The 72089-nt window shown below is 44.7% G+C and overlaps 1 protein-coding gene and 1 pseudogene across 1 annotated transcript; one reads left to right on the forward strand and one right to left on the reverse strand.

Moving 5' to 3' along the window:
* The first annotated feature begins 13297 nt into the window (after positions 1 to 13297).
* On the forward strand, positions 13298 to 19318 carry LOC135522060 (melanocortin-2 receptor accessory protein 2A-like). The gene is made up of 3 exons (XM_064947976.1): positions 13298 to 13714; positions 14326 to 14425; positions 17729 to 19318. The coding sequence occupies exons 1-3, from the start codon at positions 13591 to 13593 to the stop codon at positions 18219 to 18221; spliced, it is 717 nt and encodes a 238-aa protein (XP_064804048.1). The 5' UTR covers positions 13298 to 13590; the 3' UTR covers positions 18222 to 19318.
* A 3144-nt stretch (positions 19319 to 22462) lies between these two features.
* LOC135523033 (centrosomal protein of 162 kDa-like) lies at positions 22463 to 53833 on the reverse strand (annotated as a pseudogene).
* Between the last annotated feature and the right edge of the window lie 18256 nt (positions 53834 to 72089).

A 72089-nucleotide genomic window follows, 5' to 3' on the forward strand; every position in this document is an offset into this window, starting at 1 on the left:
CTACCATGACCACAGAGAGAGGTCTTGGGTTGTTTATGATAGGTCACTACCATGACCACAGAGAGAGGTCTGGGGTTGTTTATGAGAGATCACTACCATGACCACAGAGAGAGTGGTCTGGGGTTGTTTATGAGAGGTCACTTCCATGACCACAGAGAGTCTGGGGTTGTTTATGAGAGGTCACTACCATGACCACAGAGAGAGAGATCTGGGGTTGTTTATGAGAGATCACTACCATGACCACAGAGAGAGAGGTCTGGGGTTGTTTATGAGAGATCACTACCATGACCACAGAGAGAGTCTGGGGTTGTTTATGAGAGGTCACTACCATGACCACAGAGAGAGTGGTCTGGGGTTGTTTATGAGAGGTCACTTCCATGACCACAGAGAGAGAGGTCTGGGGTTGTTTATGAGAGGTCACTACCATGACCACAGAGAGAGAGATCTGGGGTTGTTGGGGTATGAGAGATCACTACCATGACCACAGAGAGAGAGAGATCTGGGGTTGTTTATGAGAGATCACTACCATGACCACAGAGAGAGATCTGGGGTTGTTTATGACCACAGAGATCACTACCATGACCACAGAGAGAGAGAGGTCTGGGGTTGTTTGACCACAGAGAGAGAGGTGAGAGGTCACTACCATGACCACAGAGAGAGAGGTCTGGGGTTGTTTATGAGAGGTCACTACCATGACCACAGAGAGAGAGGTCTGGGGTTGTTTATGAGAGGTCACTACCATGACCACAGTGGGAGAGATCTGGGGTTGTTTATGAGAGGTCACTACCATGACCACAGAGAGAGGTCTGGGGTTGTTTATGAGAGATCACTACCATGACCACAGAGAGAGGGTCTGGGGTTGTTTATGAGAGGTCACTACCATGACCACAGTGGGAGAGATCTGGGGTTGTTTATGAGAGGTCACTACCATGACCACAGAGAGAGGTCTGGGGTTGTTTATGAGAGATCACTACCATGACCACAGAGAGAGAGGTCTGGGGTTGTTTATGAGAGGTCACTACCATGACCACAGAGAGAGAGAGGTCTGGGGTTGTTTATGAGAGGTCACTACCATGACCACAGAGAGAGAGATCTGGGGTTGTTTATGAGAGATCACTACCATGACCACAGTGGGAGAGGTCTGGGGTTGTTTATGACCATGACCAGATCACTACCATGACCACAGAGAGAGAGTCTGGGGTTGTTTATGAGAGGTCACTACCATGACCACAGTGGGAGAGATCTGGGGTTGTTTATGAGAGGTCACTACCATGACCACAGTGGGAGAGATCTGGGGTTGTTTATGAGAGGTCACTACCATGACCACAGAGAGAGAGTCTGGGGTTGTTTATGAGAGGTCACTACCATGACCACAGAGAGAGAGGTCTGGGGTTGTTTATGAGAGGTCACTACCATGACCACAGTGGGAGAGGTCTGGGGTTGTTTATGAGAGGTCACTACCATGACCACAGAGAGAGAGGTCTGGGGTTGTTTATGAGAGGTCACTACCATGACCACAGAGAGAGAGGTCTGGGGTTGTTTATGAGAGATCACTACCATGACCACAGAGAGAGAGGTCTGGGGTTGTTTATGAGAGGTCACTACCATGACCACAGAGAGAGAGATCTGGGGTTGTTTATGAGAGGTCACTACCATGACCACAGAGAGAGAGAGGTCTGGGGTTGTTTATGAGAGGTCACTACCATGACCACAGAGAGAGAGGTCTGGGGTTGTTTATGAGAGGTCACTACCATGACCACAGAGAGAGAGGTCTGGGGTTGTTTATGAGAGGTCACTACCATGACCACAGTGGGAGAGGTCTGGGGTTGTTTATGAGAGATCACTACCATGACCACAGAGAGAGAGGTCTGGGGTTGTTTATGAGAGGTCACTACCATGACCACAGTGGGAGAGATCTGGGGTTGTTTATGAGAGATCACTACCATGACCACAGAGAGAGAGGTCTGGGGTTGTTTATGAGAGATCACTACCATGACCACAGAGAGAGAGGTCTGGGGTTGTTTATGAGAGGTCACTACCATGACCACAGAGAGAGAGGTCTGGGGTTGTTTATGAGAGGTCACTACCATGACCACAGAGAGAGAGATCTGGGGTTGTTTATGAGAGATCACTACCATGACCACAGTGGGAGAGGTCTGGGGTTGTTTATGAGAGATCACTACCATGACCACAGAGAGAGAGGTCTGGGGTTGTTTATGAGAGGTCACTACCATGACCACAGTGGGAGAGATCTGGGGTTGTTTATGAGAGATCACTACCATGACCACAGAGAGAGAGGTCTGGGGTTGTTTATGAGAGATCACTACCATGACCACAGAGAGAGAGGTCTGGGGTTGTTTATGAGAGGTCACTACCATGACCACAGAGAGAGTTGTCTGGGGTTGTTTATGAGAGGTCACTACCATGACCACAGAGAGAGAGATCTGGGGTTGTTTATGAGAGATCACTACCATGACCACAGAGAGAGAGGTCTGGGGTTGTTTATGAGAGATCACTACCATGACCACAGAGAGAGAGGTCTGGGGTTGTTTATGAGAGGTCACTACCATGACCACAGAGAGAGAGGTCTGGGGTTGTTTATGAGAGGTCACTACCATGACCACAGAGAGAGAGATCTGGGGTTGTTTATGAGAGATCACTACCATGACCACAGAGAGAGAGAGGTCTGGGGTTGTTTATGAGAGGTCACTACCATGACCACAGAGAGAGAGAGGTCTGGGGTTGTTTATGAGAGGTCACTACCATGACCACAGAGAGAGAGGTCTGGGGTTGTTTATGAGAGGTCACTTCCATGACCACAGAGAGAGGTCTGGGGTTGTTTATGAGAGGTCACTACCATGACCACAGAGAGAGAGGTCTGGGGTTGTTTATGAGAGATCACTACCATGACCACAGAGAGAGAGATCTGGGGTTGTTTATGAGAGATCACTACCATGACCACAGAGAGAGATCTGGGGTTGTTTATGAGAGATCACTACCATGACCACAGAGAGAGAGGTCTGGGGTTGTTTATGAGAGGTCACTTCCATGACCACAGAGAGAGAGGTCTGGGGTTGTTTATGAGAGGTCACTACCATGACCACAGAGAGAGAGGTCTGGGGTTGTTTATGAGAGGTCACTACCATGAACACAGAGAGAGAGGTCTGGGGTTGTTTATGAGAGGTCACTACCATGACCACAGAGAGAGAGGTCTGGGGTTGTTTATGAGAGGTCACTACCATGACCACAGAGAGAGAGGTCTGGGGTTGTTTATGAGAGGTCACTACCATGACCACAGAGAGAGGGTCTGGGGTTGTTTATGAGAGGTCACTTCCATGACCACAGAGACAGAGGTCTGGGGTTGTTTATGAGAGGTCACTACCATGACCACAGAGAGAGAGGTCTGGGGTTGTTTATGAGAGGTCACTACCATGACCACAGAGAGAGAGGTCTGGGGTTGTTTATGAGAGATCACTACCATGACCACAGAGAGTCACTACCATGACCACAGAGAGAGAGGTCTGGGGTTGTTTATGAGAGGTCACTACCATGACCACACGAGAGAGAGGTCTGGGGTTGTTTATGAGAGATCACTACCATGACCACAGAGAGAGAGGTCTGGGGTTGTTTATGAGAGGTCACTACCATGACCACAGAGAGAGTGGTCTGGGGTTGTTTATGAGAGGTCACTACCATGACCACAGAGAGAGAGGTCTGGGGTTGTTTATGAGAGGCCACTACCATGACCACAGAGAGAGTGGTCTGGGGTTGTTCATGAGAGGTCACTTCCATGACCACAGAGAGAGAGGTCTGGGGTTGTTTATGATAGGTCACTACCATGACCACAGAGAGAGAGGTCTGGGGTTGTTTATGAGAGATCACTACCATGACCACAGAGAGAGTGGTCTGGGGTTGTTTATGAGAGGTCACTTCCATGACCACAGAGAGAGAGGTCTGGGGTTGTTTATGAGAGGTCACTACCATGACCACAGAGAGAGAGGTCTTGGGTTGTTTATGATAGGTCACTACCATGACCACAGAGAGAGAGGTCTGGGGTTGTTTATGAGAGATCACTACCATGACCACAGAGAGAGTGGTCTGGGGTTGTTTATGAGAGGTCACTACCATGACCACAGAGAGAGAGGTCTGGGGTTGTTTATGAGAGGTCACTACCATGACCACAGAGAGAGAGATCTGGGGTTGTTTATGAGAGATCACTACCATGACCACAGAGAGAGAGGTCTGGGGTTGTTTATGAGAGATCACTACCATGACCACAGAGAGAGAGGTCTGGGGTTGTTTATGAGAGGTCACTACCATGACCACAGAGAGAGTGGTCTGGGGTTGTTTATGAGAGGTCACTTCCATGACCACAGAGAGAGAGGTCTGGGGTTGTTTATGAGAGGTCACTACCATGACCACAGAGAGAGAGATCTGGGGTTGTTGGGGTATGAGAGATCACTACCATGACCACAGAGAGAGAGGTCTGGGGTTGTTTATGAGAGGTCACTACCATGACCACAGAGAGAGAGGTCTGGGGTTGTTTATGAGAGGTCACTACCATGACCACAGAGAGAGAGGTCTGGGGTTGTTTATGAGAGGTCACTACCATGACCACAGAGAGAGTGGTCTGGGGTTGTTTATGAGAGGTCACTTCCATGACCACAGAGAGAGAGGTCTGGGGTTGTTTATGAGAGGTCACTACCATGACCACAGAGAGAGAGGTCTGGGGTTGTTTATGAGAGGTCACTACCATGACCACAGAGAGAGTGGTCTGGGGTTGTTTATGAGAGGTCACTACCATGACCACAGAGAGAGAGGTCTGGGGTTGTTTATGAGAGGCCACTACCATGACCACAGAGAGAGTGGTCTGGGGTTGTTTATGAGAGGTCACTTCCATGACCACAGAGAGAGAGGTCTGGGGTTGTTTATGATAGGTCACTACCATGACCACAGAGAGAGAGGTCTGGGGTTGTTTATGAGAGATCACTACCATGACCACAGAGAGAGGTCTGGGGTTGTTTATGAGAGGTCACTACCATGACCACAGAGAGAGAGGTCTGGGGTTGTTTATGAGAGGTCACTACCATGACCACAGAGAGAGAGGTCTTGGGTTGTTTATGATAGGTCACTACCATGACCACAGAGAGAGGTCTGGGGTTGTTTATGAGAGATCACTACCATGACCACAGAGAGAGTGGTCTGGGGTTGTTTATGAGAGGTCACTTCCATGACCACAGAGAGAGAGGTCTGGGGTTGTTTATGAGAGGTCACTACCATGACCACAGAGAGAGAGTTCTGGGGTTGTTTATGAGAGATCACTACCATGACCACAGAGAGAGAGGTCTGGGGTTGTTTATGAGAGATCACTACCATGACCACAGAGAGAGAGGTCTGGGGTTGTTTATGAGAGGTCACTACCATGACCACAGAGAGAGGTCTGGGGTTGTTTATGAGAGGTCACTACCATGACCACAGAGAGAGAGGTCTGGGGTTGTTTATGAGAGGTCACTACCATGACCACAGAGAGAGAGATCTGGGGTTGTTGGGGTATGAGAGAGAGGTCTGGGGTTGTTTATGAGAGATCACTACCATGACCACAGAGAGAGAGGTCTGGGGTTGTTTATGAGAGGTCACTACCATGACCACAGTGGGAGAGATCTGGGGTTGTTTATGAGGAGTTGTGATCATTAAATCTTACTTTTGTTGAAGAAGTAATGAGAATTTCCAACCTGCTGTTGGCATATACCCCCCTACAGAGAGTTATTATTATTTAGCTGTTCTGGCTGTGCTGCTGCTGTTCTGTCTGTTCTGCAGCCTGTGGTTCTGTTTGAGAGAGACTGATGGTTAAGCAGACCAGTCTTCAGAATCAGTACTTTTACTCTCTCTCCCTCTTCTCGCTCTTTTATCTCTCTCTCTCCCCCCTCTCTCTCTTTCCCATCTCTCTCTTTCTCTCTCACAGGTTGATGTTGTCGTTGGTGATACATACCAATGGGAATACATTACGCAATACATTACACACCTACGTAAATGTATTTCAATGTATTAAATGATATTTTTATTAAATTTATTTATTTAATTCATTCATTAATACCTCGAGCCCACAGTGAGTAAGTGTTTGATGCAGTTAAATGATTCTAAACTGCATCCGGGAACCCTGACCGTGCGTCCTTGACTCTTTCTCACTCTTGTGAAATACATGAGGTTGGTAAAGGCACCAACTGTCGTGATTTCTCCTCGTGGAACATCAAACTGCCAGACCGAACTATGTCAATCCTGCAGAGTTCTATGAGAGAGTTCTATGCTAAGAGTGCTCCCTCTGATGTAGCTCCTCTATTAACCTAATAAGAGGGGCTCTCATCTGGCCGTTTCCATCTGCAGTCTGTCCATCTGCCTCTTTAGATGTATCCTTTCAGACATCATTACTGAGTCAATCTGGGTCAAAATGGAACAAAATGTCCATGAAATTGAAGGTGTATTTTCATGTAATGTCGTTTTGGAGGAAGAAACCTTTATATTGGACATTGGTATCTATTAAGGATGTCCATGAATGTATGCGATCTTGGCCTTTTCAAAAAACATATCTCAAATTTATACTCTCTAGATCGTATGGAAGGTGCCATTTATAAACCTTACCCTGCGTGGCATTTACTTTTTTAATAACATCAAAGTACGTCATGCCATGCTACGTGCAATACTATAAGTCAAGCTTCTATGGATGAAAAGTACTTGATGAAAGTACCCGTTTGTTTTTGTCATGTGAAACAATGACTGAAATGTGTTGGGTTCTGGTTTTTAAAGAACTACACAAGCTGATTATTTCGATTGGTTTTGTAGCTCATCTAATGTTGATCTAACCACATCTCTTTTAATACATATCCAGCTCTGTACATTACGCACATTATAAATAGCATGTCAGTCATATGAGCTGCCCTGAAGCAAATGAAAAGATGCACTGTGTTCAGATTCAGAGCCCTGGTTGTATTGTGTTTGGTTGTTTCTGGCTGAAATGTACTACAGTAAATGAATTAATTAAATCCTTCACCTCAGGGAAGAGGCAATTCAAATTTGCAGGGGAATGATATCACAACCACACCAGGAAGTAGAGGATTTTAAATACGTACACTGAAAGACACATATGCAAAGCTGCAATTATCCACAGAAAAATACACCCTGCAGTCTCTCTTGCTTACTCTCTGTGTCTTGTCTGTTTCTCTTCGCCCCCCCCATCTGCCCTCCGGACCGTCTATACACACACACAGTGTTATCTTAGTAAATTGCATCATGTTGGTGGCCAGCCCTTCCCTGTAGGAGTATAGGTTCCCCACCCACTAGGCAATATGATGAAATTGCATGTCTTGGCAGAAGAAAATCAAAGGTCTCCATAGATGAAAAACACTGTGTGTGGCTCTGATTCTCAATGAGCTTTACGGTATCTACCTTCAGGAGGGGGTGTAGAGAGCGAGTCTGTCAACGGGAGTGTAATAGCTTTGGCATTAGGAATTCTAAGTGGTTAGCTTCATTAGGAGGGGAAGTGGCTTAGCAGGACGAGGGCATGTTCTATGTTGTACATGGGGTACTTTCAAGGGAAATAATGGAGAGGTGAGGTCACATTGATATCTACATCTGTTGTCATGGCATTACAGATGCAATTCAGTGAATTTGGTTTTACTGATATGACATATGTAGTGCAAATAGCATGTTGTTCCAGACAAGCAAGAAAGCCCCTTTCCAGTCTAGCAGCAGCAGCTCTATGATTGACTGAAAGCTGAGGGGAATTGTGGAGGTGAGGTGAATACCAGTACTTGACACACAGTGGTGCTTGAGACTGGAGTGGCACTCACTATCTGTCGTCTGCCACCACCACCACTAACATTACTCACCGTCACCACCTCCAATAACTGCTGCTGCATATATTGATCTTGGTTGGGCATTACAAGTCTCCATTCACTGTAGTGTAGGTGAAAAGAAAATACAAATGACTGGGATTCATATCAATATATCCTATATCTATCAATATCCTATATCCCATCAATATCCTATATATTCCATCAATATCCTATATATCCCATCAATATCCTATATATCCCATCAATATCCTATATATCCCATCAATATCCTATATATTCCATCAATATCCTATATCCCATCAATATCCTATATATCCCATCAATATCCTATATATCCCATCAATATCCTATATATCCTAACTTTTTAGTTCTATGTGCTTCACCTCCTTTTTATTTAATTAGAACTAATTTAAATGCCATTCGTTTTTATCACTGCTCCAGGCGTCAACCTTGTAGGCTCATTCTCTCTGCTGCAATGTGGAAACAATGTAGCAAAGAACATGTAAATATAGCTTATGGTATGGCCGGTACTTAAATGGTGAATTATATGTTTTTCTGAGTTGGAGAGAAGTTTGTTGTTGAGCAAATCTATCAATCAATCCTGGCCCCTTAACATTCAGCTTTGTGCTCCCCAGATCTGTCCACTCCAACGTACAGCTGACGTGACATAGTGGAGAAGAGAAGAGTATCTTTAGAGAGAATCCATTAGAACAGATGCATGTTTTATTGAGCTGCTTCCTTTAATGAGATGTCTGATCCACTTTGGACATGAGTTCATGTGAGCTATTACACACACAGAATTATTCATCATTTTGAAGTGCACGGCCACCACTCCCCAGCGATGTGGAGCTTGATCCCAGCTTAATTTGTCATCTAATTGCGATCCCCTCACTGTGTGAGTTCCACACAACAGCAGCTTTTATCAGGAGACAAGAACGGTTTACTCCTCCTGAGGCCTCCTCCCACTGAGTTAGGTCTTTGATGACATGACTCCCCCTCTGGCTTAGTGGAGTTGTGACCAGCGGGAGAGTGAGAGAGGCTTTACTGAAACACTTAAAATGATGGGTCTATAGCTAAACGCAGGTTTTCCTCTTGTTCTTTCTGTAGCAGAGAAACAAAGGAACCCAGAGGAACAAATATAAGCTCATTTCAACAGTTTATTAAATGTTTCGTGTTGCAAAGAATGATTCACAATAACTGACACACCATCATGTTTAACTATGCTGAATGCTTGAACATTTTTACTAAATGAATGTTTTGCTTTTGATTAATAAACTTTGCAAATCGAGAAGCATGTGGATAAGGAAAGGTGACAGAAAGACAGGTTCAGCATGATTATCCAGATAGAAGAAATCCCATCAATCGTCAATAACCCATCAAGTGTCTGGGAAAGTTATTTGACTAGACCCTAATGGACAGAAGATCCACATGTACACTGTGCTGGATGTACCAGCACAGTGTCCTCCCCTGAATTACCTGGCCACTAACCCTGTATGAGGTCACCTCATCAGCAACAGGCACGAGAGAGAATTGCGAACCGAGACCTACGCAGATGGCTTGGCGTGCCCTTGAGCTTCTCATGTGTGGGTTGTCGTGGAAATTTCCTCTATTTACCAAATCATGAGAGCAAACCACACACCAGTCAGAGTTATGCTTAATCTTCACCTTTAATAATAATTAAGCTTTTGCAATAGCATTTTGACTTTCAACAGTTCAGTATCTCTAATGAAAAGTTGAGAGTCCCAACATAATGGCAAATGGGATCCTTTATAGCAAAGATCCACCCCCCCCCCCTAGACGACATGACAAACCACAGGTCTTAGGAACTTACACAAAGAAATGCTTTACTTCAGGTAGGAGTATCCCCTAGCCAGACAGAGTTGGCTATAAATTATCGTTCAGTTTGGTCTCCTAAACAAAGCTCTTATTTCGTCCTTGGTACAAAATGGTACCAAGACATTACCCCCACCCTATGATATATATCAAATTGTCATTTAGATACAACCAATTCTAAATACAACCAATCCTGGACAAGCTCACGGATAGGAGAGTGAGGCTATAGGGCAAGATAGGAGCAACAAAAGAGGGAGCATAGAATGATTCCAGACACTGCCATCCTCCTCTCCCCGATGGGAAAAGTAGGGAGTGACTGGCACACAGACACAGTGGAGCAAAAGATATGTTTACACATGATGACACCTTGACCTCTCCCCTCTCTGCGGCCCAAGCAACTTAGTCCTGACAGAGAACAGATAAATGCCAATGGCCACCACTATAGTACAACAAAATACATTCTTATGAGAAATAACTCATGAACATATCATGAATATAAAACATCTTACCTATGTTACCAACCAATTCTGATTGTTCCCCAACAGGGTCTGTACAGTAGAATAGCAAAGCTCCAACTACCAATCTCATCACTGTAGGATTCACAGTGGTAAAGGCCAGCTGGTGATGATCCTCGGGGACTCCAAAGACCTGAAGATACAAGGGGCCATGATTGAGTTCAGGACACAAAGAAAGTGGTCTGCCACCAAAGCTGTCAAAACAGGCTGAAGCACAGTGACATTTTTGTAGTATTTAAAAAAAGATATATATATTTTACCAGGTATGTTGACTGAGCACACATACTCATTTACAGCAATGACCTGTTGAGAGGAGGCATGAGTGAGCCAATTGGAAGCTGGGGATGATTAGGTGACCGTGATGGTATGAGGGCCAGATTGGGAATATAGTCAGGACACCGGGATTAACACTCCTACTCTTACAATAAGTGCCATGGGATCTTTAGTGACTACAGTGAGTCAGGACACCCTACACAGGGACGTTTAACGTCCCATCCGAAAGATGGCACCCTACACAGGGCAATGGGGCATTGGGATATTTTTTTAGACAAGAGGAAAGAGTGCCTTGTACTGGCCCACCAACACCACCTCCAGCAGCATCTGGTCTTCCATCCAAAGAGCAGCTAGGACCAACCCTGCTGAGCTTCAGAGGCAAGCCAGCAGTGGGATGCAGGGTGGTATGCTGCTGGAAGAAAAATGGGGAACATCTGCCTTGAAGCAACGAAAACCACATGCAGGGCCAAAGCCAACACCCTTGAAGGGAGGCACCTGGTGCAGCAGGAAGTCAATCAAATGGAGGAGCAGAGAAGGGCCAAAGCAGTGAGGTTGGGAGCCTGGAGTCTCTTGGGATGAGCTGTAGCGGATGGAACCTGCCAGAATCCAGTTCCCTTTAAGATCTGTCTATGATGTGCTCCCATCCCTCACTAACTTACACAGGTGGGGCCTCACTGAAAACCCAAACACACCTCTCTGCAACAAACCTGGTGCCATGGAGAATGTTTTAACAGTGCATTGTTGTCCTCTCCCTAGAAAAAATAAGATGGAGGCATGACCAAGTTTTGAGGGAATTGGCCATGATCCTTGAGGAATCAATCATTATCTATGTGCTATCGGTCATGAAAGAGTATCAGAACGGCACTGAAAACCCTGATCCACATGTGTTCTCCTGAAGGTCATATTTAACAAGCATGGTTAACAGTAGTCTATAACTAGTTTATATGACACCATGTTTTTGTGAATCTAATTAAATATTCAGCTCAGGGCGTACCTACCAGATCTATATCCCTGGTGCATTGTACAATTATATTGTACTGATGTTCTGTGGTCCAATTAGCTGTAGCAGAGTGTGTGTGTGTGTGTGTGTGTGTGTGTGTGTGTGTGTGTGTGTGTGTGTGTGTGTTGTGTCCCTGAGCTCTGGTTAATAAGAGCTAAACACTGGCCTGCAGGTCTGGAAGGATGACTCAATAGAATAGCACACCTGACCTGCCATTCACACAGGGTTACACACATGCAGTATAGCCATGTTGGCCAGATATAGTCAATAATCTGCTGGCATATTTGAACTGTAAAAGGGGACCAGAGCATTTACTAAGTATCTTTCATATTGCCTACAGTAAACTGTTTTTATATGTGGCTGCTTTGATAAATGTCTCATTATCTTTGAGAAGTTGCTTAGGTAGGCTGTTGATCATTTCAGACATAGGGATTTCTCTTTAGTCTTGACCCTCTAGGGGATCAATTAGAGGCATGGACATGATGCCTCAGGGTTAAGAATGTGTACTATAATGATCAGCCCGAGGCCATTCAAAGTGAAAATTGTTATCTTACTGTAACTGTAATGTGAGTTCACCCAGTGTAAACATAATTTCTTCTAGATTGATCTTTTCCAAATGTTTTTTTTGCATCTTTTACATGCACTACAATGATAGGCCTACGCCAATTTTAAAGTGAATGTTCCATTTTCAGCTCAAAATATATAGCTTAAAGTTCCGCCCCTTTTACCAAATTTTCGCCTAAAATGACATACCCAAATTTAACTGCCTGTAGCTCAGGCCCTGAAGCAAGGATATGCATATTCTTAATACCATTTGAAAGGAAACACTTTGATGTTTGAGGAAATGTGAAAGGAATGGAGAATATAAGAATATAACACATTAGATCTGGTAAAAGATAATACAAAGAAGAAAAAACATTTATTTTTATTTTTTTGTACCATCTTTGAAATGCAAGAGAAAGGCCATAATATATTATTCCAGCCCAGTTGGAATTTAGATTTTGTCCACTAGATGCCAGCAGTGTATGTGCAAAGTTTTAGTAACTAATAAACCATTGCATTTCTATTCAAAACTTTGTATCAAGACTACCCAAATGTGCCTAATTGGTTTATTAATAACTTTTCACGTTCAAAACTGTTAACTCTCCTCAAACAATAGCATGGTATTATTTCACTGTAATAGCTACTGTAAATTGGACAGTGCAGTTAGATTAACAAGAATTTAAGCTTTCTGCCAATATCAGATATGTCTATGTCCTGGGAAATGTTCTTGTTACGTGGACGGAACACCGATCCTGAATTAATATATTCAAAAGCCCTTGATTGTCTTGTGCATCAACTCAGTTCATCTTCACTGCCTGCGGTATATTTAATCCTTAAATAAAACAATGGTGAACAAAGAGAGAATAATTAAATGTCTCTTCTGAAATCATCCCTTTTCAAACATCCACTGATTAATTAAGTGTTTAATTAACCTTAGATTAATAATAGCCTGGATTCTGCTGCTTCAATTTCACTCTGTTTTCGTGACAATAAAATAAGAGTATGCTTGACCTGTGAACATGATGGATTATTGACAGTATTCCAAAACACAGATCCAGAACGTCTTAAAAGCCACTAGTGCCTTTGCATAAATATTTTCATCGATGGAAAATTGATAAGATCACTCCACGTCGCAGTCCCTTTCTTCTAAAAGTGTAGACTACATATCCTAGCTATCTCCCTCCATTTAACAGCCCTCCAACTCTTTATTGCTCTGCGCATCCTAACCAAGCGCGCGAGTCCGAAAGCAATTCAAGATGATGTCAATGGAGAGGCGCACCCTCGTTCCGAATCCAGAGAGAGAGAGAGAGTGCACGCAGTGTAAGCGCACAGCTGCGTGGTGAAGTTTAGTATACCTCAGAAATCCTCGACCACTTCGCTAGATTAAAAAAATGATTGTTGTGGGGGAATAAACCAGTCTCACTGCGCACGCACCCACCAACATTGTCCAATGACTGAAGCTTGCGCATCTACTGATGACCATTACTTGAAATTGTTTTGTACAATGCGGTGTTGTATTTAACGTTATCCCTTTTTGTTGTTTTTAGTCCGCCTGCGCTCTTGGATCTTTTTGGAGATGTCTGAGTTTAACCATTCAAATCTATCAGGCGGAAACGCTCCGGACCCGGACTACAAGTGGACGTATGAATATTACGACGATGATGAGCCTGTTTCGTTCGAGGGACTCAAAGCGCACCGATGTAAATACAGGATCTCAGTTTACAGTCCTGTGCTGCCCCTCCACCCCTTTCACCCATCTTCTCTGCGTTATGTATGCATTACTTTATTGTAGAAGTGAACTGTAATTAAATCATGTGTGCATGTATTTATGCGTGAGAATTACCATGGCTCATTGCATCACATTCATATTTGTGGCTAGAAGTTAGAGTTAAGTATAGCCGATATTCTTCATAATGACAAATAGGTAGAGGGTATGTGTGTGGTTTATGAGAGATATATAGAGAGAGGAGGGGGCCGCCTTAGAGTGTAAACCCTGCAGAGAAATATAAGTAACTCAATGCTGAGTGTCTGAGTAAGGGGGTTCCTTGTTTAGGCCTGCATGTGTGTCAGTCTTTTAACAGTAGACACACTCAATCAATACATTTCCTTTTCCTCTAGGTTAACATGCACCAATCAATGTCACCTCAGTCTAGACACTTGGAGTATAATACATTTTCATAGTTCTCTCTCCTCTCCATCTCATTGTGCTTAAAATACTGTTGTTTTTGTCATTCTATAGATATAATGACCTACTATACATTGGAACTAAAATATGTATTTGACCTATCAATCAAGTCTTGTTGTGTTGCAGACTCCATCGTGATAAGCTTCTGGGTGGGCCTGGCTGTCTTTGTCATCTTCATGTTCTTTGTCCTGACTCTTCTCACCAAGACAGGAGCTCCACATCCCGAGTGAGTCTCCTTATCAACCAGCCATCACATGTCAATCAAGTGAATTACTTAGCAATCCACCAACTTCCAGTGCCTCTTAACATGTGCACAATTATTTACCACAGTAGGTAAATGGCAGACAGTGTGACTGGTTCATGTTCCAAGTTTCATGGTGCTTTTCAGGTCCATGAACAGCACCATGCTTATTAGTGGTGGTTCAGCAGCATGGACGGTTTCTTAGCATGCACAATTATTTACCACACCAGGCAAATAACATTGGCAGTGTGGCTGTTCATATTCCAAGTTTTTTGGTACTTTCTTTCCAGCACCATGGACAGCACCAGGCGTGTTAGTGGCAGAGCCTTACACAGACTGGTTAGTTCTGCTTCAGCACCACAGAGAGCGCCTGGTTCAGAGTATCTCTCGGTTTTCTTCTCTGTAAATGAGACAATTCTCCCTCCCAGTCTCAGTGCACTCTGATGTTTGATGACTTCTTAGTAAAGGATTCTGATTCTGTTTATCAGCAGCCCTCTTCCCTTGTATTCATGGCTGTAGCATATGTCTCATTTGCACACTGTGCTCTCTCTCTCTCTCTCTCTCTCTCTCTCTCTCTCTCTCTCTCTCTCTCTCTGTCAGCTCCCTCTTTTTTTCTTACTATTAGTTTCTCTGCCATCCTCTGCACCTCTCTTTATCCTGTCTTTCTCCTTTTCAGTCATAGATCTCTCCCTTGGTGGTCCCGCTCTTCTGCCTCCCTCTGTACCCTGTCTCTCTCCCACTCCCCTCATCTCTCTCTCTCTAGCCTTGTGCAAACATACTGCGGTAGACTGTATGCGTTCCGGCGGAAGTCCATTCATTTCAATGGTAGGCAAGCCGCACCGCTGCAGCTCATCTACCGAACGAGGCTGCGGTCGGTGTGTGCTGTGTGCCGCATGCTGTGGATCCAACTTGTGCATTGCTTTGCCGTGCGATATCAGGAACGGCAGCAGATTAACCACAAAAGACAGTGCAAGTCTGTAGCTTTCAACTATGTGTTTATGGGAAGCATCAAGACATTTTGTTGACAGATCAATACATTTACTTGAAAAAGTACAAGATCAAAGTTTATGATGTTTATAATTTTATGCAATTATGTGGTAACGCTTCACTTAACACCCAGTGTCGTTACATGTTATTACACAGTCATAACCATGTCATAATGTCATGAGAGCTGACATAACTTCTCATAACCTGTCATAATATGGTCATAGCACTGTCATGACGCATATACTTAAACCTGTTGTGACATATATTGTGTTTTTTTTTATGGCTGGTTAAGACACCTACAGTTGAAGTCGGAAGTTTACATACATTACACCTCAGCCAAATACATTTAAACTCAGTTTTTCACAATTCCTGACATTTAATCCTAGTAAAAAGTCCCTGTTTTAGGTCAGTTAGGATCACCACTTTTTTTTAAGAATGTGAAATGTCAGAATAATAGCAGAGAGAAAGATCAGCATGCTGCTCTACCTTGATACTTCCCAGGCTATATCTTTTGCAGGACCACAGCACAGCATGCAAGCTGGCAGTTAATGCATTTAATGGGACCAACTAGTTAAGGCTGGAAATCTGTCTGTGTGTGTGACTATAACAACAAATGAAAGAGTCTCCCTCTAAGTCTTGCATTTCCAATTGTAGCCCAGTGTGTGTGTGTGTGTGTGTGTGTGTGTGTGCGCGTGTGTGTGTGTGTGTGTGTGTGTGTGTGTGTGTGTGTGTGTGTGTGTGTGTGTGTGTGTGTGTGTGTGTGTGTGTGTGTGTGTGTGTGTGTGTGTGTGTGTGTGTGTGTGTGTGTGTGTGTGTGTGTGTGTGTGTGTGTGCATGGGTGTGTTGAGAATACATCAGGCTTCTCTTCTTCTCTTCATCCCAATTCTGATTTTATTTTCACTAATTGGTAGTTTTATCATTTAGATCAGCTCTGAATAAGATCTGATGTGAAAAGATCTGATAGGATTGGTCAAAAGGCCAATAACTGGGGCAAAACATTTGAATTGGGGGGCCTCAAGGGGCCCCACCAGGGCCAAGCCTGTTAACCTCCCAGGTCTGCTGATCACAGCGCTCCACTGCTCTAGTCCAACGCCATGACATCCATTTACTCAGCTTTCTCTCTTCCTCCCTTTCTCTCTCTCTGCCTGCTTTAATGCAGCTATATACTGAGCTGAGCTAAAGCCAAAAAACAAAGACACCTGCTAAGAGGATAGAAATATGGTGTTGAGCCAATATACACGAGTGCCAATATACACAGATTTAGCGCACGGACAATCAACACACAGCTCTTTCTAAACATGCATTGATTATTCAATCCAAAGACTTGTTTGTTTGAGCATGAATGAAGAGTCATACTCCCCAAAAGGGAATACATGATACCCTCCGTTACCTACCATACATGTCTCTTTCTTCCCTCTCCCTGTCCTCCCTTACCTACCATACATGTCTTTTTCTTCCCTCTCCCTGTCCTCCCTTACCTACCATACATGTCTCTTTCTTCCCTCTCCCTGTCCTCCCTTACCTACCATACATGTCTCTTTCTTCCCTCTCCCTGTCCTCCCTTACCTACCATACATGTTTCTTTCTTCCCTCTCCCTGTCCTCCCTTACCTACCATACATGTCTCTTTCTTCCCTCTCCCTGTCCTCTCTTACCTACCATACATGTCTCTTTCTTCCCTCTCCCTGTCCTCCCTTACCTACCATACATGTCTCTTTCTTCTCTCTCCCTGTCCTCTCTTACCTACCATACATGTCTCTTTCTTCCCTCTCCCTGTCCTCCCTTACCTACCATACATGTCTCTTTCTTCCCTCTCCCTGTCCTCCCTTACCTACCATACATGTCTCTTTCTTCCCTCTCCCTGTCCTCCCTTACCTACCATACATGTCTCTTTCTTCTCTCTCCCTGTCCTCTCTTACCTACCATACATGTCTCTTTCTTCCCTCTCCCTGTCCTCCCTTACCTACCATACATGTCTCTTTCTTCCCTCTCCCTGTCCTCTCTTACCTACCATCCATGTCTCTTTCTTCCCTCTCCCTGTCCTCCCTTACCTACCATACATGTCTCTTTCTTTCCTCTCCCTGTCCTCCCTTACCTACCATACATGTCTCTTTCTTCCCTCTCCCTGCCCTTTCTTCCCTCTCCCTGTCCTCTCTTACCTACCATACATGTCTCTTTCTTCCCTCTCCCTGTCCTCCCTGATTCTGATTAAGGCAGTTTATGTTTTTCACTTTTAATTGTGAGGTAGTCACACCTATTTCTCTTCTAATACACTCCTGGTCCTCAACTGTCCCCCGTCTAGAGGAGCTGAGCCCTGTAAGAAGCGTGTTCGTCTGACCAGCTGTGTGGAGGACCTCCTCCCCCCTGCAGACCCTGACAACCGGCCCTGCCTCCATCGCCCCTTACTGGACTCCTCTCTCAGCCGCTCCCTCTTCCACTGCTACGTCAATGAGGAACAGGCCCAGGAGGGGTCCAGGCCTAGAGCTGGGGCACGAGTTTTGGGAGCACCCAGAGGAGGGCTTGTCCAGGGGCCAGGGCGAGGCAGGTCAGGCAGCCCAGAGGAGGGGGGGATGGAAGTAGGTGTCACCCGTGCCCTGCAAGGGGCTGCCATGTTGGGGGGGAACCGGACTGACCACAGAGAGGCAATGTCCCTGTCCCACTTCAACATCCCTAACGTTGTGAACTCCGAGCACTGCTCCACCCTGGGGGCGGACGATCTGCTGTTGGGGGAGCCGCCAATCATCATGGAGGGGGAGTGTCATTGGCCCCACAGTTCACATCACATGATGGACTAAGGTCCTCTCTACTTCCTGGGGTGCCGCCAATCATCCCGGAGGGGTAGCGTCATTCCCATAGTGTCCTTCACACGATTGACTGGGGGAACCGTCAATCATCCTAGTGGGGGAGTGTCATCGGCCACTTAGTGCCCTTCAGAAGACGGACTGTCCTGCCCATCACACAATAGACTAGGGTCCTGCTTACTTCTCACACCCACCTCCGTTAGGACATTATAGATAATTATGGGGACATCACAGGACTCACCAGCCTTATATAGAGAGAGTTGTGTCAAGGTCCTAATCTAACATTCTGTGTTGTGCCAGTCATGTACAGTGCAAGCTCTCCTAATTAGGCTGTGGTTCCAGCTTCCCACACCACCTCCACTGTGAGGACATTCTGGATTATTATGGATCCTCCTACAGTAACTGTACCTCCTGACATTTTCTTTCTGTTCAGATTTGGTTCAGGCTAAAATACTGTACATTCCAAATATATAAACATTTAAATGTTAAATATACATATGTGATCTTTATGTCAACAAGGTTGCCTACGCAGAGCCAGAACTTGTCACGTCACATCTTAACGCTAAACTGGAAGTCCAGCTTCATCAAGTTGATTCAAATGTTTTTTTATTTAACTAGGCAAGTCAGTTAAGAACAAATTCTAATTTACACCACGGCCAAATCCTCCCCTAACCCGGACAATGCTGGGCCAATTGTGCGCCACCCTATAGGACCCCCGATAACGGCCTGTTGTGATACATCCCAGAATCGAACCTGGGTCTGTAGTGATGCTGCGCCACTCGGTCCCCCCGTATAGTGGTGGAGGCCTTCCAGGAATCAGTTAAGGGGATGGAGACAACAGAAGAGGTAAGGGGAATTTGATACAACAACCAAAATGTACCAGAAAGGCAAGACTCTTCTTTTGGGTTTTCAATTCAACAGCAGTCGGAATGCTGTCCTTGTTCAGTACTAATTGTAGCACACCTGTTAATCACTATAAACACCTTACTTTTTATATACCATGTGTCGCTCCTGTCAATGCTTTACCTACATGTCATATCAAGATCTCGTCTGCCAAGTCTATAGAAGGTTGTAACTAATAAAACTATTTCAACGCCAGCTGATTGTGTTCATTATATAACCATTTCAAAGTACCTTGGAACCACAAAATAGAGTAAAGTTCTAATTCTGAAGATGATGAATTGTTTCACTATTATCGCTTTTACAGGATTTTAAGACGTCCTCCAGAAATTTGTTTTTAATTTTCCCTTTCGAAAAGCAATATCCCAAGTATAAATACAGTAAAGTACACACTAAAATACATTGAGCAAAATAGTGTTTTTTAGACAGGACTATTGTATTCAAGGAGTTGGTTTGATGTGATGTCATCAGCCCCCCCCCTTGCTTGAGAAAAAATTGAGTAGCAATAGAGAACAAAAGAGGGAAGGCCAAACCCCCCATTTGTGCTATGTAATGACTTACATGGACCACCTATTGAGATGTGCCTTTTGTTATGTAAATGAGTTGAAAAGGAGACTTGAGTAGAACTTTAAAATCCCTGCTGTGTTTGATGCAATTTCCTTTACAATCCTCTAAATTCTAAGAATTAGACCAGGGAAGAATAAACCTAATATTATTATTGAGACACCTGGGCTGGGTTAACCGGAGACACCTGGGCTGGGTTGACCGGAGACACCTGGGCTGGGTTCACCGGAGACACCTGGGCTGGGTTCACAGGAGACACCTGGGCTGGGTTCACAGGAGACACCTGGGCTGGGTTCACCGGAGACACCTGGGCTGGGTTCACCGGAGACACCTGGGCTGGGTTCACCGGAGACACCTGGGCTGGGTTCACCGGAGACACCTGGGCTGGGTTCACCGGAGACACCTGGGCTGGGTTGACCGGAGACACCTGGGCTGGGTTCACCGGAGACACCTGGGCTGGGTTCACCGGAGACACCTTGGCTGGGTTCACCGGAGACACCTGGGCTGGGTTCACCGGAGACACCTGGGCTGGGTTCACCGGAGACACCTGGGCTGGGTTCACAGGAGACACCTGGGCTGGGTTCACCGGAGACACCTGGGCTGGGTTCACCGGAGACACCTGGGCTGGGTTCACCGGAGACACCTGGGCTGGCTTCACTGGAGACACCTGGGCTGGGTTGACCGGAGACACCTGGGCTGGGTTCACCGGAGACACCTGGGCTGGGTTTACAGGAGACACCTGGGCTGGGTTCACCGGAGACACCTGGGCTGGGCTTACAGGAGACACCTGGGTGGGTTCACAGGAGACACCTGGGCTGGGTTCACCGGAGACACCTGGGCTGGGTTTACAGGAGACACCTGGGCTGGGTTCACAGGAGACACCTGGGCTGGGTTCACAGGAAACACCTGGGCTGGGTTCACCGGAGACACCTGGGCTGGGTTCACAGGAAACACCTGGGCTGGGTTCACAGGAAACACCTGGGCTGGGTTCACAGGAAACACCTGGGCTGGGTTCACAGGAAACACCTGGGCTGGGTTCACAGGAGACACCTGGGCTGGGTTCACAGGAAACACCTGGGCTGGGTTCACAGGAAACACCTGGGCTGGGTTCACAGGAAACACCTGGGCTGGGTTCACAGGAGACACCTGGGCTGGGCTTACAGGAGACACCTGGGCTGGGTTCACCGGAGACACCTGGGCTGGGTTCACAGGAGACACCTGGGCTGGGTTCACAGGAGACACCTGGGCTGGGTTGACCGGAGACACCTGGGCTGGGTTCACAGGAAACACCTGGGCTGGGTTCACCGGAGACACCTGGGCTGGGTTCACAGGAAACACCTGGGCTGGGTTCACAGGAAACACCTGGGCTGGGTTCACCAGAGACACCTGGGCTGGGTTCACAGGAAACACCTGGGCTGGGTTCACAGGAAACACCTGGGCTGGGTTCACCGGAGACACCTGGGCTGGGTTCACAGGAGACACCTGGGCTGGGTTCACAGGAAACACCTGGGCTGGGTTCACAGGAAACACCTGGGCTGGGTTCACAGGAGACACCTGGGCTGGGTTCACAGGAAACACCTGGGCTGGGTTCACCGGAGACACCTGGGCTGGGTTCACAGGAGACACCTGGGCTGGGTTCACAGGAAACACCTGGGCTGGGTTCACAGGAAACACCTGGGCTGGTTTCACAGGAGACACCTGGGCTGGGTTCACAGGAAACACCTGGGCTGGGTTCACAGGAAACACCTGGGCTGGGTTCACCGGAGACACCTGGGCTGGGTTCACAGGAGACACCTGGGCTGGGTTCACAGGAGACACCTGGGCTGGGTTCACAGGAGACACCTGGGCTGGGTTCACCGGAGACACCTGGGCTGGGTTTACAGGAGACACCTGGGCTGGGTTCACCGGAGACACCTGGGCTGGGTTCACAGGAAACACCTGGGCTGGGTTCACAGGAAACACCTGGGCTGGGTTCACAGGAGACACCTGGGCTGGGTTCACCGGAGACACCTGGGCTGGGTTCACAGGAAACACCTGGGCTGGGTTCACAGGAAACACCTGGGCTGGGTTCACAGGAAACACCTGGGCTGGGTTCACAGGAAACACCTGGGCTGGGTTCACAGGAAACACCTGGGCTGGGTTCACAGGAAACACCTGGGCTGGGTTCACAGGAGACACCTGGGCTGGGTTCACCGGAGACACCTGGGCTGGGTTCACAGGAAACACCTGGGCTGGGTTCACAGGAAACACCTGGGCTGGGTTCACAGGAAACACCTGGGCTGGGTTCACAGGAGACACCTGGGCTGGGTTCACAGGAAACACCTGGGATTGTTTCTTGTCAGTTGTTATGCTAATACAACGGCAGGTACCCTAGTGGTTAGAGTGTTGGGCCAGTAACCGAAAGGTTTCTGGTTCGAATCCTCGAGCTGAGAAGGTAAAAAATCTGCCGTTCTGCCCCTGAAAAAGGCAGTTAACCCATTGTTCCTCGGTAGGCCGTCATTGTAAATAAGAATTTGTTCTTAACTGACTTGCCTGGTTAAATAAAAAAAATAATACATATTTGATGATATGTTAATGTGTAGCAACAACCCACAACTTGGGCATAACAATAGGCCAATTTCAAATTGTATGAATTTGAATAATTAGTTAGTCACCTTTGAGATGTTTCATCTGTGTGCTTTACTGAACACACGTTACAAATTCAAAACACACAGGAAAAAATTATACAAAAGGTCCTTTATTTTTCTAACATGCATTAAATAACTTAAAATAAATTCCAATGATCAAGTATAAAAATACAAATCTACAAAAATAAATAACCTGATTGTTCAGCACAATGATTGGTTCTCCTAAAGGTTGTGTGAATTGTTTTCAAATTTGCCCTCTCCTCGTCTTCTCCCCTGCATTGAATAAAAAACACTTAACTGAAATAGTGGAAGCTCATCATTAGGCTGGCTTTTGCCTGGTCAAGGTGAGGACAGATTTGTAAGTAATTAGAAAGAGCCTATGTCCCATGTTTCAGGTCCTCCAGCTGAAGGGTACAGCAGAAGCCCGGTCTGGAGCAGGGATGACCACTCCGTGTCTCTGAAGTTCTCTCAAGACGTCCAGGATAGAGTCCAGTTCCAGACGGAAGACCTCCCCGGTCTTCCCCTGAGCCAGCCTCCTCCAACGCTCCACCTCAGACTGCTGCTCATCCTCCACTACCAGCCGAGTCTGACCTATCACCTGCAGGATGGCACCGTGGGCATACGTGTTATTCAGTGTGTGTGTGTATTTACCTGCAGCAGCTCTTTCTTCCTCTCTCTGTGTGTGTGTTCACCTGCTGGAGCTCTTTCTCCCTCTGAGTGTGTCGTAGCTCCATGCTGTGGATCTTTCTCTCCAGGCTAGTGAAGTGTCTGAGCTCTGGCACTCCTTGGCCTGCTTCAGCTCCTCCAACAGTCTTGTCAGCTAAACAGAGCGTTAAAGAGATGAAGCAAACATTAATGTTGAGCTTTCCCCAGGAAATACAGTCCGGTCTGGATACTAAAGCGATGCTCTGCCTTCTTAACAACACTATCAACAAGGCAGGTCCTACAGGCCCTAGTTTTGCCGCACCTTGACTACTGTTCAGTCGTGTGGTCAGGTGACACCAAAAAGGACTTAGGAAAATTGCAATTGGCTCAGAACAGGGCAGCACGGCTGGACCTTGGATGTACACAGAGAGCTGGTATTAATAATATGCATGTCAATCTCTCCTGACTCAAAGTGGAGGAGAGATTGACTTCATCACTACTTGTATTTATGAGAGGTATTGACATGTTGAATGCACCGAGCTGTCTGTCTAAACTACTGGCACACAGATCAGACACCCATGCATACCCCACAAGACATGCCACAAGAGGTCTCTTCACAGTCCAAGTCCAGAACAGACTATGGGAGGCACACAGTACTACATAGAGCCATGACTGCATGGAACTCTATTACACATCAAGTAACTGACGCAAGCAGTAAAATCTGATTTAAAAAACATAAATAAAAACACCTTATGGAACAGCGGGGACTGTAAAGCAACACAAACATTGGCAGACATGAATACACACACGATAACATACACATTCATTTAGTACTGTAGATATGTGGTAGTGGTGGAGTAGGGGCCTGAGGGCACACAGTGTGTTGTGAAATCTGTGAATATATTGTAAAGTTTGAAAATTGTATTAAATGCCTTAATTTTGCTGAACACCAGGAAGAGTAGCTGCTGCTTTGGCAGAATCTAATGGAGATCCATAATAAATACATTTTTTATTTAACTAGGCAAGTCAGTTAAGAACAATTTCTTATTTTCAATGACGGCCTAGGAACAGTGGGTTAACTGCCTGTTCAGGGGCAAAACGACAGATTTGTACCTAGTCAGCTCAGTGGTTTGAACTTGAAACCTTCCGGTTACTAGTCCAACACTCTAATACCTTGTGTTGTTTCCTTGCAATGACACTTCAAGTACTAGTGTGTTGTGAACGTGTGACAGGACAATAAATGTTATTGGAATCACAAGTACCTGGTTCTGTAGGGTGTCCTCCCTCAGCTTGGACACAGCCAGAGCATCCTTGGTCCCCTGCAGTTCCTTCACCTGGTCACGCAAATGCTGCACCATGATCTGAAGGTTCATAAAAACACACACCTGTTTATCCTGTTAATACGTTATACCTGGAACACCACCACCAATAACTTTCAGTTCACATGTGATTTGTCCATTGTGAGCCTTTACCTCCTGCGTGGTCACCTGATTGGTCAGTTCGGCCACTTTAGAGGAGGAGTGGGCGAGGGCGTGGCCGGTAAGCAGGCGCTCCAGCTCCCTCTGATGGTCAGCCCTGAGCGAGGACACCTGCTCTGCTGAATACTGCTGTACCCTGCAGGACAAGTAGATACACCATCATGAATCATCTAGCATCCTCTAACCCAGCGCTCCAGAGGGGTAACTACTATGTTAGCTAGATTTACTCAAGATTTTCTAAAGCTAGCCAGCTTCAGCTGGCTTCACATTCCAGTTCAGGCTTCATCCGTGAGGGTGGATATTGCTCGTCCGCCTGCCGCCAACTCTAGCAGGCTTGTAAGTGTGTGTGCATGTCACATGTGGCTAGCCAAACGCTGAACTCTTCATTGAGACAATGCTGAAACATCAATCCATGTGCGAGTCAGTGCCACATTTTTCATTTACGCAGAAATCAAAATGAAAGAAAAGTTCTTACAAATTCATCAGGATATGGTGTAAAATAGGGTTTCAGAGGGTGCTTCTAATTGGCCCAAATATGTACCCAAAACAACACAAAGGTACACAAAACCACCACACACTGGCAGCCAAAAGAGCACAAAACCACCACAAACTGGCAGCCAAAACTACATAAAACCACCCAAATGATCAGCTCAGGTTCACGTTTTGGTGTCGATAATGGCTTGGTCGACTGTGTATTTTAGTGACGCTGATAAGATTTCATATGGTGATGTCATGAAACAGCCAGGCCAAGCTGCTACTAGACCTCTGCTGCCCTTCCTCATTTAACACAATACAGCCCGATACAACTGGATTCACTACAAACAGTAACACACTCACTTTCCCGTTGAACTTGTCATCTTTTTCTCAAATCCACATCAAAAGAACATAGGAGGTAAGATGGATATAGATTGAGACATGACATGTAGTATTTTCATATTTTAGCATAGGCTTTTCATATTCATTTGAAAATCCTGTTCTTAGAAGATTTCTCACGAAAATACTGCCCCTTTAAGGCTCTCCTGGACGCATCACCGGGGGCAGGACACCTACAGTACCCGATGTCACAGGAAGGCCAAAATGATCATCAAGGACATCAACCACCCAAGCCACTGCCTGTTCACCCCGCTATCACCCAGAAGGCGAGGTCAGTACAGGTGCATCAAAGCAGGGACCGAGAGACTGATAAGCAGCTTCTATTTCAAGGCCATCAGACTGTTAAACAGCCGTCACTAACAGGAGAGGCCTACCTACAGACTTGAAATCATTGGCCACTTTAATAAATGGAACACTAGTCACTTTAATAAGCTTGCATTACTCATATGTATATACTGTATTTTTATACCATCTATTGCATCTTGCCTATGCGTCTCGGTCATTGCTCATCCATATATTTATATGTACATATTCTTATTCCATTCCTTTACTTAGTTTGTGTGTATTAGGTAGTTGTTGTGGAATTGTTAGATTACATGTTGATAGTGCTACACTGTCGGAACTAGAAGCACAAGCATTTCAGCAGGTAGCCTGGGGGTTAGAGTGTTGGACTAGTAACCGAAACGTTGAAAGATCAAATCCCCGAGCTGGCAAAGTAAAAATCTATTGTTCTACCCCTGAACAAGGCAGTTCACCCACTGTTCCTAGACCAGTTCACCCACTGTTCATAGGCCGTCATTGAAAATAAGAATGTGTTCTGACTTGTCCAGTTAAATATTTGTTTATTTTTGTTGCTATACTGGCAATGGCATCTGCTAACCATGTGTATGTGACCAATGGCATCTGCTAACCATGTGTATGTGACCAATGGCATCTGCTAACCATGTGTATGTGACCAATGGCATCTGCTAACCATGTGTATGTGACCAATGGCATCTGCTAACCATGTGTATGTGACCAATGGCATCTGCTAACCATGTGTATGTGACCAATGGCATCTGCTAACCATGTGTATGTGACCAATGGCATCTGCTAACCATGTGTATGTGACCAATGGCATCTGCTAACCATGTGTATTTAAATTTAAAAAGCAATGAAGCTGATGAAACAGATCAAACCATTTAGCTTAAAATGTTGATAACTTTTTATTTCTTCATATTATAAGATCAACAATAAGCTAGGTAGGAATATTCCAGTATGTCTGTATGGAGGAAACTGTGTTTGTACACAAAGTCTGATAGACGTTCTATCAATGAACAATGTTCTACCAATGAGTCAGGCACCTCTATAACCACTGAACTACTGGAGTCCTTTGTACTTATTGTGGCATTAAATAAAGCATTCAGCCTGTGCGGCTACAGCCTGCAGTACCACCCTCTCCTACAGCCTGCAGTACCACCGTCTCCTACAGCCTGCAGTACCACCGTCTCCTACAGCCTGCAGTACCACCGTCTCCTACAGCCTGCAGTACCACCCTCTCCTACAGCCTGCAGTAACCCCCTCTCCTACAGCCTGCAGTACCACCCTCTCCTACAGCCTGCAGTACCACCCTCTCCTACAGCCTGCAGTGCCACCCTCTCCTACAGCCTGCAGTGCCACCCTCTCCTTGTCCTCTGTAGCTCCAGACGCAGCCTTAACCCCTCGCTCTCCTGCAGCACCCCTGAGATGTGGCTCCCAGAGAACGCTGTGGGCTGGTAGTCCTCATTCTGAGTGGGAGGGAAGGTTGTGGTCTCTCCCACTGTGCCTCCCCTCTCCCCTGGGGTAGCCATCACCATGGGTCCTTTGGATCCGGCCGCCTACCGCCTGCCCTCCCCAGGCCCAACACGGCCCTCTGATCTGGGGCCAGGGCCACACAGCATGGTCTTCCTCTCCCTCTGGAGTCTCTCCACGGTGTGGCTCAGCTCCTGGACACTGCGGGTCTTGGCTGACAGCTCCTGGATGCTGCAGGTCTTGGCTGACAGCTCCTGGACGCTGCAGGTCTTGGCTGACAGCTCCTGGACGCTGCGGGTCTTGGCTGACAGCTCCTGGACGCTGCGGGTCTTGGCTGACAGCTCCTGGACGCTGCGTGTCTTGACTGACAGCTCTTGGACGCTGTGGGTCTTGGCTGACAGCTCCTGGATGCTGCGGGTCTTGGCTGACTGCTCCTGGACGCTGTGGGTCTTGGCTGACAGCTCCTGGACGCTGTGGGTCTTGGCTGACAGCTCCTGGACGCTGCGGGTCTTGGCTGACAGCTCCTGGACGCTGTGGGTCTTGGCTGACAGCTCCTGGACGCTGTGGGTCTTGGCTGACAGCTCCTGAACGCTGTGGGTCTTGGCTGACAGCTCCTGGACGCTGTGGGTCTTGGCTGACAGCTCCTGGACGCTGTGGGTCTTGGCTGACAGCTCCTGGACGCTGTGGGTCTTGGCTGACAGCTCCTGAACGCTGTGGGTCTTGGCTGACAGCTCCTGGACGCTGTGGGTCTTGGCTGACAGCTCCGGGTTGAGTCTCTCTATCCGGACCCCCAGGGCCGTCTCTGCTTGGTGCTGGGACGAACTGCGTCGGGGGGCTCTCTCTGGCTCAGTGGTAGACTGATTTAATTTATTCAAATAAAATACATATGCTCCAGGTAACATTACATACATTTAAAACAATTTTCCAGGATTATTAAGACTTATTTCCTCTTAGGTGGGCTAAGTAGACAAGAAGGCAGGTAGACAAGAGAGAGGTAGGCCTACCTGTGCCTGTTGTGTGAGCTGCTCCTGTAGGGAGTAGACCTCAGCCTGTAGGGTTCTCCCTCTACTCTGATGGTTCTCCTTCAGGAGATCCAGTTCCTGCTGCAGGGAGCAGACCTGGGCCTGCCAGACCCCAGGTGACCCGGTCTGGACCGGGTGTTTCTGGGTGAACTGCTGCTCCAGATCACTGATCTGCTGCTCATCCTGGAGCTACAACCACACACACTGTAAATTAGTCTACTTTTATATTTAGGGGATGTATTTCCATTTCCATTGAATCCATTGAATTTATTGATCTCAACACATCTCTTGAAAAAAAACTTAATTTATTCTCCCATGTGCAGTGTTGGTGTAATGAAACATTAAGACGAATGACATCACACATTTGGAAATGACAAATATTTTACAGAGGATGAATCACTGATATCCCCAAGGTCTCCACCGTGAGTGTCTGACAGAACTGTCAATTCAAGTGTTGTACAAGGCTGTTGGAACTTGCCCTCTGACCCCTCTCTGAAAAGACATGAAGAGAACTGGGGGAACAGCGAGGACTCATCACCCTGTTCTTATCTTTCCTTTGTGTGAGAGAGGACATTCAGAGTGTTTTGTGTTTGTAAGTGGCAGTTTGAAGTGGTTGTGTTAACAGCAAGGCCATGTATGTCGGAGTAAGTCGCTGTAAGTATGTGTAGAGTGCTAATTGGTACAGGACTGAGGGCTAGTGACAGGGAATGGTAACACAGAGTTGTATGAGTACATAACAGTGCCACTCAGCTGAGAGTATGGACAGACCTTAATCCGCTGGTACTGCTGTTCCATGGCTCGGAGGCTGCATTTGACCTCGTCGTCATGGCTCTCTAGCTCCGCCTCCAGCCTCTGGATGTGCCGCTCCAATAGGGCCCTGGTCTGAGTGGGCGAGGAGCTCTTGGCCCCTCCATCCTCCTCCACTGTAGGTGCGTTGGCTGCAGCGTAGATGAGCGCTGGGAGGGAGTTAGGGTTCCTCTGTCTGATAGTCTTCACCATCTCCTTCACCTGGGAGAGGGGGAACAGAAATATGGCATGAGTCACGAGAGAAAGGAGAGGTATGCCGCTATTCAGGGATACGTGCACGCACACACACAGGAAATATTTCTCAACTGACTCACCTGTCGTTCTAGGTCCTGTATCCTCTTAGCGTCTCCAGCTCGCTCTTTAGTCTTACTCTGATTGGCTCTCTTCCCCACCTCCATCTTCAGCTTTTCCACCTGATTGGAGGAACAAACATTTCATTCAAAATACTGACCGACAGGAAATGACAGTAATACAATACACACTCTCAAATAAGGTTGAGTTGGTCCTACCTGCTCTGTGCGTTTGGGTCCTACCTGCTCTGTGCGTTTTGGTCCTACCTGCTCTGTGTGTTTGGGTCCTACCTGCTCAGTGAGTTTGGGTCCAACCTGCTCTGTGCGTTTGGGTCCTACCTGCTCTGTGCTTTGGGGTCCTACCTGCTCTGTGAGTTTGGGTCCTACCTGCTCTGTGCGTTTGGGTCCTACCTGCTCTGTGCGTTTGGGTCCTACCTGCTCTGTGCGTTTGGGTCCTACCTGCTCTGTATGTTTGGGTCCTACCTGCTCTGTGAGTTTGGGGTCCTACCTGCTCTGTGAGTTTGGGTCCAACCTGCTCTGTGCGTTTGGGTCCTACCTGCTCTGTATGTTTGGATCATACCTGCTCTGTGCGTTTTGGGCCCTACCTGCTCTGTGCGTTTGGGTCCTACCTGCTCTGTGCGTTTGGGTCCTACCAGATCTGTGCTTTGGGGTCCTACCTGCTCTGTGCTTTGGGGTCCTACCTGCTCTGTGCGTTTGGGTCCTACCTGCTCTGTGAGTTTGGGTCCTACCTGCTTTGTGCATTTGGGTCCTACCTGCTCTGTGCTTTGGGGTCCTACCTGCTCTGTGCTTTGCGGTCCTACCTGCTCTGTGCTTTGGGGTCCTACCTGCTCTGTGCGTTTGGGTCCTACCTGCTCTGTGCGTTTGGGTCCTACCTGCTCTGTGCGTTTGGGTCCTACCTGCTCTGTGCGTTTGGGTCCTACCTGCTCTGTGAGTTTGGGTCCTACCTGCTTTGTGCATTTGGGTCCTACCTGCTCTGTGCTTTGGGGTCCTACCTGCTCTGTGCTTTGCGGTCCTACCTGCTCTGTGCTTTGGGGTCCTACCTGCTCTCTGCGTTTGGGTCCTACCTGCTCTGTGAGTTTGTGTGTGTCTGCGGTGGCAGCCCTCAGTCTGGCAGAGTCTCTGTCCAGCAGCTCCTGGTTCTCAGCATACCACTGGAGCCTCTTCTTCAGAACACACACCACCTTCTTATGCCGGTCCTCTGCCACCTGCAGCTCAAAGCTCTTATCCCCTGGCAGAGACAAGGACAATACAGACAGCATGTCTGAGTTCCACTTGACTGTCAACCAGAACAATGGAATGTTTTAACGGAGGTTTAAAACACACGTCTGTAAAGGTCACTGGATTTGAAACAGGGAACATTGTCCTTTGGGAGTAGAAACAAGAGGTTTGATTCCACAGTCAAGCCTCCATGTCTCTCACACACTAACCTGAGGTGTAGACGACCTGTGCTTTGTCCAGGTCTCTCTCTTTCCTCATCATTTCAAGGTCCACCTCCACAACCCGTGGGTCTCCTCCACCAGTCTCTCTTCAGTCCTCTGCATGCAGGCACACAGGCACACACGCACACTGTCGAAGGTGAAACTGGTCCTTCCCTTTTAAGATGAGTTGATTGTTTCATCTCCAAAGCAACATCTAGGCCTTCCTTTTAGAGGTGGTTGTGTGACAGTGACTGAACACTCACCTGTGCTGCCTGCATCTGGCCCAGCAGCTGTGTGATGAGCTGAATATGGGCCATACAGCCTACATTAACCACAGTCCTCGGCAAGTTGCTCATTTGCTCCGTGGGCATAAATAAGCGTCAGTGTTAACATTCAATGACGTGGATAGGTACGTGTCTGTGCATATGTATGTGTCAACTCACTTGGTAAGGGCCAGTTCGTTTAGCAGCCTTTGGTTCTCTGTGAACATGACCTCTTCATTGAGTTTACTCTGAGCCTGAAGAGCCTTCATCTGCAGGTACAACTTCTCATTCTCCTGTTACCCACACACACACCGCCATGAGAGAGATATAATCACATTAAATGTCTCAACTATAGGCCCATCTGGGTAAATTAGTTTGATCAGAAATACCTGTTCTACGCATTTAACCTACATAAAATCAAACTAGAAAGGAATACGACTAGAAGCTGTGAGATGAGGGAATGCATTCAGCATGCCTAATTAAGGACTGCTACAGTTCCACCTTGGTGGTGTGTGTACTGTAGCCACTGATTCTAGGAGCTCTGCTGTAGGCTCTGTAATTATGAAAGGTTCTGACAGTGTTGCTAAGCTGCTCACAATCTGGAGGAAAAAAAGGCTAACTGTGCTGCCTGCTACAAACCCACACCCCCTCCTGGAATTAAGTCAGTGAACAGAGGAATTCCATTACCCTGAAAAGTGGCCTGTATATATAACCTCCGCAGTCGCAGAGACTCTGGGTAATTGGGATGGATTCAAAGCCAATGAGTCACCGCCAGCCTGGTGCTGAACAAATGCAGTACAATGAAGTGTTGTTTCCTTAAAACACAGACTGGAAGAGAAAAGACCAAGAGAGACGGCCAAACAATCACAGAGTAGACAGAGACAAACAGACATGTGTACGCACCTGCTGGTATCCCTGGACGATGGTCTCCTGTTCCTTCACCTCTTTCTCTATCAGTCTGAGTTTGCCCTCAGTGAGGGGGTCCAAGGGCCCGTCCAGACCGCGACCCAACCGGCCCTTCTTCCTGCTGTTGGCCTCCTCTGTACTGTGCAGCTGAAACACAAGGGACAAGACTCACAAGTACACATCACAAATAACACACGAGTGATGTATGCATCTACTACAGTTTTGAGTTCACAAAATAAGGTTTGAGCTAATTTAACTGGCCTTCAGTGGATGGCAGAGATATCTTAGAAAACATGCTATTGTTTAATTGAATGTTTTATTTTGCTCCTGTGTCAGCTGGGTCCTTCACAACTGCTTTTTCAATAGCTTGAATAACAGTATTACAAAAGCCAGACACACAAAGCAGCTAAATAAAATGAGCAGTGCCATAGCAACAGGAGTGCTGACGTAGGGGTTTTCAACTGTTCCGACAGTCATGGAGAACATGTTCCTTTCTGTTAAAATAGAAGGATGTAGGAAGTCACTGGTGGTCAAACATATGGATCTATACTTTTTCGAGACATGACTGTCCATGTGAATGTAATAGTGTGTGTGTGTCCCTCTACCTTGCTCTGCAGGAGGTAGTTCTCCTGTCTCAGTGAGCTGACCTCTGTGTTGTGCTGCAGCAGTAGCTCTTCCTCTCTGGTGTGGAGCTCTCTCCCCCTCTGGGCTAGCTGCGGTCTCAGCCTGGACACTAGGGGACTCTCCTCCACCTCCCCAGACCTGCCCTCCTCCCTGGGCACACTCTGACAGACAGAGGGGTAACACATGGTTTGAGTCTTCATAATGGATAGTTGCTAGCACTTCAACGTGTATTGAAGGCCATAATATTGGCCTAATTGTTAATAGCACAAACAAAATAGGCACCAAGAATGGAAAAATGTTTGACTGCTATCGTCATCAAGGTATGGACACACACAATATCAGGGATGCAAACTGCTGAGGGCCCAACAAGGTGACACTTTTATTTTTGCACTGAAACATGCAAAACATCCCTGCTAGGGGGAAATGCAGGTTTTAACTAATTGAACAACAAAGAATATGATCTACATGATCAGTCTGTGTGTAAAATAAAAAAAGTGGTTAATGTGAACCTAACTCACAGCTAAAACATTTAAAGAAAGCAATCCAATGTTATTAGAATGAAACAAACAGCCATTCTATTTTTGGTCTATTATAGTGGCCACTACAGACATCGATCAAGTACACAAGGCTACTTGTGTGCAAAAAATAACATTCAGAGTAAAAAAATATATAATCCCCCTCACACACACACACGTTACTGTCAAGTTAAACACACAAAAAAACGATATCTTTAGGCTACACTGCACATTATTACATTGTACACGTTCTGCCTGTGGACATCTGTTCTACAATGTGCCAGTAAAAGTGAGAAAGAGGGAAAGTGTGTTGTGTTTCTTTCACCTCTATAGTGGCATCCAGTTTAAGCCAGGCCCAGCTCCAGCTACACTGATTCCTGAATCCACTTGTTTAACAAGCAACGCCTCATTTTCAACTAATTCTCTCATTCTAAAAATGTAGCACCTACTGTAGAGGGAAAAAATGAGTTAAAAGATAGTAGTTAGTTCGTTAGCTAGTTAACATTTCACACAGATTGCCAGGGCCCAGTAAGCAAACTAAGGCGTTATAACACCATTAACTCAATTATTTGATCAGATAAGTTGGGTAATGTTGCTCAACATTTCTCTCTCTAGCTAACGGAGAATTTGATCCAGCTAACAAGATACTTAACAATGCTAATACTTGTTCCACCACACTTTCTCCCTCACCTCAAACTTTCAAAATATCAGTTGTTTTCCGGTTACAGCTCATGAAGTACACTTCATCACCTTCTCACCCCCATCTCCGTGGTCAGGCTTCTCACCTAACGTTTAGCTCTTCGTTATCATTCATCGGATCTACACGAATCATGTAGGTCACTTATTTTGGACAAAAGGGCAAATTTCGCCGAAAGGTGACTAATTTGCATCCCTGAAACGACTTAAGATCCAAACTAAAATCAGTCAATCTGACTTATGATAGAGCAAGGAGCAATCAGCTGGGTTGGACAACTCAACAAAGTAAAAGTCACATCCCTATCATATGACCAGGTGAATGGAGAAAAACGTCATACTTATCTGAAAAGAAAATGCAGCACACTGATAAACGAACTTGATGCATCACAGACTGAAAAACTACTCCAGTATGTTGACTTACTTTCCTCTCTGATGGACGCTCAGTCTCCTGACTCTGGCTGGCTTCCTGTTGACCTTTGGTTTCCCAGGAGACAGTGTGACTGGTATCCTGGTGACCTCTCCTCTTCATCTGATGTTGCTGCTGGAGGAAGGCAGCGAAGGACTGAACCACCGCCACCAGCTCGCTGCTCACCGTCAGACCACCACAGTCTGGACTTAAAGAACAACTACACATCAACATTTAGCCAACATTAAGGCGGCGAAGGACTGACACCCACCATCAGACCACCACAGGCTAGACCTGGTAGGAGTACAACCACATAGCAACATTAGTATGAATCAGGAGTACAACCACACATCAACATTAGTCTGGATCAGGAGTACAACCACACAGCAACATTAGTCTGGATCAGGAGTACAACCACACAGCAACATTAGTCTGGATCAGGAGTACAACCACACAGCAACATCAGTCTGTATCAGGAGTACAACCACACAGCAACATTAGTCTGGATCAGGAGTCCAACCACACAGCAACATTAGTCTGGATCAGGAGTCCAACCACACAGCAACATTAGTCTGGATCAGAAGTACAACCACACAGCAACGTGGTAGATGTTAGTGTTATGAATTATACTGTAGTACTGTTATGTGCTATACTACTTAGATATAGTTTTAACTCTGATACAACTAGAGGTCGACCGATTAATCGGAATGGCCGATTAATTAGGGCCGATTTCAAGTTTTCAAAGCAATCGGGTATCGGCATTTTTGGAGACCGATCATGGCCGATTACATTGCACTCCACAAGGAGACTGCGTGGCAGGCTGACTACCTGTTATGCGAGTGCAGCAAGGAGCCAAGGTAAGGTGCTAGCTAGCATTAAACTTATCTTATAAAAAAACAGTCAATCTTAACATAATCACTAGTTAACTACACATGATTGATGATATTACTAGTTTATCTAGCTTGTCCTGCATTGCCTGTTAATTTATCATTGAATCATAGCCTACTTCGCCAAAGGGGTGATTTAACAAGTGAATTCGCGAAAAAAAGCACTGTCGTTGCACCAATAAACATCAACACCTTTCTTAAAATCAATACACAAGTATATGAAGACTTTTTCTTCCTAACAAAGACAGCCAACTTCGCCAAACGGGGGATGATTTAATTAACAAAAGCGCATTTGCGAAAAAAGCCCAATCGTTGAATAAATGTACCTAACCATAAACATCAATGCCTTTCTTAATATCAATACACAGAAGTATATTTTTTTAAATGTGCATATTTAGTTAAAAGAAATCCAGGTTAGCAGGCAATATTAAACTAGAGAAATTGTGTCACTTCTGTGGGATTCTGTGTTTTACATTATAGCCATTACCATATATATGATTAAATATTATCTCATGTTGGCTGTGTGAGGTATCTGCATTTGTGCACTTGAGCATCATCATGATATTAAACAACTGCTTGCTACATTTACTTGCCTGTGTGACAAGAACTGAGTAACATGGTGTGACCTGCATGTTGCAAAACTGTAGATAACAGCCCAGCAGATGCTTTGTCCTTGTGTTTGTATGTAACAATATTGAGCACATGTGTGTGATTTGCTGTATCTTACAAAGTTGTGGTTAATCAGGTATAGGGAGGGGTGGTCATCACGAGGTTTAACTGAGATGGAAAAATACTGAACACCACAATAGCATGAACTGAGCAACTGTTCTAACTAGGCTGCGATACCAGAACAGTAAGAATCTATACATCGACGGAGGGAGGACTCCAAGAAGCGCCAAGAGGCGGGGACCCGCCTGAGTGCCTGCGATAGGCTGAGCAAGTCTAAACCACGCTCAGCCTCTACTGTGATAGGCCAACAGACGGGTTGGAACTATGTCCATCACAGTATAAGAACAACTGTTTACGTACATCCTGTCAGTTCCCTGTTCTGCTTTGCGTGGTATTACAGTGAGCCCTTATATATGAAAGTTACATTTGCCATTTATTGCTTAGCTAATAAAAAATACATAGTATACAATTGGTGACTCATTGTTATATTTATCCTGATACCAGAATCGAATTTACGCAACTCTAACACTTCTCTTTCGTTCATTACACACAGAGTCAGGGTATATGCAACAGTTTGGGCCGCCTGGCTCGTTGTGAAGTAATTTGCCAGAATTTTACGTAATTATGACACAACATTGAAAGTTGTGCAATGTAACAGGAATATTTAGGAAAGGTTCCGTATTTCACTGAAAGAATAAAAGTTTTGTTTTCGAAATGATAGTTTCCAGATTTTACCATATTAATGACCTAAGGCTCGTATTTCTGTGTGTTATTATGTTATAATTAAGTCTATGATTTGATATTTGATAGAGCAGTCTGACTGAGCGGTGGTAGGCAGTAGAAGGCTTGTAAGCATTCATTCAAACAGCACTTTTGTGCGTTTGCCAGCAGCTCTTGTGCTTCAAGCATTGAGCTGTTTATGACTTCAAGCCTATCAACTCCAGAGGTTAGGCTGGTGTAACTGATGTGAGATGGCTAGCTAGCGGGGTGCACGCTAATAGCGTTTCAGTCGTTGACGTCACTGGCTCTGAGACCTTGAAGTAGTTGTTCCCCTTGTTCTGCAAGGGCAGCGGGTTTTGTGCAGCGATGGGTAACGATGCTTTGAGGGTGGCTGTTGTCGATTTGTTCCTGGTTTGAGCCCAGGTAGGGGCAAGGAGAGGGACTGAAGCTATACTGTTACACTGCAATACTAAAGTGCTTATAAGAACATCCAATAGTCAAAGGTATATGAAATACAAATGGTATAGAGAGAAATAGTCCTATAATTCCTATAATAACTACAACCTAAAACTTCGTACCTGGGAATATTGAAGACTCATGTTAAAAGGAACCACCAGCTTTCATATGTTCTCATGTTCTGAGCAAGGACCTTTAATGTTAGCTTTTTTTACATAGCATATATTACACTTTTACTTTCTTCTCCAACACTTTGTTTTTGCATTATTTAAACCAAATTGAACATGTTTCATTATTTATTTGAGGCTAAATTGATTTTATTGATGTATTATATTAAGTTCAAATAAAAGTGTTCATTCAGTATTGTTGTAATTGTCATTATTACGAATAAAAAAATAAACTAAAAATAATAATAATAAAATAAAAGAAAATATATAGAAAAAAAGGAAAAAAAAGGAAATTGGCCGATTAATTGTTATCTGCTTTTTTTGGTCCTCCAATAATCCGTACCGGCGTTGAAAAGTCATAATCGGTCGACCTCCAGATACAACAGATATTTCTTTTAAGCACACTTACTCTCACAACTTCCACCGTAGTTAGCTCCCCTGCCTGTTCGGGCGGGGCTCGGCGGTCGTCGTCACTGGCCTACTAGCTGCCACCGATCCCTTTTTCATTGTCTGTTTGTTTTGTCTTATTAGTTGCACCTGTCTATTTTTGTGCTTGATTGGCTTCCTTTTTTATAGTACGTTTACCCGCCCTTGTTTCGTGCGGGTTTACTCTTATGTTACGTGTGTATGTTTTGTTGGTGTTGGTGCTCTGGACCTGGTACCCTGTTGTGTTGGGTTGGTCCACATTTTCCGCGCCCTGGTTTGTTGGGCATTATTTTTTGGTGCGATATTAAAGGTGCACGTCTTCCTGTGGAACTATATGCTCTCTGCGCCTGATTCTTCCCTCACGCACCAAGTTACCCGTGACACTTACACCTACTAGCTTTGGTTGTCAATGTGTGAGGAGTTATTTTTCTCCTACCTTTATCTCTCTCTGAGAGGAGGGGGCTGAGGCTCTGGTAATCATTGCCATGTCACCGTCTACATTATAAATGATAATCACCTTTGATGCAAATCAAATCAAATGTTATTGGTCACATACACACATTTAGCAGATGTTATTGCGGGTCTAGTGAAATTCTTGTGTTCCTAACAATGCAGTAGTAACCAACAATTCACAACAATACACACATCTAAAGGTAAAATAATGGAATGAAGAAATATATAAATATTAGGATGAGGCATATCGGAGCAATGGCTATGTAATGTGGAAACAGTTCAGGTAGGTGTGAAAGCCTGAATCAGTGTGGTTATGTATGGTAGGGTTTAGTGCTTATTAACAAGGGCTCCGTTCCTGTCCCTTACCTGCTGGCTTCTCGTGTTGCTGAGTTGAGTGGAGGTCAGGTCAGGAGCTGTCCTGATCCTGCTTCATCAGCTTCTGTACCTCCTCTCTGATGCTTCTGGGACCGGGGCCTGGGGAGGCCTGAGGAGTGTCTGGCTCTGCTGAGCGTCTCGGGCTTGGCTCACGGGATCTATGGCTTAAGGACTACAGCTCATGTTAACGTTGTCCCACTCCATTCTGTACCTTCCAGACATTGTCTGTTATCCTTCCCCACTACAGTCATGTGACAGACAACTGTAGACTCACCTAGCAGCCTCTGGTGTCGTCCATGCTGTCTGGTTGGATGGGACGCATCAGCTCCTCTACAGTGTGCAGCTCTGAGAAAACATATCGTAGTCAATCAATAAGTCACGAATCAATCAGAAATTCAAGTCCATTTGTAACACCTCAACACAATCTTACATCTTCAAATGTACCATCTTGTCAGAATAAGGATGGACATGTGTGGATCTGCAGTTAGTTTTGATTGAAAACCATAGTCTATTTACTTGACAGGTTCACCACAGACATATCAGTGTTTGAGACTGACCAACCTGACTCTGTGGTGGAGACTGACCAATCTGCCTCTGTGGTGGAGACTGACCAATCTGACTCTGTGGTGGAGACTGACCAATCTGACTCTGTGATAGCGCTCAGGTACAGAGGGAGAAACAGGAACAGGACTGCTCTTCCTCCTCCTCTCCCTCCTGACCGGCGATGAAGGGTGGTGATGATGGTCTGAGTCCTCCAGAAAGCCACATCTCACCGGCCCCACTCTGGCCATACGACTGGGCTACACAGCCGACACAGGAACACCACCAGGTTCACCATCACCCGCCACCACCAAACTGACACAGATGGTCCAAAGTCATCCCTGTTTTCACCATGTTTAGATAGCTACATCCAGTAGGACCTGACTGACAGCCTGTCCAGTCTGGTCTCACCTGCTAGTGCCGTCTATGGACTCCTCTGCTCCCTAGTTCCTCCCTGGTGTCACTGTCCGCTCCAGGGGGCAGGAGCTCAACGGTCAACGGAGTCCAGAGAATCATGGAGGGACACTTACACCAGGAAATTATATGATCAGGACAAATAGAATATTGCTTTTAGGGGAAGGTCAGTTTCAATACTGTATGAATTGAAAATGGTGTCATAAAAGCAGGAAACGATTCATCAGGATAAATCACATGCCTGTGAAACAGGAGTACTGTTAGAGGAACCAGAAACACTGTATATACAGTACATACTGTGTACACAACACACACACACACGTGTTGTCACGATACAAGGTTTAGTATCACAATACTCGATACCATCACGATAGTGTCACAAGAATTTTCAATCCCAATGATAATAACTAACAATCAATACACTTTGACCAATCTCAGAGGTTTGTAAGACCCTGGGTTTAATACTAATTAGGCAAAGACTCAGCTTATGTCAAAGGTTCATACATTTTATTCACGAGAACATTCTGAAGTCCATAATACAAAGACATCCATTTTATAACTTGCTCCCTACTTACTCACATACTTCCACACAAACAGTAGATATCCTACGCACATACATACACACGAACAGTAGGTGAGTTCTCGCCACTGTTTATCACTACCAAGCCGACAGTTCCATTCCCCCAAGATTAGAGGAACCTTGAAAAGGACTCCCTGTCCTATCATAAGTATCTTAGAGTTCTAGCCAGGTCGGGTCAAACACAGTTTAATTGATCTCTGTATTTTCTTAGACACACACACACACACACACACACACACACACACACACACACACACACACACACACACACACACACACACACACACACACACACACACACACACACACACACACACACACACACACACACACACACACACACACACCTCTACCAAACCTTATTGGAATTACGTTTAGTACTCTAATCATTCATTATACATGCTGCATAAACTAATAATCACTAATTAGTTACGTTTCAGGGTGGGATTATTTAATCATTACCTTTAAGCATATAATTCCCTTATCAGATAGTCAATACCAAAATGATATAACAGCAAAAAATTAAGGCGTATTAGCCAGTCACAGAAAACTGAACTGGATAAGCAATAAGATGAAGCAAAATACCGTGTGCATGTATTGAGTTATTGAGCTTGTTTGGGCTGATTTCATGGGGCTTCAGATGAAAAACAATCAGTTTCCCTTCCATTTGAGATTGATTTTATTGTACTGATCAACATTTGAATTTCCTTTAGAAAAATGTGGGCTGTCTCTTATGGCTGGGGGCAGTATTGAGTAGCTTGGATGAATAAGGTGACCAGGGGTGCCCAGAGTAAACTAACTGCTACTCAGTCCCAGATGCTAAGATATGCATATTATTAGTATAGTTGGATAGAAAACACTCTGAAGTTTCTAAAACCCTTTGAATGATGTCTGTGAGTATAACAGAACTCCTATGGCAGGCAAAAACCTGAGAAAAAAATCCACCAAGGAAGTGGAAATCTGAGGTTTGTAGGTTTTCAACTCATTGCCTATCGAAGATACAGTGGGATATTGGTAATATTGCACTTTCGAAGGCTTCCACTAGATGTCAACAGTCCTTAGAACCTTGTTTGATACTTCTACTGTGAAGTGGGGGCGAATAAGAGGGGAATGAATCAGAGGTCTGACAGAGATCCACGAGCTGGCCATGCTCGTTCACGTGAGAGCGAGCTCTGTTCCATTGCATTTCTACAGACAAAAGAGTTCTACGGTTGGAACATTATTGAAAATGTATGTTAAAAACATCCTGAAGATTGATTCTATACATCGTTTGACATGTTTCTACGGACTGTAACAGAACTTTTTGACTTTTCATCTGCTCCTAGTGATCGCGCGTCATGAATTTGTACAGTGCCTTGCGACAGTATTCGGCCCCCTTGCCACATTTCAGGCTTCAAACATAAAGATATAAAACTGTATTTTTTTTGTGAAGCATCAACAACAAATGGGACACAATCATGAAGTGGAACGACATTTATTGGATATTTCAAACTTTTTTAACAAATCAAAAACTGAAAAATTGGGCGCGCAAAATTATTCAGCCCCTTTACTTTCAGTGCAGCAAACTCTCTCCAGAAGTTCAGTGAGGATCTCTGAATGATCCAATGTTGACCTAAATGACTAATGATGATAAACACAATCCACCTGTGTGTAATCAAATCACCGTATAAATGCACCTGCACTGTGATAGTCTCAGAGGTCCATTAAGAGCGCAGAGAGCATCATGAAGAACAAGGAACACACCAGGCAGGTCCGAGATACTGTTGTGAAGAAGTTTAAAGCCGGATTTGGATACAAAAAGATTTCCCAAGCTTTAAACATCCCAAGGAGCACTGTGCAAGCGATAATATTGAAATGGAAGGAGTATCAGACCACTGCAAATCTACCAAGACCTGGCCGTCCCTCTAAACTTTCAGCTCATACAAGGAGAAGACTGATCAGAGATGCAGCCAAGAGGCCCATGATCACTCTGGATGAACTGCAGAGATCTACAGCTGAGGTGGGAGACTCTGTCCATAGGACAACAATCAGTCGTATATTGCACAAATCTGGCCTTTATGGAAGAGTGGCAAGAAGAAAGCCATTTCTTAAAGATATCCATAAAAAGTGTCGTTTAAAGTTTGCCACAAGCCACCTGGGAGACACACCAAACATGTGGAAGAAGGTGCTCTGGTCAGATGAAACCAAAATTGAACTTTTTGGCAACAATGCAAAACGTGATGTTTGGCGTAAAAGCAACACAGCTCATCACCCTGAACACACCATACCCACTGTCAAACATGGTGGTGGCAGCATCATGGTTTGGGCCTGCTTTTCTTCAGCAGGGACAGGGACATGGTTAAAATTGATGGGAAGATGGATGGAGCCAAATACAGGACCATTCTGGAAGAAAACCTGATGGAGTCTGCAAAAGACCTGAGACTGGGACGGAGATTTGTCTTCCAACAAGACAATGATCCAAAACATAAAGCAAAATCTACAATGGAATGGTTCAAAAATACACATATCCAGGTGTTAGAATGGCCAAGTCAAAGTCCAGACCTGAATCCAATTGAGAATCTGTGGAAAGAACTGAAAACTGCTGTTCACAAATGCTCTCCATCCAACCTCACTTAGCTCGAGCTGTTTTGTAAGGAGGAATGGGAAAATATTTCAGTCTCTCGATGTGCAAAACTGATAGAGACATACCCCAAGCGACTTACAGCTGTAATCGCAGCAAAAGGTGGCGCTACAAAGTATTAACTTAAGGGTGCTGAATAATTTTGCACGCCCAATTTTTCAGTTTTTGATTTGTTAAAAAAGTTTGAAATATCCAATAAATGTCGTTCCACTTCATGATTGTGTCCCACTTGTTGTTGATTCTTCACAAAAAAATACAGTTTTATATCTTTATGTTTGAAGCCTGAAATGTGGCAAAAGGTCGCAAAGTTCAAGGGGGGCGAATACTTTCGCAAGGCACTGTATTTGTGAACTGAACGCGCTAACAAAAGGAGGTATTTGGACATAAATGATGGACATTATCGAACAAAACAAAAATTTATTGTGGAACTGGGATTCCTGGGAGTGCATTCTGATGAAGATCATCAATGGTAAGTGAATATTTATAATGCTATTTCTGACTTCTGTTGACTACACAACATGGCGGATATCTGTTTGGGTTGTTTCTGACACAGAGGTTGCATTAAGGAGAAGTGTATCTATAATTCCGTGCATAATAGTTATTAATGTTAATTATGAGTATTTCTGTAAATTGATGTGGCTCTCTGCAAAATCACCGGATGTTTTGGAACGACTGAACGTAACGCGCCAATGTAAACTGAGATTTTTTTTATGTAAATATGAACTTTATCGAACAAAACATACATGTATTGTGTAACATGAACACCTATGAGTGTCATCTAATGAAGATCATCAAAGGTTAGTGATTATTGTTATCTATATTTCTGCTTCTTGTGACTCCTCTCTTTGGCTGGAAAAATGGCTGTGATTTGGCTCTGACCTAACAGAATCGTTTGGTTTGCTTTCGCTGTAAAGCCTTTTTTAAATCGGACACTGTGGTGGGATTAACAAGAAGTGTATCTTTAAAATGGCGTAAAATTATTGTATGTTTGAGGAATTTTAATTATGGGATTTCTGTTGTTTTGAATTTTGCACCCTGCACTTTCACTAGCTGTTGTCATATCGATCCCGTTAGCGGGATCTCAGCCCAAAGAGGTAAGATCCATGTCTCTCACACACAGTTTGAGGCTCTATGGAACGGCATTTGTGTCTTTGCGTGTCAAAAAAGTGGATGTGTATCTTTTCGACATGCAAAGACCCAAGGGGCTTTCCATAAGGCTCAAGCAAAAAGGATCTTGACTGAGAGAGACGTGAGGTGGGAGAGACAACGTGAATGAATAACGTTTTTGGGGAGAACCAGCTTTGAAACCAGCAATATCTTCATATCACAAACAAGGTATTAGGGTAGTGAATTGATGTTAGCTTCAGCTGTAAGCTAGCAAGGCAAGTTAGCCTACAAACGGTATCTTCTTGCATTGTAAAGTTTTCTAGCCTGTAATAGACATTGTTTTGCTAACAGTAATTAACCGTTAAATAATGCAACAAAGCATGTGAATATTAAATGTTAACTTCTGTGCAGCGATTCCTCAGGACAGGCTAGGAATGAGTAAGAGGAGCAGGCAAAGTGCTCTCAAGGGAACATCGGCTGTGCTGATTGAAAGAGGATCAAGTCTGTATCTATCAGTAGATGACGTGACACACATTTGACAGAAGTCCCGATATTCTTCCATTTTATTATTGTTGTTGCATTATTGTTGTTGCAATTGCAAGTAAACATAGGGCTAATAAAACTTGGGCTAACATAGGGCTAATAAAACTTGGGCTAACATAGGGCTAATAAAACTTGGGCTAACATAGGGCTAATAAAACTTGGGCTAACATAGGGCTAATAAAACTTGGGCTAACATATGGCTAATAAAACTTGGGCTAACGTAGGGCTAATAAAACTTGGGCTAACATCGGGCTAATAAAACTTGGGCTAACATAGGGCTAATAAAACTTGGGCTAACATAGGGCTAATAAAACTTGGGCTAACATAGGGCTAATAAAACTTGGGCTAACATAGGGCTAATAAAACTTGAAAACACATACTCGTGCTGAATTAAAAACCCACTCTGACCCAGAAAAGAAAAATGGATATTGGTTTGTAATACATTTGGTGAGCATGGCAGGCCTTTTAGGCTTCTTAAAGAAAGAGAGAGAACATAACGAGATGAGCAAAACAAAATGCAGTCAGTCGCCCACCACATATTCAGCCAATTACAGACAAGACTTGGCACACTCCTCATTAAAGATCACTTCTTCTCACTCTACCTCTTGAGAGAGCTGGGATAACTGCTGAATGCCTTATTGCCTTTATAAACGGTGGCTTTTTTTACCCAGAGTGATTAGCACGTGAGCAGCACGAACAACTCCTGCTTACAAAACATCATGTGGCAATTCTACATGACGCAATTACAATCAACTTTCGGGTTAAACCTCTGGTTCAAATCACTTCCTTACAAAGCATTATTAGAACTAAATAACTACATTTTCAAACCAGACTGGCATAAAACCTAGTCTCACCCAATTTCTCAGCTCCTCAATGACCTCATCTTCGAAGTGCTCATTCTCGCTGTAGTGGTTGGAGGCTGCAGCAGGCACAGACAGAATGACAGATTCACTGATGAGCTACAATCATACAGATGAGGTATGTTTAAGTACTTGGCTAACAGAGTGCCACTGTAAATGACAACAGACATGGGTTCAAATAGGATTTGTTTCCTTTTAAATACCTTAATGGCAATTGATTGAGCTTTCCGTTGGTTCAGTTGCAACAGGCATCGTCAACTATTACGCAAACCACTCCCAACTTCAAAGTATTTGAAAGAAAACAAAACCTATTGAACCAAGCAGGGTCTGGAGTAGTGTGAGCATAGACATCCTATTAAATGATATTAGAATTCCTAATTCTATAATTGCACCATCTGTCCTACCTGGGGAGAGTCTGTCAGACTCCATAGCTTTCTCCCCCTCTCTCTGATCGACCACCACCACAGCCGCCTCTGCTTTCCTGGTGAAACAGCAGAACAAGTGTCATTCACAGATCACACACTGGGAGTGACAGTAATGACCTTACCCAGCCACTGTCTGCAACACTAAGAGTTTCCTTAGGACAACCCCAGCAGTGGCTTCAAAAGGCAGCTACAACTAGGCCTGGGGTGACTCGGAGTGTCATGCTCTGGAATGAAGATGCCCCTAGTTACAGATCTAGGATCAGCTTGTCTTCACAAAATCCTAACCTTAACCACTCGAAAGTGGAAACGCAAAACCGATCTGAGTCCATTGTGTAGAGACAACATCCCCCTGAGCTCTGCAGAGTGTCATAGATACCTGAGGGTGGTAGCTGTGGTGGAGGCGCTGGTGGAATCCAGATCTTTGTTGAGTCTGGAGTAGTCTATGGTGGAGGACACACCTCCCTCCAGGTGGGCAAAGAAGCGGGCCTTCTCCTCTTCCTCCTCCAGGCTGTCCATGCCCAGACCAAGACCCACTGTAGCGTTCTGACCTGGTCCGGACGCCATTACAGAGTCTGGGTAGACACAATCACAGACAGACATGTTTCAACCATTGCTATTTTCAAAGAGTTTAAAGTAAAATAGTTTAAATCTGGCACATACAGCTGCTTTCATGTCACTACCCTGATGTCAGGTTAGCAATGGATTGAGCTAGATCTGGTGACATCATATAGAGTATCTATCCATCTCACCAGAGCAGACACCCTCAGGCTCCAGACTGTCTCTGCTGAAGATGACAGGCTCTGCCCCCTCCTCCCCCTCCTCCTCCTCCTCTGAACCCCCCTCGACTCCCTGATGCTGCAGCTCCTCTGCCCCCTCCTAGATGGGCTGGAATCTTCTCAGAGACTTACGGAACATCTTCTCAGATCTCAGCAATCCTGGAGAAAAAAATACTGGACCGTTCAATTCAGGTAATTACAGGAAACAGAAATTGCTCTTGCTTCAGGCTACTTCTTGAATCGAAAGAGGACCTGTGGTTGTTGTATAGGCCTCACTGTGGTCAGACAGCTCAGCACAGGACTTGATGTAATAAGATTTTTTTTTAAAGAGCTAAAAAGGAGTCCATCCATGCGGACACCAAGCTGTCAATATTCCAGACCGTGTTTGAAACCCCACTATGGTAATGAAGCTCATTAGCTCTGTGTTTTATCATTCACAAGAGATTGACTTCCTGGGGTATACAGGCCTGCAGAGACCCTCAAAGGCCATGCAGTCCATTTAAGAGGGGAACAGCACACACAGAAGAGAGAAGACAGAGCAGTAGAGCTAACATTGATCTCAGCTCCACTACCACTTGCTGTCAGTCTACTGGAGGAAGGGTACTGCAGAAAAGCTCCATATCCTCCTAAATATTCAAATGGTCTTTGCAATATGAATAGCTGTCAAGATAAAAAGGTAGAACATTTTTTTACCTAAGTTAGTCTCACCATGGAAAACAGGCCTAACTTTTCCATTTCAGCACTGAATGATCATTGTGATATTTACAGAATGGAAAATAAGCACTGGTCACAGTAAAAACAAAACAAGATCTATCAGCCTCGCCAGAGTTGGACTAGTAAAAGCAGTTGGGAGTCATTTTACCAGTGAAAATGTTTTGCCCAAATAAAGTGCTAAAACTAAGGGCAAGATAGTTTGCTAGAAGCACAGAATCACAGCTCGCATTGACACACTGAACTGTCTGGCGGTGAAAGAACATGACCTGATTTAGCACAAGTAACCATAACAACTGCCCTTGAGGTCCAGAAAGTGATTTATTTTTTACAATGCTATGCTTTTATGGTCACGGCTTATTTACACCACTCCATTAGCAGAGGAAAACAAACGAAATATGAAATGACAAGGAGACAAAGACAGTTAACAGTATGTTTTAAATCCTGGTTTCACTAAAAGCATAGTTCATCATGGATCCAGTCATAAGAACCTTGATTTCCACCTTTGTAATGTGGATACAGGTCTGGGAAGTGTGGCAAGACGAGACTACAGTCAAGGCCAAACGTTTTGAGAATGAAAATTAATATTGGTGTCACAAAGTTTGCTGCTTCAGTGTCTATATATATTTTTGTCAGATGTTACTAGGGAATACTGAAATATAATTACAAGCATTTCATAAGTGTCAAAGGCTTTTATTGACAATTACATGAAGTTGATGCAAAGAGTCAATATTTGCAGTGTTGACCCTTCTTCGAGCCCACTCCCTTGACTGAGAAGCAACCCCACACATGAATGGTCTCAGGATGCTTTACTGTTTGACATGACACAGGCTTTTTTCCGGATGCCCCAAACAATCGGAAAGGGGATTCATCAGAGAAAATGACTTTGCCCCCGTCCTCAGCAATCCAATCTCTGTACCTTTTACAGAATATCAGTCTGTCCCTGATGTTTTTCCTGGAGAGAAGTGGCTTCTTTGTTGCCCTTCTTGACACCGGGCCATCCTCCAAAAGTCTTTGCCTCCCTGTGCATGCAGATGTACTCACACCTGCCTGCTGCCATTCCTGAGCAAGCTCTGTACTGGTGGGGCCCCGATCCCGCAGCTGAATCAACTTTAGGAGACAGTCCTGGCGTTTGCTGGACTTTCTTGGGTGCCCTGAAGCCTTCTTCAAAACAATTGAACAGCTCTCCTTGAAGTTCTTCATGACCTGATAAATGGTTGTTTTAGGTGCAATCTTACTGGCAGCAATATCCTTGCCTGTGAAACCCTTTTTGTGCAAAACAATGATGACGGCACGTGTTTCCTTGCAGGTAACCATGATTGACAGAGGAAGAACTATGATTCCAAGCAACACCCTCATTTTGAAGCTTCCATTCTGTTATTCAAACTCAATCAGCATGACAGAGTGATCTCCAGCCTTGTCCTCGTCAACACTCACACCTGTGTTAACGAGAGAATTGCTGACATGATGTCAGCTGGTCCTTTTGTGGCAGGGCTGAAATGCAGTGGAAATATTTTTGGTGGATTCAGTTCATTTGCATGGCAAAGAGGGACTTTGCAATTAATTTTAATTCAGCTGATCACTCTTCATAACCTTATGGAGTATATGCAAATTGCCATCATAAAAACTGAGGCAGCAGACTTTGTGAAAATATATATTTGTGTCATTCTCAAAACGTTTGACTACGACTGTACAGTCTTTCTAGTCTATCAGGTTTGGTTCTGTCTGTAGCTACTATCATTATGCCATACTAGTCTAACTACTAGTCTACCATGGTTTGGGGTATTTGTCCCTAGTCAAGCTACTACAACTTTACCATCTTCAAGACCCTGTGAGTCACTATCACTAATGTGACTGTCCATTGGTGTATCACAGACAGAGGCACTCCCCTCAGGACTCCTCTCTCCTGATGCATTATGGTTGCTCTCATTCATGGAAGGGGTAACTGCCTGGAAGAGTGGGAGGAGGCTGTTATTTTCCAGCCCCGCAGCAATGTGAGAAGAAGCATCTTGATTGGTTCCATGGAACTTGTCCAGCTGACTGAGCCTATCCAGAGCTTTGCTGTGAGGTTCGGGGGCCTAGTGGGGGCTTCCACTGTGACAGCTAACCAATGAGCAGCATGAAGTAGGAAGAAAAGAGGGTAGATAAAGATGAGAAAGGAATCATGTTCTGTACACACAAATAAAAGGATCTCAGGGAAAGGGACACCCTCAAAGAGTACATGCATGGTTAGGTGGGCAAAAGCAGAGAACTACTAAATGTGAGCTAGAAATATTTAAGAGTTAGCTTGGAGGAAGAGAAGATCTAAGGCAAAAAACAACAACACAAATATAGCAAAGGAGAGGGCAGAGGGCAGGACGAAAACTAATGAGAGAAAGTGAAGGTTGGCAGCATGTCACTGTACTTACGCCAATGATGGGGAGACAATGTGCCATTGGGTGGCCCTAAGGAACTAGGGGTTACAGTAGTGGTTCCTATACCCTGAGGGGTGCTTTTCATTGGGCTGCTCTCACTCTCATCCTCCTGAGTTTTCACCACAGCCTGCTGCTGGGGCTTTTTGGGTTTAGTGAACCTGCGTTTGGCAGCCTCTGCTGGGGACAGGTGGAAGGAAAGAGGAGATGGAAGAGAAAGGAGAGAAGAAGGTGGGGGCAGCTAGAGAACAAGACTGATATACAAATGCGTCATGAAGAGCCGACTGATGTAAACCATTCAAAGATGAACTCACGAAAGGAGTCAAACCATAATTATCAGGGGAGAAGCAGCAGGGAACAGGTTATGACGGGCATGTTATGATGGTGAAATGAAATGCAACAGATGTTCCAGGAATTACAGAGCAGATGAGAAATAAGCACAGAGTCACAGTGTCCCTCTAAAGATATTATAACCTGACAGCATGTCATGAAACACACAAGCACAAATACACATACACGGAGAATGAACCAGAATGACAAGCGCGCACACACACACACACACAAACAGAGAGAGAATCCTAACTAAACTGAAGCACATCAACCTACACATCCCTGGCTTTGCTTACCTCTGCCAGGTGTCTCTTCGCTGTCATCCCCCTGCCACCACGGCGCAGGGACAGCTGATGTCTTCTTTGGTGGTGGTTTCTGAGAGGCTCTGTCCTGAACACTGAAGCGCTTAGCACTGCCACCCAAATCCACCGAGACATCTGAGACAGACTAAATACTATTCAATGGTGATTAGGTTAAAGTATCCATCTAGCCAATTGGTTGAGTGAATAAATAGTAGTATGGACACAGATGAGGATGGTTATCAGTATATTTGGTGTGGATATAAGGAAGGGCAGAGTAATTAGTGAGTAACTTCAGCTATAGCTATGAACACCCAGAATTGCAGACATAGTGCTACTATCATAGGGTGACCAGACGTCCCCGTTTTCGGGGGACAGTCCCCGTTTTTGGTGGCCTGTCCCCGGCTGGAGCTGTCCCCATTTTAAAAGTGCGTTAAAAACAGACCGCAAAGTGAAATATTTTGTTGACGTCTCAATCGCGTTGTGCTTGTTTAGGCCAACAGAAGGGGCCGCTCGCTATAGCAGCTTAATTCACTCTTCTTCTACTAACTACTTGCTCACAATAGTTTTAGAGAAAACTGCTGTGGAAAACTCGTCCAGAAGCTAGCAAGTGTCAAGTGAAACCACAACATCACCACAAACGTCTTTTCAAGCCAGGTAAATTACAATCGTTTGAGATACTAGCTAGTGATGGTATAATGTTGCAATTTATTATATAGATAGATGATCTGCTCTATAAGGTTTGAAATAGGTTATGTTAGCTAACGTTAGCTATATAGACTAAGTTAGCCAGCTACTGTTATGGTTGCTAAGTTAAAAAAATGTTCACATGTAAACATGCAGTGGACGGGCTATTTTGAAAATATGATTATATTAAATGAATGCACAATTTATTCAGAGAATATTTTTGTAGATTACAATTGTAATGGTTTGGCATGCTAATAAGTAGTGTGAAAATATATTTAGAAATGTTCATGGATAGCATTAGCAGTGGAGAGGAGGAAGACTGGTTAGGAAGAAGAGTGAAGGAGACAGAGGAGGAAAGGTAAAGATATGGTTACAGAGCCTGACAATTTATTATAACAAACAATGTTTTTGAGATAAAATACAAACATGAGGCAAGCAATGGGAATCTGTTAAAATACTTTGGTTATCTAATAGTATGCTATTTATTAATACAGATTGTAGAGGAAGGAGAAGGAAACATGAAGGGAGTAAAAAGAGTGAAGCAAGGAGAGTGTAGAAGAGTGAGGTGGAAAGGTGAAGAGAAGGAAAGGAAGACGAGTGAAGAAAAGAGGAGGAGAAAGATTGGTGGAGAATAAAAAGTTAAGAGAGTAATTTAGAGTGGCACAAGGAGAGTGAAGAAGAGCAGACAGAGGAGATACAATGACTCTTTCCAAGAAATGGAAATGCACTTTTTTATGATAAACATGATGAGAGAATTTCCATTTCATACGCTCAGGTCAAGACGATAGAATGGTTCACTGCATTCTCTCTTTCAATTGGCAGCCAGTGAAGAACGGCAGTGGTGGAACATCAGCAGACGAAAAAGCATAAGCAAGGAGCATGGACAGCCAGCGAACATTGCTGTGTCCTAAAATGTTATGGTAGTCCTGGCCAACAAACTCACAAAAGCTCTTCAGTCTTTCTACTCTGATGGTGAAAATATTCTAATATCTTTGTGAATAGGTACTCAACATCAAGGGGAATCATATCCGAAGCTGTTCTGGCCGTGTTATGAATGATGTGGGCAGGACAACCTAAGCCAATCACCTCCTGCTGCAGAGCATTTTTAACTTTGGTATGGCCATTGATCCTCCCCAGCCTATTCAGTTCTCCAAAGTTGGTATTTGTGTTGTTGGCAGAAAATGCCACGACTTTGTTTTGCAGGTTACATTTTTGGATGACCACCAGGACCTCAGCTTCAATCTCCTCTGCTGTTTCTCCTTTCAATTCAACAAAATCATGCAGTTTTGTTTCCACAGATGTGTTGCCACCATATATCTTATAACAATATCTGACTATTATTGGCAGCAGCATTACATGTCCATGATTGGACACATCAATGGACAGGGACACAAATTCAACCTGGTCTAGGTCCTGTGTTACCAAAGTAGTTGCCCATGCTGCTAACATGTTACTCACTATGGCTTCACATTTTGTCCTAGCACATGTAAACTTCGGCTCATAAAGCTTTCGTGTCAGTTGTGCTGTGCAGTCCATAGATGTGTAACTATGATTGTGTTGCATAGTGTGGTATGCAAAGACACCCTTCTGCACAGCTAAACCCTATTCTTCTTGGGAAGGCTCTACATTCTTGAAGAATGTGGTGCCAGAGGGCAAACCAGCACGGCCAATCAGAGAGGCTTTATGCTTTTTCGTCTGCTGATGTTCTACCACTGCTGTTCTTCTCCGGCTGCCAATTGAAAGAGAGGAATTACAAAGGGTGCAGTGAACCATTCTATCGTCTTGACCTGAGCGTATAAATGGAAATTCTCTCATCGTGTTGTCATTAAAATGGCATTTCCGTTTCTTGGAAAGAACCATTGTACCTCCTCGGTCTGCTCTTCTTCACTCTCCTTGTGTCACTCTTCTTACTCTTAACTTTTTCTTCTCATCCAATCTTTCTCCACTCGTCTTCCTGCTCTTTCTTCCTTTCCTTCTCTTTACCTTTCCACCTCACTCTTACACACTCTCCTCACTTCACTCTTTTTACTCCCTTCATTTTTCCTTCTCCAATCTTTAATAATAAATAGTACACTATTAGATCAAATACTTTGGTTAACAGATTCCCATTGCTTGCCTCATTTTTGTTTTTTTGTCCCCAAAAATTGTTTGCAATAATAAATTGGCAGGCTCTGTAATCATATCTTTACCTTTCCTCCTGTCTCCTTCACTCTTCTTCCTATCCAGTATTTCTCCACTCTCTTAACAGAAAACATTATGCTAATGTTATCCATGAAAATGTCAAAATATATTTTCACACTACTTATAATGCCAAACTATTAAAATTGTAATCTACAAATAAATGTTATCATAAATAATTGTGCATTCATTTAATATAGTCATATTTTCAAAATAGCCCGTCCACTGCATGTTTACATGTGAACGTTTATTTAACCTAGCTACCATGACAGTAGCTGGCTAACCTAGCTAGATAACTTAGTCAACATAGCTAATGTTAGCTAGCATAACCTATTTAAAACCTTATAAAGCAGAGCATCTATCTATGTAATAGATTGTGACATTATAACATCATTAGCTAATATCTCAAACGAGTGTAACTTTCTTTGTTTGTGGTGATGTTATGGATTCACTTGACACTTGCTAGCTTCTGGCCGAGTTTTCCACAGCAGTTCTCTCTAAAACTATCGCGAGCAAGTAGTTAGTAGAAGAAGAGTGAATGAAGCTGATATATCGAGCAGCCCTCTCTGTTGGCCTACACAAGCACAACACGAATGAGACGTCAACCGGTAGGCTCTGCTACCCGGTCTTGCCACGTATAATATTATTTCACTTTGCAGTCTGTTTTTAACATACAGTTAAAAACGGGGACAGCTCCAGCCGGGGACAGGCCACCAAAAACGGGGACGTCTGGTCACCCTAAGCTAACAAGCGTTTTGTGGTCATAGCTCCATAAAGTTCCCGCGACACACAAACGGGTGAGACCTCTAAGCCCATTGGTTGGCTATTCAGAGACACGATAACGGAACCAATCACCGGATAAAGGACCAATCACCGTTATCCTTCTGCTTCTGATTGCTCGAGTATCTATTTCCCTTTTAAAATCCATCCATTCTTAATTATTTCACGTATCAGAAAAGTTATTATTATTTAGCGTGAGAAGGGCATGTCATATTTCCTGTCTATGTCAATCTCTGAGTGTTTTCCTCCTGGATAGATGAGCAACACATTCAAACACAGACATTGAAGTTTCAGCCAATAAAGTATTAAAAACCCTGAATTGATGATTCTATGTATTGAGAAGCTTTTAAGCCAACCGGTCGGCCATATTGGCGCTCCCTCCATCGCAGGAAACCCTCCTCCACAGGAATGAATGGAATTATAGAGTATTTCAATGAAATGTGTCAAGGACAAAATTAAATGTATTTAAGTATTTTTTTAGTGTAGTTGGGACAGTAACATTAACTTGAAACTCCCCATCCCGGATCCGGGATCGTGACTAAAGCCTCAGGCTCATTAGCATAACGCAACGTTAACGATTTCTGAAAATCGCAAATAAAATTAAAATAATGCGTTTGCTCTCAAGCTTAGCCTTTTCTTAACAACACTGTCATCTCAGATTTTCAAAATATGCTTTTGAACCATAGAAATTGACTAATTTGTGTAAGAGTATGCAAAGCTAGCATAGCATTTTGTGTAGCATGTAGCACGCAACATTTTCACAAAAGCCAGATAACCAAATAAATAAAATCATTAACTTTGAAGAGCTTCGGATGTTTTCAATGAGGAGACTCTCAGTTACATAGCAAATGTGCAGTTTTTCAAAAAAATATTATTTGTGTAGGACAAATCACTCCGTTTTGTTCACGTTTGGCTATGAAAAAACCCTGTATACAGTTATAGCCTGAAGCTCATTAGCATAATGTAACGTTTACGATTTCTGAAAATCGCAAATAAAATGAAAATAATGCATCTGCTCTCAAGCTTAGCCTTTTCTTAACAACACTGTCATCTCAGATTTTCAAAATATGCTTTTGAACCATAGAAATGGACTAATTTGTGTAAGAGTATGCAAAGCTAGCAATGCATTTTGAATAACATGTAGCACGCAACATTTTCACAAAAACCAGATAACCAAATAAATAAAATCATTTACCTTTGAAGAGCTTCTGATGTTTTCAATGAGGAGACTCTCAGTTACACACCAAATGCGCAGTGTTTCCTGAAAGCGTCTGTGTGTAGGAGAAATCGTTCCGTTTTCTACATTGCGCCTGGCTACTGAAACGAACCGAAAATGCAGTCACCTACAACGTAAAACTTTTTCCGGATTAACTACATAATATCGACCGAAACATGGCAAAAGTTGTTTGGAATCAGTCCTCAAGGTGTTTTTTCACATATCTCTTCATTGACATGCAGTTCGTGGAAGCTTGCTTTACTCTCTGTATTGTTTGGAAAAATACTGGCAGGTGACTTTTGCGCACCAATTTCGGCGCAGGACACCGGGCGGACACGTGGTAAATGTGGTCTCTTATGGTCAATCTTCCAATGATCTGCCTACAAATACGTCACAATGCTGCAGACACCTTGGGGAAACGACAGAAAGGGCAGACTCATTCCTCTTGCGTTCACAGCCATATAAGGAGATCATGACAAACAGAGCCTCAAAAATCCTTGTCATTTCCTGGATGCCATCTCATCTTGGTTTTGCCTGAAGCTCACGTTAAAGGGCACGCACAGAGAAGATCTTTGTATTTCTGGACACGTCAGAGTGTTTTCTTTCGAACAGTAGCAATTATATGCATAGTCGAGCATCTTTTTGTGACAAAATATCTTGTTTAAAACGGGAACGTTTTTCATCCAAAAATGAAATTGCGCCCCTAGAGTTCAAAGAGGTTAGGAAAATGTGTGTGTATATATATAACAATTTCAGGTGACTACCTCATGAAGCTGGTTGAGAGAATGCAAGAGTGTGCAAAGCTGTCATCAAGGCGAAGGGTGGCTACTTTGAAGAATCTCAAATATAAAATATATTTGATTTGTTTTTGGTTACTACATGATTCCATATGTGTTATTTCATAGTTTTGATGTCTTCACTATTATTCTACATAATAGAAAAACCCTTGAATGAGTAGGTTTATCCAAACGTTTGACTGGTACTGTATATATTTTATAATCTGTATTTTCTTTATTTGAAGCTTATATATTATAATGTAAAGGTACGCTTAAGGTGTCTATAATAGAATACACATGAAAAGTATGACTGTAGACATGAATACATGCATTTCTATAGCTTCCCAAGTAATACAATCCAATACTTTATTTATTTATTTAACCTTTATTCTACCAGGGAAAGCCCATTGAGACCCAGGGTCTCTTTTTCAAGGGAGACCTGGCCAAGAAGGCAGCAACCATCAATGCATGACAGAATTAAAACATACAAAAATACAATTCCACAACATTATCCAACCGGAAAAACAAGCATTTACACTCCTCAGAGTGTCCCATCAGTATTTTGAATTCATTCAATGGCACTAACATATCTAGATGAAGCATGGATTGTAGGTTATTCCATGCGTCTGGTGCACAAGAAGAGAAGAAAGTCTTGCCAAATACTGTGAATGTCCTGGTAGCAACCACCTAGCAGACCGGGTATGGTAACTGCTGTGGTGAAGGAGACCAGACTACAGAGGTAAAGAGAGAGTTTGCCCGAAAGGGTTTTGTAGATGAACACGTGCAAATGTACCTTTCTGCGCATATAAAGTGAGGTCCAACCTACCATTTGGTACAATGTGCAATGGTGGGTGAGTGACTTGGTATTTGTAATAAGGCACAAGGATGCATGATGAACAGAATCCAGTCTCTGTAAGACTGAGGAGGCTGCATGTATATACAACAAGTCACCATAATCAATTACAGAGAGAAAAGTGGCCTGAACAAGCTTCTTTCTAGCCATATGCGGGAAGCAAGATTTATTACGAAAATAAAAACCCAATTTCAATTTAAGCTTTGTCACAAGATTATCCACTTGAACTTTGAAGGACAACTTGTCATCCAACTCAAGTTGAAAATGTGAGCCACAGGTATAGTAATAATACCAGCTAGTACCTTTAAGAGGTAGGGGTCCAGGTTGTCTGGACCTGCAGACCTTTTATTGTCTATTGCCTTTAGTGCTTTATAGACCTCAGCATAAGAAACAGGATCAAAGTTAAAATGGTTCACGAGGGCCTATATCATAGTTGACTGTAACAGAGCTTACATTAGAGGCCTGGGCCCAACCATTATCCAAGGCTGAACCAGTAGATATGAAGTGCTTGGGCTAGGCGTGCCGCTAGCGCCCCACCTTGACAACATCCGTTGAAATTGCAGAGCGCAAAATTCAAAATTCATAATATTAAACATTCAAATCAAATCATCAAATCAAATCAAATCAAATTTTATTTGTCACATACACATGGTTAGCAGATGTTAATGCGAGTGTAGCGAAATGCTTGTGCTTCTAGTTCCGACAATGCAGTAATAACCAACAAGTAATCTAACTAACAATTCCAAAACTACTGTCTTATACACACAAGTGTAGGGGGATAAAGAATGTGTACATAAAGATATATGAATGAGTGATGGTACAGAGCGGCATAGGCAAGATACAGTAGATGGTATCGAGTACAGTATATACATATGAGATGAGTATGTAAACAAAGTGGCATAGTTAAAGTGGCTAGTGATACATGTATTACATAAAGATGCAGTAGATGATATAGAGTACAGTATATACGTATACATATGAGATGAATGATGTAGGGTATGTAAACATTATATTAGGTAGCATTGTTTAAAGTGGCTAGTGATATATTTTACATCATTTCCCATCAATTCCCATTATTAAAGTGGCTGGAGTTGAGTCAGTGTGTTGGCAGCAGCCACTCAATGTTAGTGGTGGCTGTTTAACAGTCTGATGGCCTTGAGATAGAAGCTGTTTTTCAGTCTCTCGGTCCCAGCTTTGATGCACCTGTACTGACATCGTCTTCTGGATGATAGCGGGGTGAACAGGCAGTGGCTCGGGTGGTTGTTGTCCTTGATGATCTTTATGGCCTTCCTGTAACATCGGGTGGTGTAGGTGTTCTGGAGGGCAGGTAGTTTGCCCCCGGTGATGCGTTGTGCAGACCTCACTACCCTCTGGAGAGCCTTACGGTTGTGGGCGGAGCAGTTGCCATACCAGGCGGTGATACAGACCGCCAGGATGCTCTCGATTGTGCATCTGTAGAAGTTTGTGAGTGCTTTTAGTGACAAGCCAAATTTCTTCAGCCTCCTGAGGTTGAAGAGGCGCTGCTGCACCTTCTTCACGATGCTGTCTGTGTGGGTGGACTAATTCAGTTTGTCTGTAATGTGTATGCCGAGGAACTTAAAACTTACTACCCTCTCCACTACTGTTCCATCGATGTGGATAGGGGGGTGTTCCCTCTGCTGTTTCCTGAAGTCCACAATCATCTCCTTAGTTTTTTTGATGTTGAGTGTGAGGTTATTTTCCTGACACCACACTCCGAGGGCCCTCACCTCCTCCCTGTAGGCCGTCTCGTCATTGTTGGTAATCAAGCCTACCACTGTTGTGTCGTCCGCAAACTTGATGATTGAGTTGGAGGCGTGCGTGGCCATGCAGTCGTGGGTGAACAGGGAGTACAGGAGAGGGCTCAGAACGCACCCTTGTGGGGCCCCAGTGTTGAGGATCAGCGGGGTGGAGATGTTGTTGCCTACCCTCACCACCTGGGGGCGGCCCGTCAGGAGGTCCAGTACCCAGTTGCACAGGGCGGGGTCGAGGCCTAGGGTCTCGAGCTTGATGACGAGCTTGGAGGGTACTATGGTGTTAAATCCCGAGCTGTAGTTGATGAACAGCAATCTCACATAGGTATTCCTCTTGTCCAGATGGGTTAGGGCAGTGTGCAGTGTGGTTGAGATTGCATCGTCTGTGGACCTATTTGGGTGGTAAGCAAATTGGAGTGGGTCTAGGGTGTCAGGTAGGGTAGAGGTGATATGGTCCTTGACTAGTCTCTCAAAGCCCTTCATGATGACGGAAGTTATTGCTACGGGGTGGTAGTCGTTTAGCTCAGTTACCTTAGCTTTCTTGGGAACAGGAACAATGGTGGCCCTCTTGAAGCATGGGGCGGCAGGGTAGCCTAGTGTTTAGAGCATTGGACGAGTTCAAACCCCCGAGCTGACAAGGTACAAATCTGTAGTTCTGCCCCTGAACAGGCAGTTAATCCACTCTTCCTAGGCCGTCATTGAAAATAAGAATTTGTTCTTAACTGATTTGCCTCGTAAAATAAAGGTAATATTAGCATGTGGGAACAGCAGACTGGGATAGGGATTGATTGAATATGTCCGTAAACACACCAGCCAGCTGGTCTGCGCATGCTCTGAGGGCGTGGCTGGTGATGCCACCTGCAGCCTTGTGAGGGTTAACACATTTAAATGTTTTACTCACCTCGGCTGCAGTGAAGGAGAGTCCGCATGTTTTGGTTGCAGGCCATGTCAGTGGCACTGTATTGTCCTCAAAGCGGGCAAAAAAGTTATTTAGTCTGCCTGGGAGCAAGACATCCTGGTCCGTGACGGGGCTCGTTTTCTTTTTGTAATCCGTGATTGACTGTAGACCCTGCCACATACCTCTTGTGTCTGAGCCGTTGAATCGAGATTCTACTTTGTCTCTATACTGAAGCTTAGCTTGTTTGATTGCCTTGCGGAGGGAATAGCTACACTGTTTGTATTCGGTCATGTTTCCGGTCACCTTGCCCTGATTAAAAGCAGTGGTTCGCGCTTTCAGTTTCACGCGAATGCTGCCATCAATCCACGGTTTCTGGTTTGGGAATGTTTTAATCGTTGCTATGGGAACAACATCTTCAATGCACGTTCTAATGAACTTGCACACCGAATCAGCATATTCGTCAATGTTGTTGTCTGACGCAATACGAAACATATCCCAGTCCACGTGATGGAAGCAGTCTTGGAGTGTGGAATCAGATTGGTCGGACCAGCGTTGGACAGACCTCAGCGTGGGAGCTTCTTGTTTTAGTTTCTGTCTGTAGGAAGGGATCAACAAAATGGAGTCGTGGTCAGTTTTTCCGAAAGGAGGGCGGGGCAGGGCTTATATGCGTCGCGGAAGTTAGAATAGCAATGATCCAAGGTTTTGCCAGCCCTGGTTGCTTGCGCAATCGATATGCTGATACAATTTAGGGAGTCTTGTTTTCAGATTAGCCTTGTTAAAATCCCCAGCTACAATGAATGCAGCCTCAGGATGTATGGATTCCAGTTTGCAAAGAGTCAAATAAAGTTTGTTCAGAGCCATCGATGTGTCTGCATGGGGGGGAATATATACGGCTGTGATTATAATCGAAGAGAATACCCTTGGTAGATAATGCGGTCGACATTTGATTGTGAGGAATTCTAAATCAGGTGAACAGAAGGACTTGAGTTCCTGTATGTTGTTGTGGCCACACCACGTCTCGTTAGCCATAAGGCATACGCCCCCGCCCCTCTTCTTACCAGAAAGATGTTTGTTTCTGTCGGCGCAATGCGTGGAGAAACCAGCTGGCTCCACCGACTCCTATAGCGTCTCTCCAGTGAGCCATGTTTCCGTGAAGCAAAGAACGTTACAGTCTCTGATGTCCCTCTGGAATGCTACCCTTGCTCGGCTTTCATCAACCTTGTTGTCAAGAGACTGGACATTGGCGAGAAGTATACTAGGGAGTGGTGCACGATGTGCCCGTCTCCGGAGTCTGACCAGAAGACCGCTTCGTTTCCCTCTTTTACGAAGTCGTTTTTTTGGGTCGCCGGCTGGGATCCATTCCGTTGTCCTGGGTGAAAGGCAGAACACAGGATCCGCTTTGCGAAAGTCATATTCTTGGTCGTACTGATGGTGAGTTGACGCTGCTCTTATATTCATAGTTCTTCTCGACTGTATGTAATGAAACCTAAGATGACCCGGGGTACTAATGTAAGAAATAACACGTAAAAAAACAAAAAACTGCATAGTTTCCTAGGAACGCGAAGCAAGGCGGCCATCTCTGTCGGTCTTTTACATTAACTTCTTGTTAATCCAGCCGCTTTGTCAGATTTCAAAAAGGCTTTACGGCGAAAGCACACCATGCGATTATCTGAGGACAGCGCCCCACTACAAAAGCATTACAAACATTTTCCAAACAAGCAGAGGCGTCACTAAAGTCAGAAATAGCAATAAAATAAATCCCTTACCTTTGAAGAACTTTCTCTTTTTGCAATCCCAAGGGTCCCAGCTACATAACAAATGGTAGTTTTGTTCGATGAAGTCCTTCTTTATATCCCCAAAAAGTAAGTTTAGTTGGCGTGCTTGATTCAGTAATCCACCATTTTCCTTCGTTTAAAATGCATACAATTGAATCCCAAAAGTTACCAATAATCTTAGTCCAAACAACTTTGTAATCAATCCCCAGGTACCCTAATATGTAAATTATCGATACAATTTAAGAAGGAGAATAGTATGTTCATTACCGGAGATAAATAACGAATTGAGCACCCTCATTCACGCGAGACTCAATACTACAGCCAAAATAAGAGCCATCTAAAACAACTACAAATTCTAGCTCATTTTTCAAAAAACAAGCCTGAAACTCTTTCTAAAGACTGTTGACATCTACTGGAAGCCCTGGGAACTGCAGTCTGGGAGGTATTCCATTGATTTTCCCATAGACAGCCATTTCAATGAGTGGTGAGCTAAAAAAATGCCAATCTGGATGGATTCTCCTCAGTCTTTTGCCTGCCATATCAGTTTTGTTATACTCACAGACATTATTTTAACAATTTTGGAAATGTTAGAGTGTTTCCCATCCAATACTATCAATTATATGCATATCCTATCTTCTGGGCCTGAGTAACAGGCAGTTTACTTTGGACATCTCAGTCATCCAAACTTCTGAGTACTGCCCCCTATCCCTAAGAAGTTTTAAAAAACCCTACAATATTGGCAGTATCCTTCATGTCATTAGAATCCACAATTAAATGGTCAGGAACACCAGATGATACATTACAACCTGACACTGATTTGATTAGCTTCCAGAACTTGGTAGGGTTGTTTAGGTTCTCTGTGACTGCTTTTAAATAGTAATCTGATTTGGACTTCCTGATCAAACCTGTGCATTTGTTTCTTTGCTCTCTGAAGGAGGCTCAGTCAACAGGAGCATTTGTATGTCTAGCTTTGAGCCCAAGAGATATTACTCTTTCTAATCAATTCTGCCAAGTTATCTGAAAAACATGGATTGGCCCTTCCACTGATTCTAAATTTCGACCACAAAATTTTGATCACAAATTTCATAAAAAATCAGTCCCAGGCAGTGTCAACATCAGGAATCAGACTTACTCTGTCAATATTATGATACAGATCATGTAAGATCGCTTGTTCATCAAATAGTCTAAAATGTATTTTAAATATAACGGGGTTTGGCGTTGGTCATTTTTGTATATCTAACACAAGCTATTGCACAGTGATCACTGACATCATTACAGAATATACCAGTCGATGTGTATTTGTGAGGGGTCTTTGTTAGAATAAGGTCCAATAGCGCTGATTTGTTAGGTGCTCTGGGATTCGGTCTTGTAGTCACATTAATTAACTCAGCGAGATTCAGTTGAGGAGATTCAGTTGAGGAGCATAAACTGTTGATGACTGAGGAGTGCCAAAAGGGCTGTCTGGTGGCTTCAATACAGCGCCCCCTGTCAGTTATACACGGTTTATACACATCGTTGGTTAAAACCCACATTGTTGCTGTTTATTTGGTAGGCTAGTCTTTTGGATGCATGGCTATTTTACAGTCTCCGGGCTATTTAAAAATATATATTTTACATCCGGTATGGCTGCAGTACATTTTGGGCGGCAGTTTGTTTGGTTGCTGCCAATTCTTCCACATGGTTAAACTCCTAAAATGTACTTATTAATAACGCTCAAAACATTATAGCGGATTTGGGGGGTAGCCCAGACCTGGACTCTCAAACCTGAGTCCAGCGACTGTCAATGAAACTACTTAACCATTACGCCAAGAGGTCTGAGCCCCTTGATGAGATTGCTTGGTGTTGGGTTAAGATTGCTTGGTGTTGGGGTTAAGATTGCTTGATGTTGGGTTAAGATTGCTTGGTGTTGGGTTAAGATTGCTTGGTGTTGGGTTAAGATTGCTTGGTGTTGGGGTTAAGATTGCTTGGTGTTGGGGTTAAGATTGTTTGGTGTTGGGTTAAGATTGTTTGGTGTTGGGTTAAGATTGCTTGGTGTTGGGGTTAAGATTGTTTGGTGTTGGGTTAAGATTGCTCGCTACATTACTCCCCCTCTTTAGGAGAGTGTGTCCCCACGCTTCTCTATAGAGCTGGCCAGCTTGTAGTCCTAAAACCAGGAAATAAGTTACCTCTGTTTTTCGTTCAGCCATCCCTTTGTGAAAAATGAAATTGGGAATGAATAGAGTTTTAGAATAAACTGCAAAAATAAGGTCTGAGGTTAACACAGGCTTAAGTTTTGTTCTATGAGATAATAGCAGTCGGTTAACATGACCTTTATGAATTATGAATCCTTTATGTGCTTTGTGTTTATCATTACGTACATAAATTCTTCAAACATAAAATCTTCTAAGCCTGTGTTTACCACAGACCTTATTTTTAGCCTTTATCCAAAAACCCTTCGAAAATGTCATTCATTTTCCCCATAGGCTTTGTCCAATGAACCATACCTGCGGGAAGTAGTGGTTGCTGAGGGTGCTGAGGCACCCCCTGAAAAATCAGAAGAATAAAAATAATACAATCATTTTTTTAATAATAATAATATATATATTTTTTTTAACCAAAGTTGTGCAATGGGCCTTTGCTTGTATTAGCGAATCAATATAGACGCCTCTAGAATGGGCCAAAATCTTTTTACAGCATCTCTGCTTTGGCAAAAAAAGGTAGGACTCAATAGTTTTGTACATTGTACATAGGCTTGGCATCTAGGTTTGTACCTGTGGACTTCACATCACCATGAAGAAAACAATGCATAATACAGTAATTGAGCATATTGGGACGAGAAGTGATTTATGATGATGTGATGAAGTGGTTCAGTTGGTAGAGCATGGCACTTGCAATGTTAGGGTTGTAGGTTCAATTCCCATGGGGAACCAGTATGAAAACCTATGAACATTGATGCACTCATTACTGTAAGTTTCTCTGGATGAAAAACATATGAACAACTTTTTTTCTGTTCCTGAAGTATTATCAGATTAACTGTTTTATACAGATAATTATCCGACTCAAGTTACAAATGCTGGTAAATACTCAAATACATTTAGTTAAAAACAATTCACAAAAGTACTCCGCTGTGCCTTTACTAGTCCTGTATTAGCGGACAGACATAGACATTTTCAGCGCAGGCAAATTGCAGCACCCCCACCCACAAACTACTTCCCGCGGCTATGCAACGAACCATAGCAGAGTTAGTGCTTACAAAAAGACACCATTACTATTTCTCTCCATATCAAGTCTCTCAAGTATACGCATCTCTATGATGACCTCACTCAACCCAGGTCCAGCGACTGTCTATGCAACACCTTAACCGTTACACCATGAGGTCCAAACCCATTGACAAGGTTGCTAGGTGTTGGGTTAATTAAGGTCGCTACATTACCCTCTTTCCTTCGGGAGAGCATGTCCCCACACTTGTCTATACCAAGTCTCTCATCACATGTACACACCTCTCTGATGGTCTCACTAACAAATTTAGAGGTAGCCCCAACTGGGACTTGAACCCTAGTCCAACAACTGTCAAGCCAACACCTTAACCATTACAGCAAGAGGTCTGAATCTCATGATGAGGTTGCTAGGTGTTGGGTTAAGGTCGCTACAACATGAACATTTACATTTACATTACATTTACATTTAAGTGATTTAGCAGACGCTCTTATCCAGAGCGACTTACAAATTGGTGAATTCACCTTCTGACATCCAGTGGAACAGCCACTTTACAATAGTGCATCTAAATCATTTAAGGGGGGGGGTGAGAAGGATTACTTTATCCTATCCTAGGTATTCCTTGAAGAGGTGGGGTTTCAGGTGTCTCCGGAAGATGGTGATTGACTCCGCTGTCCTGGCGTCGTGAGGGAGTTTGTTCCACCATTGGGGGGCCAGAGCAGCGAACAGTTTTGACTGGGCTGAGCGGGAACTGTACTTCCTCAGTGGTAGGGAGGCGAGCAGGCCAGAGGTGGATGAACGCAGTGCCCTTGTTTGGGTGTAGGGCCTGATCAGAGCCTGGAGGTACTGCGGTGCCGTTCCCCTCACAGCTCCGTAGGCAAGCACCATGGTCTTGTAGCGGATGCGAGCTTCAACTGGAAGCCAGTGGAGAGAGCGGAGGAGCGGGGTGACGTGAGAGAACTTGGGAAGGTTGAACACCAGACGGGCTGCGGCGTTCTGGATGAGTTGTTGGGGTTTAATGGCGCAGGCAGGGAGCCCAGCCAACAGCGAGTTGCAGTAATCCAGACGGGAGATGACAAGTGCCTGGATTAGGACCTGCGCCGCTTCCTGTGTGAGGCAGGGTCGTACTCTGCGGATGTTGTAGAGCATGAACCTACAGGAACGGGCCACCGCCTTGATGTTAGTTGAGAACGACAGGGTGTTGTCCAGGATCACGCCAAGGTTCTTAGCGCTCTGGGAGGAGGACACAATGGAGTTGTCAACCGTGATGGCGAGATCATGGAACGGGCAGTCCTTCCCCGGGAGGAAGAGCAGCTCCGTCTTGCCGAGGTTCAGCTTGAGGTGGTGATCCGTCATCCACACTGATATGTCTGCCAGACATGCAGAGATGCATTTCGCCACCTGGTCATCAGAAGGGGGAAAGGAGAAGATTAATTGTGTGTCGTCTGCATAGCAATGATAGGAGAGACCATGTGAGGTTATGACAGAGCCAAGTGACTTGGTGTATAGCGAGAATAGGAGAGGGCCTAGAACAGAGCCCTGGGGGACACCAGTGGTGAGAGCGTGTGGCGAGGAGACAGATTCTCTCCACGCCACCTGGTAGGAGCGACCTGTCAGGTAGGACGCAATCCAAGCGTGGGCCGCGCCGGAGATGCCCAACTCGGAGAGGGTGGAGAGGAGGATCTGATGGTTCACAGTATCGAAGGCAGCCGATAGGTCTAGAAGGATGAGAGCAGAGGAGAGAGAGTTAGCTTTAGCAGTGCGGAGCGCCTCCGTGATACAGAGAAGAGCAGTCTCAGTTGAATGACTAGTCTTGAAACCTGACTGATTTGGATCAAGAAGGTCATTCTGAGAGAGATAGCGGGAGAGCTGGCCAAGGACGGCACGTTCAAGAGTTTTGGAGAGAAAAGAAAGAAGGGATACTGGTCTGTAGTTGTTGACATCGGAGGGATCGAGTGTAGGTTTTTTCAGAAGGGGTGCAACTCTCGCTCTCTTGAAGACGGAAGGGACGTAGCCAGCGGTCAGGGATGAGTTGATGAGCGAGGTGAGGTAAGGAAGAAGGTCTCCGGAAATGGTCTGGAGAAGAGAGGAGGGGATAGGGTCAAGCGGGCAGGTTGTTGGGCGGCCGGCCGTCACAAGAAGCGAGATTTCATCTGGAGAGAGAGGGGAGAAAGAGGTCAGAGCACAGGGTAGGGCAGTGTGAGCAGAACCAGCGGTGTCGTTTGACTTAGCAAACGAGGATCGGATGTCGTCGACCTTCTTTTCAAAATGGTTGACGAAGTCATCTGCAGAGAGGGAGGAGGGGGGGAGGGGGAGGAGGATTCAGGAGGGAGGAGAAGGTGGCAAAGAGCTTCCTAGGGTTAGAGGCAGATGCTTGGAATTTAGAGTGGAAGAAAGTGGCTTTAGCAGCAGAGACAGAGGAGGAAAATGTAGAGAGGAGGGAGTGAAAGGATGCCAGGTCCGCAGGGAGGCGAGTTTTCCTCCATTTCCGCTCGGCTGCCCGGAGCACTGTTCTGTGAGCTCGCAATGAGTCGTCGAGCCACGGAGCGGGAGGGGAGGACCGAGCCGGCCTGGAGGATAGGGGACATAGAGAGTCAAATGATGCAGAAAGGGAAGAGAGGAGGGTTGAGGAGGCAGAATCAGGAGATAGGTTGGAGAAGGTATGAGCAGAGGGAAGAGATGATAGGATGGAAGAGGAGAGAGTAGCGGGGGAGAGAGAGCGAAGGTTGGGACGGCGCGGTACCATCCGAGTAGGGGCAGTGTGGGAAGTGTTGGATGAGAGCGAGAGGGAAAAGGATACAAGGTAGTGGTCGGAGACTTGGAGGGGAGTTGCAATGAGGTTAGTGGAAGAACAGCATCTAGTAAAGATGTGGTCGAGCGTATTGCCTGCCTTGTGAGTAGGGGGGGAAGGTGAGAGGGTGAGGTCAAAAGAGGAGAGGAGTGGAAAGAAGGAGGCAGAGAGGAATGAGTCAAAGGTAGACGTGGGGAGGTTAAAGTCGCCCAGGACTGTGAGAGGTGAGCCGTCCTCAGGAAAGGAGCTTATCAAGGCATCAAGCTCATTGATGAACTCTCCGAGGGAACCTGGAGGGCGATAAATGATAAGGATGTTAAGCCTGAAAGGGCTGGTAACTGTGACAGCATGGAATTCAAAGGAGGCGATAGACAGATGGGTAAGGGGAGAAAGAGAGAAGGACCACTTGGGAGAGATGAGGATCCCGGTGCCACCACCCCGCTGACCAGAAGCTCTCGGGGTGTGCGAGAACACGTGGGCGGACGAAGAGAGAGCAGTAGGAGTAGCAGTGTTATCTGTGGTGATCCATGTTTCCGTTAGTGCCAAAAAGTCGAGGGACTGGAGGGAGGCATAGGCTGAGATGAACTCTGCCTTGTTGGCCGCAGATCGGCAATTCCAGAGGCTACCGGAGACCTGGAACTCCACGTGGGTCGTGCGCGCTGGGACCACCAGATTAGGGTGGCCGCGGCCACGCGGTGTGGAGCGTTTGTATGGTCTGTGCAGAGAGGAGAGAACAGGGATAGATAGACACATAGTTGACAGGCTACAGAAGAGGCTACGCTAATGCAAAGGAGATTGGAATGACAAGTGGACTACACGTCTCGAATGTTCAGAAAGTTAAGCTTACGTAGCAAGAATCTTATTGACTAAAATGATTGAAATGATACAGTACTGCTGGAGTAGGCTAGCTGGCAGTGAACGGCAAAGAGCATTCATTTAAACAGTGACATCTAAGAATATGTCTGAATCTTTCAGAACCAAAGGTGAAACAGACATCGGCCAAACAATTAACCAAAGCAATGAAAGGCAACTCATCGATACAGTTATGTTGGAGCAACAAATTACTATTCTGACTATATGACTATTCTGAATTAAATTTGTCCTGGAAACAAGGCACTAACAGATATAGTTGAACTTCTTTAATTAAATCTCTGGTAAACTTATTGTAACAGTAAATACATAGGCCTCCCTTGGCATCATAAATGAAAAGTGTTGACTAAATTGCTGTCCAGCCTAATTGTCAGTGGGGAAAAAAGGCCTACTATGTTTCCAAGTATTTGATCTTAGTTCACTCCATTGGAGGGCAGTGTTGAGCTGTGAATACTTCTCTGAAGTTGTGAATCTGTGGGCTGTTGCCATGAGAGATCAGTGGTAATCTAATAGACTCCCTTAGAGGTCAGGACAGATCCATTTAAACTCTGTTCTCACCTTCCTCCTCTCCTCACTATCCTTTCTCTCTCAGAGGTCAGGACAGATCCATTTAAACTCTGTTCTCACCTTCCTCCTCTCCTCACTATCCTTTCTCTCTCAGAGGTCAGGACAGATCCATTTAAACTCTGTTCTCACCTTCCTCCTCTCCTCACTATCCTTTCTCTCTCAGAGGTCAGGACAGATCCATTTAAACTCTGTTCTCACCTTCCTCCTCTCCTCACTATCCTTTCTCTCTCAGAGGTCAGGACAGATCCATTTAAACTCTGTTCTCACCTTCCTCCTCTCCTCACTATCCTTTCTCTCTCAGAGGTCAGGACAGATCCATTTAAACTCTGTTCTCACCTTCCTCCTCTCCTCACTATCCTTTCTCTCTCAGAGGTCAGGACAGATCCATTTAAACTCTGTTCTCACCTTCCTCCTCTCCTCACTATCCTTTCTCTCTCAGAGGTCAGGACAGATCCATTTAAACTCTGTTCTCACCTTCCTCCTCTCCTCACTATCCTTTCTCTCTCAGAGGTCAGGACAGATCCATTTAAACTCTGTTCTCACCTTCCTCCTCTCCTCACTATCCTTTCTCTCTCAGAGGTCAGGACAGATCCATTTAAACTCTGTTCTCACCTTCCTCCTCTCCTCACTATCCTTTCTCTCTCAGAGGTCAGGACAGATCCATTTAAACTCTGTTCTCACCTTCCTCCTCTCCACACTATCCTTTCTCTCTCAGAGGTCAGGACAGATCCATTTAAACTCTGTTCTCACCTTCCTCCTCTCCTCACTATCCTTTCTCTCTCAGAGGTCAGGACAGATCCATTTAAACTCTGTTCTCACCTTCCTCCTCTCCTCACTATCCTTTCTCTCTCAGAGGTCAGGACAGATCCATTTAAACTCTGTTCTCACCTTCCTCCTCTCCACACTGTCCTTTCTCTCTCAGAGGTCAGGACAGATCCATTTAAACTCTGTTCTCACCTTCCTCCTCTCCACACTATCCTTTCTCTCTCAGAGGTCAGGACAGATCCATTTAAACTCTGTTCTCACCTTCCTCCTCTCCACACTGTCCTTTCTCTCTCAGAGGTCAGGACAGATCCATTTAAACTCTGTTCTCACCTTCCTCCTCTCCACACTGTCCTTTCTCTCTCAGAGGTCAGGACAGATCCATTTAAACTCTGTTCTCACCTTCCTCCTCTCCACACTGTCCTTTCTCTCTCACACACTCTCTCTCTCAGTCACACACACTCATACACCCTCATACACATGCACATGCACGAGCACACACACACACGCACACACACACACACACACACACACACACACACACACACACACACACACACACACACACACACACACACACACACACACACACACACACACACACACACACACACACACACACACACACACACACACACACACACACACACACACACACACACACACATCATATTCATCAGCTTTTGTCAAGGATACCAGGTGTTGTGTTTCAGGATGATATGTGTCTTTTCATAGCAAATGCTAACCTTCACATTCCCTGTTCTATTTTCAGTGACATTTCCATGCTTAACACACAGGTCTTCTGAGAGCAAGGCAGGACCACCTCCCCTCCCACCACGTCTTCACTGACACATACTTCTACTGAGGCAAAGTATTCTCACTGCTCAACCCAATAGAGACAAAGACAATTTCAGACAAAGAAAAGCAGAGCTTAATTTGAGGTGATTACGTCCCGATTGGATTAAATAACTTTTAATTAAAATAGCTAAGTGCAGCTCAGGCCTTTGAATTGCAAGGTTTTGGGGATGGGGAGACTGTCTCTGCATGTAAATGAGATTACTCAGTGCTCGATATGAGAACTTTGAGGAGGAGAGAACTAAAGAGTCTTAGGAGTGGTTTATTTAGTATAATAGAGTTATATAGCGTGTAATCTATGTTATTTTTCTCCCTATTAAAGGGACATATTAATTCTTAAGTGACATGGTTGCATGCAAAACGCCCTGTGAAGTTTAAATGACAGATTTACAGGACGGTACTCAAGCTTCAGCACTTGAATCAGGTCATGATATTGCTCTTTGGCTGGAAATATCAAGTTGCCCTGAATGATGAGGCTCACTATAGAGGCTGGGCCCTGAATGATGAGGCTCACTATAGAGGCTGGGCCCTGAATGATGAGGCTCACTATAGAGGCTGGGCCCTGAATGATGAGCCTCACTGTAGAGGCTGGGCCCTGAATGATGAGGCTCACTATAGAGGCTGGGGCCGGGAGTCACATTAGAGATGATATTATGGTAACAATGCAATAACACATGACCTTAGCAACCCCGGAGGCAACCAGAGACGCATGGCATGTCCCTCCCTCTCAGCCCGCTCATCATCCATGCCATCTCTGCTGCATTACAACCTTGATAAATACTGAGAGGGAGGGGTAAGAAGAGAACAGACCGGAAATTAGGGGAGAGCCAACATGCGAGCGAGTGTGTGACACTCATCACTCTCCCCCTGATCAGTTAAATTAATGTTTAATGCAGAGACATAGACATCTCAAGTGCCATTAGTATGATCGCCGGACCGTTCTGACTATGATAACTGAGTGAGTGATTAGGGGAGGAATGCTGGTTAGCGCGCCACTAAAGCTACTCTCCTCTCTTCTTGTCTGCCCCGGTTCTGATGTAAATGCGAGGACAACTCACCGCCCTAATGAAGACGCTGTTCTCTCCTGTCACTGGGTGACATTGGGATCTCTCTCTCTATCTCTGACTCACACTACTAACTGGACAACCGTTTCTACTGCCACCCTATGCCCCCCACCCATATTCATTCTGATTCATATCCATACATAATCTGTTGATTCTTTAGAGGAGGGAAAGTGGAGGGTGTGAGGCGTTGTAAGGGACTAGTGTCTTTTTTCTGTACCCCCACTTCCTGTTTTTGATTTATGGAATTAAAATACACAGAGAATCTATTAGGTTCCCCAGAACTTTGCTGTTTGAGAGATTGCAATGCCTCAATCCTGCATGATTGTCCCTGGTCAGATCACAATGAATTAATGAGATGGCTTTGGGTTACTTCCCCAGGTTGGCCAGACAATAATAGTGTGAGAATCGCCTATGAGCAAAGAGCAAGAGGGAGAGGGAGATGGAGAGACTTTGCAGTGGTCATCCCAGAAAGAGGGATGCAGATTGGATTTCCTTTCTTCCGCTGCCACAAAGGTATGCAAGCACACCTTTGTGTTTTCTAACAAACCAAAACCCTCATAAATTGATAGCAGCCATCATATCATCGTTGCAATGATAAATGATGTAATGACTGTTGTTATGCCATCATGATTACCATGTCTATATGGGAGGTCTGTATCTTCTCTCCTATCATAGTATGAGAGAACAAATCAGCAAAATACCAGAACCAAGCTCTCCATGATGTGTTTATACAGAATGTCATGGAATCTAGTTAAATGTAAATGAAGGCAGACATTAAGCCAGCATTTTAGTATCCACATTGTAATGTACATAGAGCTGTAGAGGAATGAGCCTCATCAGAGTGAGAAGGCTAACGGTCCCTCCAGACGTCACCTCCTTTATCCTCGTTCTAACTGAACGAGCCATGATTGATTAGCTCTCTCTGCCCATCCACTTTGGCAGAGAACACTCAAGCCTGGCGGATTCTCTTCATTATTTTCTCTCTGGGCACACGGCATAATATCTGCCTACTGCTTATCACTGTGAAGAAGATGGGTACAGGAAAACACAAAGGACTGGCTGATGATCCAGTGTGATAAATAGATGGAGATCTCCCTCCAGCTTTGTAATGACAGAGGGTCAAAACGTAGGAGAGACAGCCTGGCCCCACACACCTATCTACTGTATATCTACAGGGCAGGCGTCCCCTGCCCCTGCACTGCACTGCAGGGGTTCTCAAACATCTACCC

The sequence above is a fragment of the Oncorhynchus masou genome, chromosome 30, assembly GCF_036934945.1.
Source record: "Oncorhynchus masou masou isolate Uvic2021 chromosome 30, UVic_Omas_1.1, whole genome shotgun sequence".
Lineage (NCBI taxonomy): Eukaryota > Metazoa > Chordata > Actinopteri > Salmoniformes > Salmonidae > Oncorhynchus > Oncorhynchus masou.

Excerpts from the sequence above, each read along its gene's own strand:
- LOC135522060 (XM_064947976.1), top strand. The coding sequence starts at position 13,591 with ATGTCTGAGTTTAACCATTCAAATCTATCAGGCGGAAACGCTCCGGAC. Across the intron at positions 13,715-14,325 it reads GGGACTCAAAGCGCACCGAT|ACTCCATCGTGATAAGCTTC; the intron begins GTAAATACAGGA and ends GTTGTGTTGCAG. Across the intron at positions 14,426-17,728 it reads ACAGGAGCTCCACATCCCGA|AGGAGCTGAGCCCTGTAAGA; the intron begins GTGAGTCTCCTT and ends TCCCCCGTCTAG.